This window comes from Sphaerodactylus townsendi, linkage group LG12 (genome assembly GCF_021028975.2).
Source record: "Sphaerodactylus townsendi isolate TG3544 linkage group LG12, MPM_Stown_v2.3, whole genome shotgun sequence".
Lineage (NCBI taxonomy): Eukaryota > Metazoa > Chordata > Lepidosauria > Squamata > Sphaerodactylidae > Sphaerodactylus > Sphaerodactylus townsendi.
Window position 1 is genome coordinate 27,425,432 of NC_059436.1, and position 71,447 is coordinate 27,496,878.

The window sequence follows — 71,447 nt, forward strand, 5'->3', positions numbered from 1 at the left end:
CAGCTTCTGCTCCTGAGGCAGTACCAATACTCAATTTAAGTTACTTTTAGCATTGCTCTGGACACTATGTGTGGCTACAGAACACACACAACATCTGTGAGAAAGGAACACAATAGGCTGTGAACGTAGAGAGCAAATTTGAGCCTTGAAACCAACCCTGATCATGGCACATCAGCGGTGCCTCTGTGATAACATATGCAAGATACTTAATCCAAGGATTTTGTATTGGGGGGCGGGAGGGGGGGGGGGGGTCAATACCATCATGTCTTCATACTACAGTGATAAGGAGCTGCATTATCTGGTGAGTAATGTCGCTCTGTGCAAAGTTAATGTAAACAACCTCCGCTCCATTTGAATTTCAATTTTTAAATATATAAAGCATAACATCCCCCATGAAATTTTCGGTCCTTGTTTCCGACTATCAGCTATACTACAGCAGTAAAGCTTTGGAATGGCACACCTGCTCATTTATGATAAAGGCAGAGGTTTTTAGACATGTATCAAAAGTAAGGTTACTTTTCTGGCCTAGTCATTGGTAGACTGCAAAGTTGTGCTCGCTTCTCTGAAGTATTCAGGAGAAAGTGCACAATCCTCATTTGTAGGAGTAGAGCTTTTCAGTTGCATTTCATAAAATACAAATCTCACAATTAAAAAAAAAAACTCAGAGACCGCTGTGCATGGTTCATTCACTTTTCTGCATACTTTTATTTGTTACAAACATACAATTTTTTAAATATAGACTGTAAAACTCCATTTGCAAAAACCTGCTATTTAAGGAGTGCTCAACTAGCATGAGGAGTTCTTAATGTCATTTGGACTGTTTTTTTTTTTTTGCTAGTTAGCTAGTGGTAAATCCAGGACCTGCCTTTATTTGACAGCCTGTAGTGTTTGGCTGTATCTGCATTGCTCTTTAAAAAGCAGTCCTGCTACCCCCCCACAAGGGAAATCAGAATCTAAGCTTCAGCCAACGGGCAGCAAGACAAACAGGCAGTTTGAACCCTGGAATTTCAAATATTTTCCAGCGTTCTGCTTGACAGGTGAGAAAAGAATATATTTTTTTAATGGGTGCTGCACTTTTAAAACATTTCCATGTTTGAAACTGCATCATGCAGCTGTACGTGTTGCCAGTTAAAGTGCATTTAATTTTTTATAAAAAAATAAAGAAGAGGAATAAACTTTATTCTTTAATTAAGGTACTTAAAAGTGAACTTTTTGGTCTCTCAGCAGATATTCTGAAATCAGTCCTATTTTTCTACAAATTAACGTCTAGCATTTATATAATATATTTATAGAGGGGAGTTTTTAATATATAATATATATATAAAATTAGAGCTACTTTTGCATTTACTATCTAGCAGAGAAACAATTTTATAAATACATACACATGTACACAGACATCTTTTTCTATGTATACAATGTACAAACATGTGTATATTTACATATGGGTTGATTACATCCATGTATGATCAGTTATGTCACTTGCACAAGTCAACTCGGCACCAAATTTAAACTACTTTCTCTCTACTGAAATGGTACATTCAGGCCAACAAAATGTCCACTCCCCTGAAGGCAATCATTACCTAAAACCCTGCCCATTTTCACAGCCCCGCCCTTCACTTTTGACAAACCTATTAGCATGAAAGCTGAGTAACAGGGCTTGTAACATCTGCAGTATGCAATACCTCTAGTGGTCAGAGGCAGCTGGTTATTTCCTCTACTACAGGGGTGTCCAACTCTGGCGCCTCAGATGTTCATGGACTACGATTCCCAATTGGCCATGCTGGCAGGGGCTGATGGGAATTGTAGTCTATTAACATCTGGGGCGCCACAGCTGGGCACCTCTGCTCTACTAGAAAAGACTTAGGAGGCTAAGACGTAAGCATAACTAAGGTGCACCATCATCAATTTCAATGGATAACCTGTGCTTACTTGATTTCCTCTGCAGAGTTTTTAATTCAACTAAGCAATAAAGAACAGTAATCCCACCAAACCAGATCACAAATGCCTGTTCCTCAGGTTTTGTCAAAGGATGGAAGACAGCAAGCATTTCAGAACTGGCAATAAAACATTAGCAAAAAATAAACTGCCTAGAACAACAGGGTCTGACAGTACTTAATTTTTTTAACTTTTAAAGTCGTTTTCCAGCTCCCTGCTCCAGAATTCATTCCACGTTACAGTCAGCTCCTGTGCTGCACATAATTCTGGCCTGCAAAATCTTCTCTTGTAGAAGCACTGGCTAGGTGTATTGGGGCTTACCATGTTGTCTCACAAACTGAAAGTATACCTTAACACTCTCACATGCACCTGAACTGGCATACTGATAGTGGAGAAGCAATCTTGTTAATGAGGAGCCTCTAGAAAGCAGGAGCGGTTTGAAAAATCACTGTTTGACACAGATACTACCTTTCTAAAGAGTTCACTGCTAACTAATAAAGAGCCAAGGCATCAGCAATACATTGTGCCATATTTTCTATTTAGCATATATCAGAATGGACTGTCGGGAAAGGAAGTTAGAATGGAGAACAGCTCATTTTATTGACAGCTCAACTGGTCGCCCCGCAAAAATGTTGGTAAAGTAGAAACATTCACACAATACATATAAGCCAGAAGTTCATTTAAGAATCCATTTATCATGGAACTCTTAACAGTGCTGCCACTTGCATGAGTCAAAACCCCCAGTTCTGAATAGGGAGCAGAGGGAAGAAACAAAGAGATTAAGCTATATTTTTCTTGCAAATCCCACATAAATTCAAAGATGGGATTTTCTAACCAGATGGGCCTTTCAACGTAGAAGAGCAGGGCAGGAAATTAAACATCTTGCCTTGGAAATCTGCCTTTGTTAAAATGATGCATAGTAACGGCTGTTTTAAATTAAGTTTTTTTCTGCAAGTTCTAAGATGCTCTACCTGGGCTATGGAGTAGTGGTAGACTGGAGTGGGACCACTTTTTCCTGCACCTCAATTTTAGCTTTGACAAATGAGAACATTATGTTTCTTTGTTGTAGGCTGCTTACTCCGTGTGTATGCTTATTTATACAGTACATTACGAGATTAAGGCTACATAGCAGCATATTACAAAACGCCTTTCACAAAGCACACTTAACCTTCCCTATACGGAATTTCAGAGACAAAAGGTTTGTTGGTATTTCCAGTAGGCATTGAGCTTGAGCTCTTTCACTCTCCCCTTGTCAATTTAAAAACAGCAGAGGTGGAATGAAATGCCTAGGGGGAAAAACTGCAGTTCCAAAAGAAAACTAAGCAAGGTAATAAATCAGAGAGCTCAATCAGACAGTTCTGGGGCACTCTATTATTATTAAGAGAGCACTGTAACAGGTTTAATGCCCTTCGTTGTACCCAAACAGGATAGCCATCACTAAACACTAAATATTGGGGGGGGGGGAGATGAGCAAGGGACTAAGGTAGTATCCTCAAAAGCCCCCAGAGTGGTCCCATCAACCACAGACTGTGGCATAATTTTACATCTCCAAACTAGCCATGAATCAAGTTGTAACATTAGCCTTAAGTTATACAGCTGCAAGGTTAAGTTGAAGAATATATAACAGGACTCAAGTAGTTATTTTAGATACATTCAGTGGAACTGCATATTCTCAATGAGACTGTGAGCAAATTCTCCCTTGCCATAATTCTTTCAGAACTCTTCTCAGTTTTGAAAAGGGCTTGCTGCACTGATGGGGGGGGATGTCCTATTTTTAAAAAGACAAGTCAAACACCATTTACAGGGGAATACTATAAAGAATTACTCCAGCCTAATCTAGTCAGTGGGCTCGGCCTGGAGTAACTCTGCATAGTTCTGTTAGACACAAACTGTTCAATGTTTGGATCCCAGCCATAGCATTATTGCTTACTCCTCATAACTATACAAGAATGTGTGATTATGGAAACAAAGAAAAATTTATGCCATCATATATTACAAAAAAGAAGCAATCTGAATCAAGATTAATTTAGTCTAGCACCATGGCAGGTAAACGGCCCTGCTACAGAATTGGGTGGCAGCAGTTGGGTTGGTGACCATATTCAGATAGTCTGCGTCTCCTTCTGAAATTAGACTTGTATGGACTAAAAACCTTATGGAGCTGAACACCTGTTTCATGCTTCTCTCTCCAATGTTGCAATACATCACCAGAGCAATCTGTAACAGTACTACACTTTCTTTGTTTTTCCTCCATTCCTCCTGTGTTAGCTGAAAACAACAAAGTGCAAAAGGTAAGGTTTCTCAGAACCTGTAAAAGGGGAAAAGGAAGAATTCTCTTATTTTACAATCAGACATTCCCAGCCTTAGCAACACTCCATTAATCTAAGAAATCATACACAAGTGTGCAATTTTAAGAGGTATACCTCATTCGACAATTGATGATCTTGCTAATGCTCAAGCACAACATCGAAATACAGTAATCTTGCTGACACTAAATTACCATAAGCAGCATTACTGGACAATAGGCGAGCTTTCTAAATACCCTTAACAAACCTGGAAACCAGACTATCAAGAAGTACATTGGGGGTGGGGGGTGGGGAGGAAGCTATGTATTTACACTGCAAATCCAAAGTGAACAAATAACTGAGAATGAAATACACAAGAAACTTGCCACAACCTCATACAGGCTTAACAAGGTTTGAGCATCCAACTGCAGAAGACTAATCTGAGTGCAGCAGGTTTGGGCAAATCTGCACCACTGGTTTAAACAGTAATTTCATCTCCCCAATGAATTCACAGCTCTTTATGGAAAGCTACGGATGTCCAACAGAACCCCTTAGCACCTTCACTAAATCAAATCCCAACATTCTTTGGAGAAGCCATCACAGTTCTATTGGTATTAAAACAGTATGTTGGTAATGCAAATACACCTCAAGGGTTCTGATGGGTAAAATTAAAAGTTTTCAAAAATAATTTTAAGTACAGCCATTTTAAGATTATCAGCATCTTTTAAATTTGTAAAGTTTAGCCTCAAACAATTGATTACCCTAATTACACTATCATTTATAAAACTAAATTCAATTCATAGCAAACATAGTTCAAGATATTTACCATTTTACTTGCTTAAAAAAGGAAGCATATGAAGAACATGTTTACTAAGAAGTCTGTAGAATTAGAATAATTTGAAGCCGAAAAAGTGCCACTTTCATATAGGGAAAACTAGATTCTCCTCCCTTCCACAAAGTTAAAGAGTCAAGGCCACAAGTTTGTTTTTTTAAATAAAAACTGAATATCTGCTGAGAGATTAAATTGTGCATCAGATAAAGTACCATAATCTGTTAGAACTTTTGAGATGTCCACGCATATTTATGCATTGAACAGTTTTCCACAAAAATCACAAAACTGCCACCCTCACAAGAGAAAAGTAGCCTGAGTCACTTTTCAAATGTCCTGTGTAGTCAATACACTACACCCCCTCAAACGGTTGGAGCAGATCACACTGTCACAAGTCATCCTCAGCTATTCCAATACCTGAAGTGTGCAGTCAATGATGGGACCACTCAATATGAGGGACTTACTGTAACCTGCCTCTTGTGCCCATTATCCTGAAAACTATAAAAAATAGGACAGGATAATTAAGTGTGTTTTGGGGGAGAAAAATGGAAGCAGAAGCTTGAATCTTTACTTTTTAAAAAAAGATTTGTGATTTCTTGCAAAGATCATTCCAGGGTCAGCAACAGTGCTGGCTAACTTTGAGAGAGAAAAAAGCCAGCCTCCACTGTTAGGCCTAGAACTGCTTTGCAGTTAGACAGCTATGGTAATAAGAACACGAACCCGTAACTAGATGCGAGCTAAAGCTACGGGTGATTATACCTGTATGCCTCAAATATTTACAATTTTGGTGCTATACAAGATTTACATTTTTGTACAGCAGATGCTTTGACTGTTGCATTCCAGAATCATAATTCCAAGGACAATTGTCTAAAAATGCCAGATATGCAGGAACTCCCCAGAAAGGCTGTCCAATCCCTCCCACCACAACAGAATCTACATTTTAAGGAGACAGTGTGATCCACAAGCCACTTAAATTGGCATACCTCAACATGAAACATCTTAACTCTGGTAACTTTACTACAATTGAGCTAATACGAGCACAGGTATGCTGGATCCAGTGGTTGTAGACTGCACTGAGGCATTGTCAACAATGCTGCAGAAAAAATCCAAGATATGATTTAACTGCAACACCAAAAAGGGGGGAAAACTGTTACTTAAATTGACATTTATGCACAAGAATATAAACAGGAATAACAGGTTTTGCTCATCTCAGATAAAATCCAGGTGTCATGTATTTCCAATGTGGTTGACTATCCCAACTCATACTGCAGCTATTCTGAATAGACACAAGGTTGCCTATTTAGAATACGTGACAGAGATAATTGAGAAACTACCATCCTTAGAAAGCAGTGTGATTTTTAACATGTGGCTTGTGCAGTCAAGGTGCGGTGATTTCTAGCACAGCCTTAGATCTTCTTCTTTCATTAGAGGCCATAAATGCTTCTAAAAGACCCTGAAATGATCTTCTTTGTAGTCTCCACTGTTTTAAGTACAAAAGTTCAGCATTTTGTAGGGGGAAACACACATGTTCAAAGCTGTACATTTCAGACAAGCCTGTTCCTTCTTATTGCCCACACTGTCCAGAGTTCTATTGCCCAATAAGAAAAACAATTTCCTCAGTGAACCTCTGCACCCAACAAGACCATGTGCCACTATGAAAAAAATTCCCATAGCAAGAGGATTGGTCATTAACCTCAGTTTTAGTTAAAATTTAAAAACCTATCGTTTATGCTTAACAGGGCACAGGCCAGTATTTTAATTTAGATGCTATTACTGACACACTGCATTGTCACCACCTATCCATCTTGAAGGGTCATGTGTCAACTTGCACAAATCTGTATGTTCAATATACACTGGTTTAGCTAATGACTAAAGGAGACTTTCTGGTTGCCAAAGCCCATACCATATATGGCAGCGTTCTTGGCATACAATTGATATATGCTCCTGTCCACTTCCACATATTTCCTAGGCAGCTAATTATAGCTTATGTAGCCACTGGCCAGGGACAGTCAAAACCCTGTCACTACCACATAATACAAAGGTAAGGCTAGTTACTGCAATTCAGCCAAAAAATCCTCCTGAAAAGGAGAGGTACTGCATCTTTGCAAGAACTTAATTGGCTCACAACAGCTGAGCAACAAAAGAAAAAAATCAATTACCACTGAAGCAACAAAACATCGTTGGTCTATACAAATATTATACACTGTTTTAAAATGAGTGAAGAGTTACAGCAATATACACCAAGCATCTGCAGCCTTAATTTTCATTGCTGCCTAGAGTTCTAATTCATTAAGCAGACTTTTCCTGCAATCCTAGAGGGCTGCGGTATCTCAGTTAATCTGTCCGCTGAAACTTTTGTTGGTGGAAAATTGTTCTCCGCAGCAAAGAACTACATACATTTGAACAAAATACATAGGTAAATACAGCAGGACATTATTGAAAACAGCTGCCTTGGATAGTACAAAATACAGTACAAGTATACGGATGTAATTAAAACATCAAGAAATACTATTGCTCCCATTACAATTCAGGAAACAAGTTCTTTGCGACGGAGAAAAATGGAAAGAAAAGTTTCTTCAATGATACAAAGATCTACCATGGACACCAGGAGTAAAGAATTAGCTGCAAAACAGACAATCAATTTGTGTGGCTGAACGTTTTGTGGTAACTTATTCTGAAGTTATTTGCTGATCTTGGTAACTGCTACAGTAAAATCATTTTTTGAACAGAAAATTCCAGCCAGTTTTCCCACTCCAGTCACAGCTGTGTGAAGAAATGCCTTTATATGTCTCCTTGCTTAGTAATAAATATAAAACAAGATAGGATAGATAAGAGTAATACCAAAATAAGGTAATAAGGGTATGCAATAAATTAAAAAGGCAGCTCAAATAAAGTACAGGCATGCACAATTTAAAAAATACTAAAGAGATTTTAGAGGAAGGTTTACCTGCCTCCAAGATGTCACACAAATAATACCTGGAACTTTGTAATGAACAGAGCAATTTCCGATTCAATTCAAAGTTGCTAGTATATAATGTATCTAAAACATCTTTTTGAAGGGGATAGGAGTGACATTGTTAATTTTAAAAAAATACCATTTTAGATAAGAATCCATTTAAAATATAGATGAGGCAATTCTTTGGGTGGGGACACCCAACTTCATTTGGGAAGATAATGGGACAAAGAGGCAGTAGCCAGTCTACTTTAAAATTTAAGCTGGTAGAATGCTGCTAGGGTATGTTTGTAGTCACAGAACTTTTGACGGTTTGTTTCTGCTTCTTTTCAGCAATGGGTATCAAGCTCGCACAAGGCATGCATTGCTCTGAACAACCCACACCATCAATCCATGCTTGCCAACTCTGCTGTTAACATAACATGAGGTACTGAGGAAATGGACTGAGTTCTCTTTTTGTTAAAAAAAAACTTGTTAAAAAGAATAAGTGATACCAGACTTCTGGACCTGAGGTTCTTGATGACAGTTTTTTTGGGAAATGTCCACTGATTTGCAGGATGAAAGAAGCCTTCAATTTCCTACTGTCTTTTAGCCACATGCTTTCTTTGCAAGATTATGATTTTTAGAAGATTTTCTGTAAGACCCAACTGCAGACTAGATTCTGCTTATTTGACTGGGTCATCTTTTGAAGCCTGTGGAAAGGGAACTCCAATGTCTACCTCCTAATTTGCTCTTTCACCTTATTTGGAGAGGGGAAGAACTTTAGTGAGCAACAACTCGTCCACTCTGTGTTCCTTGTGCTTTATGCCTGTTTTTCCTTTAATCAACCTGTTAGCAAACCCCTTTTAAAAATAAAGAAAATACCATTTAAGATCTTAAGAAACTGCCAGAGTTAATTAATCTATCAATTCCAGTTCAGGCAGCTGGAGTTTAGCAATCTGCATCCCAGAAATAAAACAATTCTGCAAAGAAAAAAAAAGACAACAATGGACATTGGTCCAGATACAGGCTTCCCTCTCCCAACTACATTTCTCAAAGCTTTAGGGTTTTTTGTTTGTTCCTTTCCCCTGCCCACCCCCTTTGTCCCCCTCACTGTTGCGCTTAATACCCCGATTTGTGCTGGACTAATTCCATGATTATTGATCTTCACAACCCCGACAAGTTGCTCCAACAGGATCTGCACATATCCCCACCCCATGGATCTGGACAGCTGCAGTGGCTTCTCCCCACCCTTCAAAACTGTGCTCAGTGGCCATAGAGTCTCCAGGATGCTGGTTTTCAATGGAGGACATGACCTCAAAAATGCAAGGGAGATGGAGGAAGATGAAATCGAAATAACCTCTTTCCCTCATTTCCCCAAAACAAAACATCTCTGGGACCCAGCAGAAGAGGAATCTTTGAAAGCCAGGGTGAATTCCAATTACAAAGATCTTCTTTCCTACAAGGTGGGGTGGGGTCGAGGTGAATTGAGGTCGCAGGGATTTCTCTCTCCTCACAGCGAGGGCAACCATGATGCAAAGCCCAGTTTTTCTTGGGTGGGCCGTTTGGGCTAACAGATGCTATATCCTCAGGAAAAAAAAGTGGGGAGACAGGAATCGAGGGGGCCGTTCCAGAAGTGATGCAAGTCAGTGGGCGTATGCAGGTAATCTCGTTGCTCACTCGCTCTCTCCCCAACAATAGCAGGAAAGAAGGAAGGCTTGGGATCCAGCTTCTTCCCTGTTGCCACCCAATCCCCACCCCGTGGCAACCTCCGTGGTAGAGTGAAGGTGACTGGGGAGGGAGGGGAGGTTGTCAAAGAGTTGGGGGGCAGGGAGGAAGAAGAGGCTCAGTCGTCGTCCACGTCGTCTCCGTCGGAATCGTCTCCGGCGCCGCTGCCGCTTCCCGGTCCAGCGGGCCCAGCTCGTCGGTCGTAGAGCTTATCCCGCTGGCGCTCTTGGATGTCTCGCATCTCGTCAGCATAGCGGCAGAAAGCCCCGCCGAACTTGGCCCAAGCTTTGTAGGGAACGGTGATAGCGTTGCGATAAGAAGGCTTCACCTCGCTGACACGCAAGAAGACGCCGTACTTGTTGCAGCCCACGTCGAAGAAGAAGCGTTTCGAGTCCACCGTGATGGAGGTGCCTTCGGGAAGCTCGCCGTAGAGGCCTCCGCCGCCAGGGCCCCCACCGCCGCCGCCGCCGCCCAGCTCGTCCTCGTCGGCTCCGTAGTCGTCGATGAGCTTGGCCAAGGCGTCGCGGAACTCGATCAGGCCCTGGGCGGGCAGGGCGATGGTCTGGCCGCTCTGGAGACCCGGCGGGCCTCCTCCGGGGAAGCCCGGCCCGCCTCCGCCGCCTCCCCCGCCGCCGGGCCCTCGGTTGATGGTCTGGCGGATGCGCAGGAAGCGGCCTCGCTGGTTCTCCTTCAGGTCCAAGTAGTACTTGCGGTTCTCCCGCACCAAGAACTCGCTCTTGAGAGCCCGCCGAGGCCCTCCGGCGCCGCCGCCCTCCTCTCCGCCGGGCCCGGCCGAGGCCTGCGCCAGTTGCTCAGGGCTGCTGGGCCCGAGCTGGGCGTAGTGCTCGATGAAGTCGCCCAGGTAGTCTCGGAACTCGGCGGCCACGGCCATGGACAGCGTCAGGCGGCTCTTGGAGCCCCCCGCGCCCACCTCGGCGATCTTCAGGAAGCGGCCCTTGGCGTTCTGCTTCACGTCCAGGTAGAAGCGCTTGTTCTGGATGTCCAGCCGCTTCGAAGCCAACTCCTGCGTCTCCTGCTCCGGACCCGGCCCGCCGCCGCCGCCGCCACGATGCCCCTGGAATCCTCCGCCTCCTCCTCCTCCTCCGCCGCCGCCGCCGCCACCACCTCCTCCGCCACCACCGCCTCCGCCGCTCCCGCTGCCCCCTCGCTCGCTCCCGCTGTCCCCGTCCGCCATCTTCTTCTCCCTATTCCTTCAGCCGCCGTCGTCAAGCCCGGCCTGCCTGCTGCCTCCGTCCGCTCAGGCGCTCCTCACTCGCACTCTCCCTCGCGCTCTCTTCCTCGCTCTCTCTCTCTCTCTTCAGCGCGCACGCGCGGCCCCCTCCGCTCGCTCTTCCCCGCGCGCACCCCTCCGCCTCACTCGCACACGCACTCCGCGCTCCCTCAGACAGCCGCCTCCTCTTCCTCGCGGCCAATACCCACTTCCGGTGCCTGTCTGCGCGCGAACGGTAGACGCCGGAAGCCAATGTTCTGAGCGAAGCCCCGCCTCTTTCACTCCACTCGTACAAGAAGGCGGTTGAAATCGAAAAGGGGTGGGGGTGGGGGAAGTATGTGAAGGAATGGGCGCGGAGTTGCTGCTCCTTGTGTCCCTCCTCTCGCCCGCGCTCGGCTTTACATCTTCCCTCCCCCTCTCTCTGCGACAAGGGCGAGGTCGCTCCAACAGATACTCTCTCGCCCCGTGACTCTGCGCGCGCAGCCGGTCCTGCCCGTTCCTCCCGAGAGGAGTCTGTCTCCTGTTCTCCTCACGTATTTTGTTTCCCTCACGGAGCCCCCTCCGACCAGGCCAGCCGTAGGGACGCGCCTGCAGGTGGACAAAGGACGCCTCACATCACGCGTACTCTTGGAAAGGATCTCATATCGTCGTCTTGTTTTTGCCGCGTTCCGCACGAAGAAGTTACGGTTTATAGGCTTGAGAGCGCTGATTGACTCCCTCACGTTGTGAAGCAGCCTGTCTGAGGCAGTTTTGAAGGTGTTACTAAAGGGAATTCCACCAGCTGCGCAGTGTTCATTGAGGAGAACGCCGATATGAGCTTACCTGCCTTTTTCTGATCAACCAAGTGCATTAATCAAATGTTTCTTTTTATTATAGCTATATTGGAGGCATAAAGATTTGTGGGAGGGGAGATGGTTCATTAAAACAGCCCAATTAGTAGTCAAGTTTCAGTAAAGGACAAATTTGGCGTTGGAGAAGAGGTTGCAGGACTAGAGGGGACAAGTGAAGATTTAATTTTGTATGATAGAGTTTAGAAGGGCTTGGAAGTGGGAGAGTTGCCTGACCATGCATATGAGCCTTCCATGGCCCTGCCAAGTTGTCGAGGGTAGGGGGAGTCAATTTCCTTTGCAGCTAAAATAATCGCACTGGATCAGTGTAAAGGCTTACCCTTTTGTTCCCAGTTAAGTACCCCTTGAAGGATCTCTTAAGCTAAGGTAGATTCCATAAGATCCTGGAGGATGGAATGGAATTGGGATAAATACTGTTAAAAGTTCAGTCTAGCAGCTACCTAACATAAGGTAATTGTGGCATTCCTTTTATTCAAAAACCTCTTTATGGATGGTCATGTTGTAATGCCATACTGGTTGGCAGCAGGTAACTCTTTTCTATTAGTGGAAACAAGTTCTGGGTCTGTGAAGAATGGGGCAGGGGGCCAGTCTGGAAACCCCCAATCTCTTCCTCCAGCTCAAACAGAATCATAGAGTCGGAAGAGACACAAGGGCCGTCAAGTCCAACCCTCTGACATGCAAGAACACACAATCAAAGCACTCCTGATAGATGGCCATCCAGCCTGTTTAAGAACCTTCAAAAAAGGAGAGTCCACAATACTCCAAGGTGGTGTGTTCCACTGTCACAGCCCTTACTGTTAGGAAGTTCTTCCTAATGTTTAGGTGGAATATATTTTCCTGTACTTTTAATCAATTATACTTTGACCCAGTCTCTGGAGCAGCTGAAAACAAGCTTACTCCATCTTCAGCATTACATCCCTTCAAATATTTAAACATGGCTGTCATGTCACCCCTTAAATTTCACCAGGCTAAACTTACCTAGCTCCCTAAGCTACTCCTCAGAGGCCATGGAATCCATACCTTTTACCATTTTGGTCACCCTTCTCTGGACCTGTTCCAGCTTGTCAGTAGCCTTGAATTTTGGTGCTCAGAACTGGACACAGTGTTCCAGGTGAGGTCTGACCAATACAGAATAGAGTGGTGCTATTACATCACTTGATCTAGACACTGCTTTTGATGCAGCCCACAATTGCATTGGCTGCTGCATCAATTGCTGACTCATGTTGTTTGTGGTGTTCCAAGACTCCCAGATTCTTTTCACATGTACTATTGTCAAGCCAGGTGTCCCCCTTCCTATATCTGTGCATTTCCTTTTTTTTCCTGCCTAAGTGTAGGATCTTACATTTATCTCTGTTGAAATTCATTTTCTTAGTTTAATTTGTCCAGGTCATTTTGAGTTCTGACCTTGTCCTCTGGGGTATTGGCTACCCCTCCTAATTTGGTGTCATCTACACATTTGATTAGCATGCCCTCTGTTCCATCATCCAAGTCTTTGATAAAAAATATTGAGTAGCACTGGGCCTAGCATAGAACCCTGTCGCACTCCACTAGTCATTTTTGTCCGGGATGAAGATGAGCTATTGGTGAGCACCCTTTGAGTTTGGTCAGTCAGCCAATTACAAATCCATCTAACAGTACAGTAGCTTTGTATAGCCTACATTTTACTAGCTTACTTACAAAAATATCATGGGGAATCTTGTCAAAGGCCTTGCTGAAATCAAAGTATGCAACAACCACAGCAGGTTGGTTCCCTGCCATCACTTTTTCCTTAAACTGACCTGATTTGTTCTCAGCTTTTTTCAGCCCTCACCAATATACATTTTATGTTTGCTTCCTTGTCTTTTGGTTAATTTACTAAAGCATGTTTTTCTGCATATGTAGGGAGACCTCTGCCGTGTATGTAAACAACATGGTTTTGTAATCCACACTGGGACCAGCCAATTTTGTGATACTATGATGATACATTTTTAGGATGTATGTCTAAAAGCTGGAGAGTTCTGGTTTATCTGCATTGTGATATATTATTAAATTTAGTGGTGGCAGCGAGGAAATGTCTGGCACATTAGTTGAGCTGATGTAATATCCTGAAATGTTCATGCATGCTCTAACTACAGAGAAAATGAAACAAGCACTGTGGATTTTCTAAATAGAGATTTCTGCAATAAAAGGTTTGTGTGGATTGTACAAATACCTTATGGTTGCTATAGGGATAGAAGGCAACAACAGCAGGTGGATTGAGAATATGTCGTGGAGGTTAAGAGCAAAATAGCGAAAGGAAGGGATTGGAGCTGGCTACGATGTGAGAAATAGGAATCTAAAGTAATAAATGAAGGAGGCAGAGATCTGAGGAAGAGACAAATAACTGAGGAAATGGTGGCCCGACAAGGAAAGCACAGATTAAATACTCAGGACAAGAGAAGTTGTATATTATTGGAAGGTAGAGGTTCATGGGGGAAATGGCCTAAGGAAGCAAAACTTGTTAGGTACTGAGAAGAAAAGGTAAAACATGGAGGAAACAGTGTGTAGTGACAGCATGCAGAAAGTGAAAACCTCTTCCAAGTGCAACTTCTCTTGTTGTGGTCCTATAATGGAAAAAAATACCCTGTGAAATTATCTATTCTGTGCTGCTGTTACAAGCACAAAGTGCCTTGGAGCTAAACATCCCAAGGAGGCAAGAAAGGTTCAAAGGCAATGAAGAGGGGACATCTGTCTGGTTTAATTAACCACAACAAAAACAAGCAGTGTTAAAGCCCTGGGCTTGAGCAGACCTGAATCATTTCAACCAAGAGCAGAAATCCCAGTCCAGGCTGGATCTCGTCAATGTGCTGACAGATTTTACTGATGTTTGGGTCTCATCACTAACCAATACATCTAGATTTCCCAGCATTCCAGAAGAGAGGGGCTTGGATATCTCCATTTCCCAGAAAAGTATTTGTGCTTTTTCAGAGCTGTGAAACCAATATTGAACAGGTTTAGGGTGTTGTGAAAAGAAAACCTGATGACAGGAGCATCTCTGCTAGAGTTCGTTGAAGTCATGTCCAGCACAGTGAGATGATTTAAATGGTGGCTTCTTATTGTAATTTGTGCCCCAACAACAAGATCGCTTTTGCCTGCGGAAGGGAAAGCAGGTCAAATTGAGCCAAAGGTTTCTTGCTTTTGTCCTGGCATGTCTTCCTTCTGCTCTGTTCCCAGCTTTCAACTACTAGGACGTTGGTAATGTTGAGAAAAGAGACATGATCCAGAATAACTGCCAAGCTCGTCTGGGAATGCTGGACACACTGCATCTCTTAGCTGATCTGTGCCTCGGGGAACTGATTTATTAATGGCCACCTGTGGGGTTCTTATGTAATGGTCATGGGTGACCTCTGCTGGCCAAACATTGTATTGTCATGCCTGGTGGAAGTCAGCCATTTTCAAGTTATTCAGAGAGCACATCCTTGAAAGCATATTAAGGGCAGAGTCAGTAAGGAAATAGCAGTAGTGAAGAAAAGTATGTATATTCTCCAGCAATGGACATCTATACAGGAGTGATAAGATATTCTCTTCTTCACATACACAAACTTGTCACATGGTAATGTTCATGCTGTTTACATTCTTCCAACTGTTTCCTTTGAAGTACAAACACACACATAAGGACAATTGAACTGAATGAGATTTAATGCACTGCAGCCTTAACCATAAAAGAACTCACATTCTGACTCTTTATCTGAGTCTTCTAGTTCAACGATCCATTTCCAATGGCAGCCAGCAGGACAGACACATCACTGACTATTTGTCTCGATAGCGACATGGAACCAAACCACCATATTCAGAGGAACACACATTTGAATATCAAGTTTCTGGACAGCAGCCAACGGGGAATAAGCATCCCCATCCTATGAGGCTGACTTAAGTAGAGTTAAATAATTGATTTATCCAGCACAGTACTGTCTACACTTACTAGCAATAGTTTTCCAAGTTTTAGAAAGAGACCTCCAACCTGGGATCCATCAGCTGGAGATGACAGGGATTATATTTGGAGTTTTGCACGGAAACCATTGCTTTGTTACTGAGTCCATGGGGTCTTTTCCCTTAATTCCCTGCTCAGAGTTTCCCATACATGTCCACTGACAGCTGTTGAAACCAGATGTTGGACTAGACAAACCTTGAATGGTGTTACCCGACATGATGATTCTTATGTTCTTTGATTTATCTTATGTTTCAGACTGGGGCTCTTGGAAGAATAAGGGGCCTTGAATGGAGCATTCAATGTTAGAAAGATGATCAAGAAGTGATGCACAGTGGGAGATACTAAGAAGCGGTGTGAATTGTGTCCTTATATGTGCATCTCTGCCAGACAGGATATACCCTAGGCCAATACTTTTCTCAGTGAATTCAACTGATTATTGCATAACTGTAATTATAGGTTTCCACCAAAGCTTCACATAAGAGGCTGATTTGGCAGTTCATTTTTTTTTGGCTTATTGAATGCTGTATTTTTTTACCATGAGCACCCTTTCCAGTCCGTTCCCTTCATCCCATCTGTAATACAGTTGTTTGTTTAAAATATGTACATCCCAGTTTTCCTTCCATTCTAATCAACTTACTATTAAAACAGCATCACAAAATAGATAAAAGACAAGCCAAGATTAAATAAGACCCAGCCATTACAATCCATTGCAGCAGTTAGATCTTAAAACCAATAATGTATACCAGCAGTCATGAGACCAAAAATCACCCTTCAGCTGCTGCTGTCTGCATAAGCTAGCCTGTAAGTGGATCCTTGTGGTATTCTCCCTTTAGAAGCTAACTGATCCCAGGGCCCAGTAGGGGAGAAAAGGGGGAGGGGGAGGGGGGGAAATGCCTGCACTTCTAAAGATAGATGGTTTTGGTATTGGGAGCTGAGAAAAGACCTCTTTCTCATCTAACTGCTGGCCTACCCATTTCATTTGTCAAAAATTCTGGAAGCTTGCCACACCAACAGTACTTACAATACTTTTACTCAATATTTCAGTAAAAGGCATGTACAAGAGGAGAGTGAAGATGTGATTCAAGGATCTTACTAGTTTTTCTTACTAGTTTTGCCAGCTAGCCAGTATGTTACTGTTCCTGTCAGAAAAACTGTGTTGTACCATGTAGCCAGTATTGAAGGACCTGGAAAATGTGGTACATGACAGAAAATGTCCTAGATTATCAGAGGCCCGTTCCACACACCATATTTATAACGAGTTGCAGTCCTTCTAAATGAATTCATTTTCAATTTTAAAAAAGGGAAAATGAGTTCATTTATAATTATTGCTATACTTGTTATAACTTGTTATAAATATGCTGTGCAGAATGAGAGTTAATTATCAGATTGACTTAAGTGAATGAGCTATGATGTTCCTGGTTAAAATACTACTTCTGCCATCAATTTTCATGAGCAGGAATGTCTGGATGCTATAGGTAGGGTTTGAGGAAATGAGCTGTGACTCACAACAGCATATACGGAAATAGATATCGTTAGTCCTTAAGGTGCCACTGGACTTTTATTTTTCTACAGCAGACAAACACATTTGGAATTATCTTGTAAGCCTTCCAAAGGTGGGGCTTTTGTCTCTTAACTGATGTGAATTGCTTTGGGAGACAGTTGCCTGAAATAAAAATAATGAAAGTAAGAACATCTACACAGGGTTACATATGTTGTGCAAAAACAGCTTGAATTGTTTCTGAATGGAACTTCAGAACTTTTTCAGAGGCATGTCAATGCTGAAAGTAACGTATTTCTACCACCAGATGTTGCTATTGAACCAGTTATGACCACAGTAATCCTGCAAATAAGCCAAAGAAGGTGGTGATACTGGCTAACTGATCTACAAGACGTGGCACAGGGGAGGAGGAAACATGCTGGAGTCTGCATTAGAGGAGGGCTCCTTGCACTGAGGAAAGCATTGTTATTTACAGAATGAATCTCTGGGAACCAACTTAAGGTGCGGAAGAGCTGGGCTAGGGAACAAATGCAATCCATCCCACACATCCTTTACCAGCACGAAGGGACCGTTCCCAGTTCTTGATGGGAACCCTTAAATCTGGTCCAAACCAATTCCTGGATTGTTTTCTTTCCCCTTAACTCCAGTCAATCACTGTTAACTGAGTCTGTGGATCTCAGCAGAGCTCCAATACCGACCATTTCCCAAGAGGTTCAGAAAAGAAGCATTTGTAGTAATGAGCACAAGAAGATCAATGTCCTTTTTTCCTTACCTCTGAATTAACTGCTGAGGTCATGGGTTAGTAATGTTTCTTAGTCATGTTCAGGGGTTAAGAATATAATCCAGTATTTCTCCATGTCTGCCGAGCATGTGTAGGCTTAATGATGTTAAAGAATGGGAGTTAGTATCTATTAGCCTCATTGATAAGAAATGTTTCTGGCATGTGAGATGAAACTAAAAAACCAGCAGCATTTGAGTCCAATAGTTCTTTAAAGACCAACAAGATTTCCAAGGGACAGGCTTTCAGGAATCAAAAATCTTTCCATCAGATATTGTGATATTTGACCAAAGGAGCATTGACTCTTGAAAGCTTATACCCTGAAAATCTTGCAAGTCTTCACAGTGCTACTACACTCAAATCTTGCTTTTCTACCACAGACCAATGTGGCTACCCACATGAAAAGTAGGAGCATGAGCAGAGTACACTGCCTTTTAGTTTTCCGCAGAGTGTCAATAACATGCAAAATGGGAATGATGGCAAAAATAGCCTTACCACAAAGTGTGGTCAGACATCCACTTCAGGTGGAGGACTCAAGACACCATTGAGGGTGGTGAAGTGAGACCTTGCAAGACAATCCTCTGAGAAACTGATGTCCATTTCAATGAGGTTTTCATACTCCAGGTGGACTGGACTCCATATTAAATAGTGACAGTTGTATTTTCAGCCTTAAGTACCAGACATTCTTGGGCCATACCTGAAATTTCCTTATGTCCCCTGCAAGGAATTGCATGAACTTTGCATACCTCTGAATTCCTTTTTCTTGTGAGAAAAGTAGTGTCACGAAACAAAAGTACAAGAGCTCTTTTGTGTCAGGCAGGGCAACACAGCCTGACTAAAGGGCCTAACAACATAATTTGTCTGGGTTCAGCACAAGATGAGTCAGCAGCTATATTTTAGGAGTCCATGCTTCTTAGGCACGGGTAAAAACTATTCAAAACAGTGCAAAGATTGTGACTTGCCCTGCTCCCAAACTCCATGTGGAGTTCAGGGGCAGGGAGTGCCTGCTCTAGGCTGGACTTGGCTGGGTTGAGTTTTTAAAACTTGAACCGGCCCAGCATAGCATCCAACAGGGTACTCAGTCTGGCCAGCTCCAGCTTTATACTTATGGCTATGCCTCCCAAGCTCCGCCTAATTGAAGGTGAAGCTTGGGGGACTGGAGCCAGCAGCATAAAGCTGGAGTTGGTCAGACCGAGTGTCCAGCTGGATGCTATGCTGGGCTGGGTCAAGCTCGAAGCCTGCAGTTTAAAGCTGGGCTCAGCAAGGCCCAGTCCTACATTGGATGGGTGTGCCCACCCCTGAACTGGAATTCTGGATGAGCTCGACTGCCTAGGGTCAGTGTTCGATTGTGCTCTGCCCCGAACTCCACATGGAGTTTGGGGGTGGGGTGAAGTTGTTCCCAGAGGCTGCTGGACACATCGCTGGTGACCCTTAAGGAATGGCTCCTGGGGCACGTGCCTTAGTGGAAAACGCTGTACCCAGGCTATTTGGCAAAGCATATTCTAGTGCCAAACACTTGAGTGAACAGTGAGAGGCAGCATGGTGTAGTGGTTAAAAGCAGGTGCACTCTAATATGCGAAACCGGGTTTGATTTCCTGCTCTGCCACTTGAGATGTGGAGGCTTATCTGGTGAATCAGATTAGTTTGTGCACTCCCACACATGCCAGCTGGGTGACCTTGGGCTAGTCACAGCTTTTCAGAGCTCTCTCAGCCCCGCCCACCTCGCAGGGTGTTTGTTGTGAGGGGGGAAGGAAAAGGAGATTGTAAGCGCATTTGAGTATCCTTACAGGAAAGGGTGGGGGATACAAATCCAAACTCTTCTTCTTCTTTAATATAACATGCCAAATATAACAAAAGTGCATCAATCTTGACCGCAGCAATCTCTGTGCAGATTTAACAATTTACAGATACAGGGAATCTCTGCAGTGATACAGCGGGAACAACTGGTCTGCTAAATGATGCCGGTGCTGAAAGTCAGATAGTCTTTAAACAGGAGCCGGATCCACAGTTAATTCTCATTTTTGTTTATGCTTCCTCAGCAAGACGTCATCAAGCTGGCCGTCATTGTTACACGGACAATTTCTTAATCATATTTGACCGTGTTACATCTGACAGGCAAAGCTGTACGCATCGTAGCTTTCTGCACAGGCCCTTGCCTTGCTCCACCCTAGATACTCTTCTGTTTCTATGTGCATGTAGGACTGACTCTGATTGATACTGGATGTGCAGTAGGAGGGTGCTTAAGTCTCCCTTTTGTGCTGTTTTCCTGTCCTGAAACAATCCTGCATAAGCACTGTTTATCCCATGAGGAAAAGCTACCTTTACTTCATGTGGTGCCCTCAAAGGGATAAGTACCATAGTGCCTTCTGGCTCAAGCAAACAGGATGTGGGTGAAGGCTTAAGTACTTTCTCCTTGCATGCTGCAGTCCCAATCTGAACTGGACCCATATGTGCCCGGGGGGGTGGGTGCGGGGGTGGGCCCCAGAACAGGTCTGCTGGCTCCACCTGGGGATGTGTGGGAATAGCTTTTGAGGTACTATTTAGAAACAACAAATGGTCACTTTTTTAATTACATTTTTAAAAACAATATAATGGAGATAGCACATGATTAGATTTCTTTTCCTAGTGTGCAAAACCTCTTGGGCCATGTCTGGCTTCTTATAGCAGTCACATCCAGATTGTATACACAAAACAACTGAAATTGATTCTTTTATTAGGGGCCAGCTAATCTCTAAAACCTTTGAACTTCCTCTGTCAAGCTTTGAGGTTCAAAGGAGAGAGAGAAAGAGAGACTATTTTCACTTGCGAAAAAATGCTTTTGAGCCCCATGCACCATTTATACTTTTTTGCATGCAGGCTGCAACACAAATGGAAACCAAATGTACTTCTTAGCCAAGTTAGGGTATACATTCACATGACATATGGATTCAAAGGAAAATCCTCAAACACTTGGAAATGTTGTAGGTGCAGAAATTGAACACCACTGTGGCCTGCCAAAAAGAAGAAGAAAGGCTTTGGGCAGGTCAGGGTTCCTCTTCATTTTGCCACACTTCCTCCCTGGCAATAAGTTCTATAGTTCTTAAAAGGGCGATACCAAAGAGACACATTTGTTTTGACATTTAAATGATGACATGACATGATGACAGCCAGACCTGGAGGAATCTAGGAACGTTTGCCTCAGTTTTCCTTTAACCACCTGCTAAGGAAGCTCTTTTCCCTCCAATAAACAAGCATTACCTGCAAGTTCATTTACCATAGTCCAGTTAGAAGAGAAGAGAAGAGCACACTGTTGCTATAGAGACAACACTGTTTCTATGACAACCCCCTTTTTGGAGTAGATGCTCTTATGAGTTCCATGACAACTATGCTGGGTCACCAGTTTCAGGTAGGTTAATATTTGCACACCCATCCTTAGCCCAGGTAACACCCACGGCTAGTGGGTTAGATAGAAATGTTGCTGTGGATACCTTGCCGCAAATCACGATAAGTTTCAGTGCTACTCTCATGTAGGACAATAGAACTGGCTGCCTGTCACTGTGACTAAGAAGGGTTGATGAGATCAGCAAATTCCTTCACATTTCTGTTCTGACAGCAAGCAAGGCTGATTTTCTTTTCTTCTGACACATCTTTACCTTTGGACCTTTATCTCCTTCCATCCATGAATAGTCATACCTTCTTGATTACATTGCGCAGTACTCAATGAAGGACCTGTAAAATGTTCCATGTCCTGGTTAATTACCAAGAATAGTTGGTTCTCTGTATTGATTTGACAGATGCAGCAGTAGAAGACATTGCCAAACTGAGCAACCTATCCTGCAGTAGAAAACGCTACCAAACTGAGCAAACTGGTAAAGAAAGGCCACTTTTTGTAGTACACAGAAACCTGGTATGCAGATTCATTGAAAGAAAAGAAAGGGAATTGGTGGGGAAAGATTAGCACACACTTAAGAGCATACAATAGATCAAGACGGGTCCCTGTGCTTTCTGAAGGGCATCCAGTTTTTGAAAAGGAATTGCCAGGAAATCTGAGGACTCTAATATGACACTAGAAGGAAAATACAAGATGTTGGTAGCAGAGACTTTGGACGCAGCAAGATGCCCTAATACCCAAGCCTTAGTTATCACTGACACTAGTACCACTCCTGATACAGCCCTTGGAAGACACTATGGCCCTTTCCGCACAGCAAATGTAAAGCAAATTGCAGGTGGGATAAATGAACCCGTCATCGTCCAGCGCCCTGGGCATGGCTGGGTGTCCCATTGACAGCGAGTGCATTGGCCGGGGTGTGTGCCTTTGCACGGAAGCACCCCCCCCCACACACACACACTCACCTCCTTCCACTGCGTAGCTATGAAGGCTGGCAGGCATGGACCTCCACAGCCATTCTGCCATCCCTGTGCCCCTCCGTAGCTATGCAGCAGAGAGGTGAGGACTGGGGGGGAAAGGGAAGCGTGGCCAAGTAATGCGCTTCCTGGGGCAGCCGCTTGCTCGGCCACATGGCTGCAATCCACATTAAAACGAAAGAATCACAGATAGTGCGATTCTTGAAAACCCCGGGGGGAGGGGATGTGGAGCGGACTCGTGTTAGGAGCGGGATCTGTGCGAAGTTCCCCCCAACATGGGTTTGATACTGTGGTTAGCCCGCGTTTATTGGCCCATGTGGAAGGGGCCTTTGTTTCTCAAATGACAGTTTGTTGATAGTTCCTGGCTCAAAAAGTATCTAGCTGTCTGCCCCGGTCCTGGCCTAGTGGAATGCTCTGTCTAACGAGACCAGGACCCTGCAGGATCTGTCATGGTTCCACAGGGCCTGCAAGACGGAACTATTCCACCAGACCTATAGTTGAGGACAGCTACGGCAATTTCATTTTCTCTTTCACCTGGTCTCCTTTTCCCCTTCTCCTCCTCTCTACTATCTAGAGGTGCCACAGCACCTCACATGAGTGTTATAAATGTTTCTATTAGATTATTTTAAATGTTTTTACTATTATTTAATAATGTATTTTATGTGATTGTATTCTATGCGACTTGTTAGCTGTTCTGAGCTCACTCCTGGTGAGAGTGGGATATACATTGATTTAAACTAAACTAAATTGAATTAAACTAAACTTGTGGGGAGAATGGGATATAAACTGAATCAAACTAAACTAAATATGGTTTGAAGAAGAACCATCCAGACACAGGTTTGCTACTTTTGACAGAATTGGGAAGTTTCTTCCATTTACTTTAGTGAAACCCCACTGAAAGCAGCTCAGCCAAATCCAAATCCAAAACCTTTATTAGGCATAAAAACAGCTCCGCCTATAGGTTAGCAGCAGTGTTCCAAACCAATACATGGGAACTGATCTGATGGTGAGGGGAGCTGCGGAGCTAACCCTATTTGGCGGAACCTCCTTAAGAGGTCTGGGGTGGAGTAAGCCGTGGGTCAGGACGCCCAGCCAGGGGCTACTGAGGCTTGCGCCCCTTAGCGGTAAAATGGATCTTCAGACAGGGGCTTAGCACCCACCTGAATTTCCACTATCGCTGCGCTGTGCAAAACGGGGCACTTCGCACGGCTGGGTTCCACAGTTGCTGCGCAAGGTCAACGAATACCTCCAACAGGCGGGTTGGAGGAAGTTCTCACTGGGGGACAGCACTCGGGCTGCCCAGTGTTCAGATCAGATCCCATGATGCCTCACGCTTCTTTTCATCCTTTGTCAATAAAACAGTTTGGCTATGGCCAATATTTTAACCCACAGACAAGAGTGTTGTGTCATTAATTTTATTTGAGGACCTGAGCAGTGCCGGTCCCATCCTTGGGTGGCAAAGTAGCTCAGCCTATAGGTTAGCAGCAGTGTTTCAAGCCAATGCTGTTGTTTTTTTAATAGGGTTTTTTTCCAGTTACTGTTGCACTTTATGGGCAGAATGTTTCATGCTGGCACTACTGAATTATAGCAGCTTCTCAGCATTCTGATTCAGCAGCATTGCTGTATATCATCTCAAGTACCCAAGTATGAGCTAGACCCAAGGACAAGCTGGAATAAGACAAATATTCTGTTATTTCGATGCATCAGTTTGTTTTGCCTTGAATCTTCCAGGTATTTTTGGTTAAGTAGTTAAAACATGGAATTGTTTCAAATAATATATGCACATTAAGTGTGGCCTGGGAAAGACAGCACGTAGTTCTGGGATTTGGCTTGTTTTCTTCAAGGCAATTGTACTTTATGAATTTTCCATGAACCCAAGGGCACGATCAGGGAACAGTTGCAGTAATCATACTTACATACAAAACAAGCAGTTTATGAGCCTCCAGTTTAGTAACACCAAGATGTGAGGATCATAATTGAGGAGCAAAGGCCCAGTTAAATAGCAAATTCAAATATTAGTGTAGCATGGTCGGGACTCTTGGTTTTGTTTCCAGGGAGTTATTCAACTGGAAGGCAAATTAGCACTTGAACCGGCAAGGTGTTAAAATAAGTCACAGCAGCAGTGGTAGTTCTTCCAGGAACAATGCTCCCTCTTATGTAACTCCTTTACTTTTCAAATGTTCCCATTTGATTCCCTGCATTGGTAAGGGTGAGCAGCAGACCTGAGAAGGCAGATTCTGCCTGGCATTTTGGAAGAGGTGTCAAAAATCTTGAAAGGGGAAAATAAGTTTGCCTACATTTTTAAAGACAATGACAACAAATCATAAAACAGGTTTGAAAGGCAGCTGAAATTGTGTTGAACTTATGTCTTCGTTTCATGTTATTTATTCTTTCTATTATTATTTGTAGGGTACTTAGAAAGTAATGCTTCTTCTGGTGTGGCCAAGAGGGGGAGCTCAAGTCTCACAGTGGTCATAGACTATTAGGTGGCTCCTCTCTCTACCTGAACCCACCTCCCTCTACCTCCCTCTACCTGAGCCCACCCTGCCCCCAATCTACTAGTGTGCAAATGATCATAACAGCGTCCTACTTTATACAGCGATTGCAGCGATGTATAACAGAATGAAGCACTTGCATGGACTGTATTATTTCACACAGCCATCTATGAAAAGCATTTATGAATGCTCCCTCAGGCAAAAAGGAACCCTGTAAACAGAAATCTAGCCCATCAGGCAAAAGCTAGGCAGGAATCTTTCTCCTTGCCCCGCTGGTCTTTTATTTACAGGGAGGGTTTTGTTTTTTTGAAGGGAGCAAGGTAGAATCTGCTTCTTGTAGTCTGAAACAGGACACCCTGTCCTGTTGCCCCATTCTTCTGGGTAGGTGGCAAGCAAACGATGGCTGTCCTTGCCATCTCTAGTTCTGTCTTTGAAACAGTTTGTAGTAGAGATGGTGATTTTCCCAGACAGCTTCATATCCCCCCGCAAAGTGTTTTGTACCAAGAATTCTGATGAATAAGGCTTTACCACACAGTCTACAATTTCAGAAAAAAATTACCAGCAGTAAGATAAATGATGGTAGTAACATTTCTTAGTGGGACCAAAGTCATGGTCTAAGTGTCTATTTTGTGACATATCTTCCCTTGGAGCCTAGTTCAGAAAATCCTCCCTCTCCTTCCCTCCATCTCTTGGCAATGTACTGTTTTTCCTTTTCCAGTGCAGCTGTGCTACATGTTGAAATTCCCAGCTTCCTCCAGATCTAAACTTTCCAGTTAGTTAGAAGCCAGCTGCATCCCAAGGCCTTGAAGGAAGGAGGCAGAGCCACGTGGGACCAGAGAGCAGAATGAAAGAAGGTAGATTATACTTTCTTCCTTTCCTTTTTCCTTTTAGTTTCCAAGGTCACAAGATTGACTTCTTAGCTTTGAAGTGGTTGAGACTGTATTGGTCAACCACTCCAAAGACTGAGAAGAGTGTTTAGTTGTAGAAGAAAGAGTCTTGTGGCTTATATGTTGTTGGTTTTTTTTAGTAACCTGAAACACACTCCCTGTAGGACCTGGGAGCCCTCGGCCCCTAAATTCCAAATGTGTTCATCCTGGTTAAGTAGTATCAATGGTGGTGAGCAAGTCCCTGAGTATATCCAATGCTGTTTTATATAAAAATGGGGTGGGGAGTGTGCCAATTTCTACCAGTTCCCCACTAAGGACATAAAGCTGCCAGTACTCAGTACAAATGAGTACCGTCACACACAAAAAAGCTCTTATATCAAATATATCTGGGTCTGTTTCTCTCCTCTCCCTGGTGATTCAGGATGTGACTCCGTTGTGTAATACGTACTGCCCTACAGCAAGTACTGGTTGTCTGCAGTGGGGACAAAAAACTCACAAATCCTGGCAGCTTGTTCTGCTGCATGTTAGTAGGAGAGAGGCAGAAAGACACAGGCCCCTTCCACACATGCAGAATAATGCATTTTCAAGCCACTTTCACAACAGTTTGCCAGTGGATTTTGCTATTCCACACAGCTTCAAAGAGCACTGAAAGCAGTTTGAAAGTGCATTATTCTGCATGTGTGGAAAGAGCCACAGGGATTGGCAGCAGTTTTGTATTTCTCAGACATCTAGTTAGGTCTTTGTATTCTGGATTTTAAGATCATCTTAGGGTTGCCAACCCTCCTAGAATTGCCATTCATCCCCAGCAGAGGTGTAGCTCCAAGGGGACAGTGGCGGTGGGGGGGGGTGCACAATGCACCAGGCACGGACCCCTGTGGGGGCACGGAACGTTCCAGGGGCGTTCCGGGGGCATTCCAGGGTGGAATGGGGGTGGACGTTGGCGTGGCAGGGGCAGAGGACACACCAGTGCACCAGGCGCTTTCCCCCCTTGCTCCGTGTCTGATCCCCAGACTATAGATATAGGTTCCCGTGAAAAAAATGAATGCTTTGGAGAGTGAACTCTATGGCATTATCCTTTGCTGAGGTCCCTCCCCTCCAAACTCCACCTTTCCCCCTGTTCCACCCCCAAATCTACAGCAATTTCCCAACCAAAATTGGCAACTCTACTGGAGACAGCTGGTGTGAACTATTGCTGACTTAGGGTTGGAGTCTATGACTTGTTTCCACCAAGTCTTTGATCAATGGAAAGAGACCTTCCCCATCAAGGGAAACCTTTCTCCACCAAAAGGAAGACGACAAAAGGGAATCAAAAACTTCATTTACATATAATTGGCTATTTGGCCTATCAATGTACTGTGGCTATCATTTGCAACTGTATTGGTTGACCCACTAGGATAATCTAATTGTGAATAACTACTGTACTGTAACAAGAGTAGACTATCCATGATATGTAGATGCACTTATAGGTTTCAACCTACCAGAAACCATAGTTGGTTCTTTATTTATTTTGTTCTAACTAGGACATTTCTAGAAGAAACATTTCTGGAAACAATATTATATTCAAAGCAGTGCTTTTGTTTTCTCTGATTGCACCACACTGGTTGAAGAGTTTGGCCTCCTGGGAATCTCAGTATTCTATTTTTTTTTAAAAAAAATAACAAACGTCAAGTTTCTAATTTTTTTCAGATTAGGCAAGCATGGAAATCTTTGGGTTCCGGACAAAACTCGGGACCTGGACAAGGAGGGTAGTGCATGAGAATTCAATGCTCTGTCCACTCCGCATCCACCTGTCCCATCACTAGCAGCAGCTGAGTTAGTCATTTGAAAGAGAAAAGAGATGCCCTTTAAAGAGCATAATCTTTCCCTTTAGTATACTAATAACAAATCAGTGAGCTCAGTTTCAAAAACTCCTTCTCCCTTCCCTGCACAGCCCCAAATCAAATTGAGGCTGTGCAGGCCTGCACTTTGCATTTTATGGAACAAGTGTGATCTTCTCCCCTGTTTGAGCCCTAAGTTAGGCAAATTACCCAAAGCTGTGTACACAAATATGTACCTTAGGCTACATGTAGTGGGAAATAGAAATAAGATTGGGAGTGAAGGGCAGTTCAGGCTATGAACTGTGCATAGATGGTGTCTTCTCATCCCGTGATCTTACGGAGAAGATTTTATATTTGTTGCAAATTTGGTGATTGTGATTCCACAGCAAGGTCACCATTGAAATATGCAGGTATGCAAGCAGCGTATAGAGCTTTCAGAATGCAGCTTTTCTTAGTAGAGAATTTGGGTTACCTTGACACCAAATTGTGGAGTATTTTTTTGGCAGGTTATACGTACCACTCGATTTGCTGTCCTTGACAAAGCTGACATCTTGGATAAGTAGTTCTTCTCGTTTTCTATCTCTGCATAAAAATAGGAACAGCAATGCCTGAGAAACTTGATAGTATACATTCTCAAATAATATGCTGGGGCATGCTTTGTGTGCTGCTGTGAGATCTTGCTAGGAGTCCTTGAAAAATAAGCAACTTAAATAACTAGATGCTTCTGTAAGTCCAAAGGACCTTGCCAGAGTTTCTCCAACGTCAACGTGATGTAATAATTAGAACAGAGGGCTGAACCTGGTTTTGAAACCCAACCTTGTCATGATTGTCATTGAATGATGGTTGGTTGCAATTCTTAGCCTAATCTTCCTCATAACATTGAGAATAAGTGGTGGTGGTGGTGGTGGTGGTGGTGGTGGTGGTAGTGGTGGAAGGGAACCTGAACTCCTTGGAAGAAGTGCAGGATCAAAATTACAATTGCAAGAACATAAGAATAGCTCTACTAGATCCGACCAGTGGTCAATGTAGCCAAGCATCCGGTCTTTTACAGGTACGCAGAAGGGCCAACAACAGGGTATAGAGGGTGGGGCTTTCTCCTGAAGTTGCCTTCTGGCACAGGTATTCAGAGGTTTATTGCTTCTGAATGGAAGGTACCTTTTAGTCACCAAGCCTAGTAGCCACTGATATACCTGTCTTCCATGAATCTTTCTAATCCCCTTAGCCTGTGACCTTCAGTATATCCTCTAGCACTGAATTCTACATTTTAGTAATTCATTAAGTAAAGAAATCTTTCCTTTTGTTAATCCTGAATCTACCGTCCATAATTTTCATTGTTTGCCCCTAAGTTCTTGCATTTTGGGAGATGGGGAAAAGTTCTCCCTGTCCCCTATGTCTACCCCATGCATAATTTTATAAACCCTTACCTCCCATCTTAGTTGTCACATTTCTAAATTGAAAAATCATGACTCATTAGTCTTATAGTCCAACCTTTTATTCATCTTGATTTCCCTCTTCTGTACTTTTCCCCAGCTCTGAAATGTCCTTTTTTGAGATACATTGACCAGAATTGCATGCAGTGTTCCAAATGAGACCATAACATAGTAAACAGCTTAATCAGCTCAGAGGCACAGAGGAATTATTTGCTTTCAGAGAAGGCAATATGAATAATAGCTCAGTCTCTTTCTAATAAGAAAGCATGCCCAGGGCAGTGACTTATAGAATGCTTAGCTACCAAGAAGTTAAGATATGCTGCATCTGCAATAATTGGGAGTCTGCCCTTCTTTGGCAGAAGGGAACACAGAGCATGATTAGAGAGCAGGTCTTGATGGCAGCCAATCTAAGGCTGATTCCGCATGGGTCAAAACAAGCAGTGTGAAAACGGTGTGAAAATGGTGTAAAGGGGTTTAAAACGGTGTAAAAGGGTTTATACTGTTTTCACACCATTTTTACACCGTTGTTTTTGGCCCATGTGGAATCAGTCTAATTCAAGGGCAGTTATGATGAAGTCATAGACAATTCCTGGTGATTTGGGGGCATTACCAGAGGAGGGTGAAGTCTGGGGAGAAAAGAGAACTTGGCAGAGATGTGATGCCTTAGGGCCCTTCTGCACATGCAGAATAATGCGCTTTCAATCCACTTTCACAATTGTTTGCAAGTGGATTTTGCTATTCCACACAGTAAAATCCAGCTGCAAAGTGCATTGAAAGTGGATTGAAAATGCATTATTCTGCATGTGGGGAAGGGGCCATAGAATCTACCCTTTGAAGCTGGAAAATAATCTGGATGTTGGTTGTGATTCTGGGAGAATTCTAGGTGCTACCGGGAGACTGGAAATCGTGTGAAGTTATCACAGTTTCTTTGCATCATGCAAAGCACCTGCTGTTCATGCTTAATGATATCAGAGCAAAAGCTTAAATGTAACATCGAAATTGGGAACATGAACTGTGACTTGGAAAGGCCAGTCCGGGGTTTAGTTATGATCAGTTATTATAGCTGCCTTTAAAAACAACAACAACAACAAACCTGTTTCTTGCTCTTGTGATTTAACTGGGTTTGCCAACAATATTTTGCCCTTTCCATAGAGGCTCAATGGGATATTTACCAGGTGATGTTGTTCATCTCCATGTCATGAAAAGCATCACTTGCCCATTTCTCAAACTCAGCTTCCGTTAAAAAGAAGAGGCAATTATTTTCTCTAAGCTGTTGGCAACCCTAGGTTTAATAGCAGGTTTCTCTTTCATGCAGCCCAGCACTTACTTCTTTATGCAATTTAAACTCCCGCTAAAGGCATAGGAGTAGGCCAGGTTTCTTGTTTTCTGGTCCTCTGGCATTCCTCCCCATGAGTCTTCCTAGACTTCAGAATGCTATGGAACAGAGTTGCCATTGTGCTGAAATTTGGTCCTGACCCTTTGGATTTGTTTTTGGGTTTTTTTGTTTGGAATGGTCTCAATATGACTCTTCAGGAAATTAGCTCCTTCCCACCCACCCCCCTTTCTTTCCTCCTTCCTAGGTCAGCTGGTGTCCTGAGGAACATGCCTCCTCTCAGGGAAAGAATGTTGAGGTGACACAGCTGAAGTAGCAAAAGACTTCCTGACGTCAAATGCTGGCTCTTGTGCCTCATCAGGTCCGGGATATGTGTCAGCAGTGACAAAAACAAAGCTGCTTTGCCCTCCATACACACAAGGCACCTGCTTCACCCACATCACATCCTGTGGTCTTCAGAAGCCAGAACAGCTGGATGGAAGGAAGTACCTACTGGACCAAAGTCATGATTGTGCACTGCAGGCAAGGATGTGACTCACTGAGGGAGGCCAAAGAATACTTCTCAATCTCTGAACAAAACTGGAAACTTGGCATACTAAGGTAATATCGACAAGTGCTGCAGATATAAAGAAGCCTTGCCCTGGATTCTCACTATGATGCCATGCAGTGTTCATCTGAAAAAAAAAAATCCAGAGACAGTTTTTGTAGAGATTTAAACTTTCTGTCTTTGTTTTCCTTGGGATATATGAGGTGCCAGTTCTTTGAAAAAATTAAATAAGAGATACGCTGTGTTCCTAACTTCTCTATAATGAGTCAAACCACTTTGCTCAGTGTAGTCTACTGCAGGGGTTCTCCTTTCTTGTTGAGCCTGTGAGTTCTTCTGGAATTTGGAGAAAGGACAGTGGTTGCCATCTAAGATGGCTTCCGATGGGGACGCTAAACCTCCTCCATACATATGTTACAAATAAAGCTTAACTTAAATGAATCTTTCATAGCAGGTATCAAAACATTTTGTTTTTGCAGAAGACCAAGAAAACTTTTCAAAAATTAGGATTGCCAGAATTACTGGGGGGGGGGGGAATCAACTGCCCCATTGATAGACGCTTTGATGGGATTTTATTTACTAAGAGATATTATTTGCCTTCTTGTCATGAAAAGCTTCAACAGCCCATCCTGACAGTATTATAAATATGATCCTACCATATAATGAATGCACTAACATGCCACGTTATGCTTTATTTCAGCTCTATTTCAGATTTCTACAATCCAAATCCTATTGCATTATTTATTGTATTTGCTATCCTGTTGAGTGTATTGACTTACACTGTTTGATCCATCTGAAGTTTCAGTGAGAATGGTGTACTATAAATTATGTAAATAAAAAATAAGCATCAACTGCCTGTTGTCACCCATCAAACCTCTGCTACAGGGACAGAACATTTTACCCCAGGTTTGCTGGGCTGAAACAAATCAATAAGTGACCCTGCTTATGATCAGAGGTGGCCCACCCACTAAATTGCTCTAGGCAATTACCAGTGGGCAATTACCAGATGGCCCTAGAGGCAATTACCAGTGGGTGGGGCTGGGCCCCAATACTTCTGTCTAGGTTGCAGGCCTCTGGGCCCAGTGCTTCTGCTTAGGTTGCCTACCAGCTAGCTGGTGACTCAAGTGGTATGTGCATGCCCACCATCTTGCCTGCAATGTGGAGCATATGTACACCTGTCGATTGGCCAGTTGTAGTACATGGGGCATATGTGCACACCCTACGTATAGTGCTGAAACCCAGTCCTGCTTACCATCTGCAAATCGTTTTCGGAATAGAAATTCTCATAGTGAGAACCCAGTGGTCATCAATAAGCCTCTTACAAGGCCAAATTAGATGTCAGATCCATGTCATCCAATGTGATTTGTGTGCCCATTCTGGTTACATAATAAATGGGGCAGGTGTGTTTATTCCTTCAGTAAACAGCAAAAACGACCTGTGAGAGCAGGAGTGCTGAGCTCAATCGCCTCCTGCACCTTCCTTCTCCATTGCTAGTTGCTGGAGGTGCTCTTTCTGCCTTCAGTTCTGAAAAGAGAGCCTGAAGCAACATATTATTAAGGCATAGAGATGGGAGACGTCAGTGCTCTTCTCTCATGTATTCCTTTCACTTTTAAGTGTGATGTCACCTCTTTTGCTTTCTACCGTGAACAAAGCAGCACATGAAAAGATGCAGGCACATGCCATTATCACATCTAGATTGGCTTTCATTTGTTATAGCAGAATAGGCGCAGTTCTGACTTTTAAGGAAGTTCCAGTACAAAGCAAGCTGATCAAACAAAGCAATCTTCACCCCAGATTACCTTTTCCCAGTTGTTGTCTGTTATTTGTTCCTTCCTATCCTTGAAGTCCATAACATCTCTCAGATTCATACAAGTGATCTATCCAGCAGTGGAGATGGCTGAGTAATACTAAGCCAGTCACTCTCTCAGCCAATGCTACTTCAACCTACTTTTAAAGATCACATGTAAGGATCACAAGAAAGAGGGGGAAACAATGTTGTAAGCTTCTTTGGATCCAGATTGGCAATAAAAGTGTGGTATTAATAAAAAATAAAAAATATGCAGATGACCTCTTAGTGTGGTTCTTAGTGTGTTTATTGGTCCAATGAGAAAGCACAACAATTTTGTCTATGGTAAAATATCCTGTCCTAAAGCCTGCTTATTTCTTGAAAGGGAGGTCATTAGCCCCAGCCCAATTGGGGAAGCAAGGATTTGGCATCTCACTTTGCAAGGATTTTTATTAGGCTAACAAGCCTGCAATTACTGGGCTGTTTCCTGGCACCTGTCTTGAAGCTGGGAATAATAATACTAATATTTTAGCCAGCTGGGTTTTGCCTCATAGTAAAAACAGCATGGAATAATTTGGCAATTGCCATTTCAAATTGCTTGGAATAATTCAGAGTGGAGATAGACAGCCTTTGCCAGCCATGGTTGTGTTGTTTTGTTTTGCCTATGTCTCTGTGGAGAGAAATTCTAGGGATAATGCTATAGGAAGGAATTTCACAGCACCTTAAAGAACAAACTGAAGCTGAAACCAGGCAAGACAGAAGAAACGCTTGTTGGAAAAGCTGACATTCTGGAGGGGCTGAATGAATCCACGTGCTAAATAAAGTGACACTGGATTTTTCAGTGCAGGTCAAGAATTTGGGGATAATCATGAACCCTGCCTTGCTATTTGAACAGCAGGATGGCATGGTGACCAGGCCTGACCTGGATAGCCCAGATTAGCTGATCTCTTCAGAGTTCAGAAGCTAAGCAGGGTTGACTTGGGATTTGTATTTGTATGGGAGGCCTCCAAGGAATACCAGGGTTGTGACCCTGGGCAAGGCAATGGCAAACCATCTCCAAACGTCTCTTGCCTTGAAATCCCCACCAGGGGTCACCATAAGGCAGCTGTGACTAGATGGCAAAACAAAACTGGTGCCCAAGAACACCTTCTATTACAGTAGCTGCATCTGATTTGCTAACTCATTACCTTAGCTGGTCTGGTTATGTTGATCTGTGCTTCTGTAATATTGTGGTTGGATTACCGCAATGTGCTCTATGTGGAGCTGCCCTTGGAAACAACCCAGAAACTCCAACTGGTCAAGGATGTGACAACCTGACTATTGTCAGGTGCTAACTGCCAGAAACACATTTTGCCCTTTTTGAAACAGCTACATTGGCTTACCAGTCTGTTTCCAAGTTTAATTCAAGGGGCTGGTTATGACATTTAAAGACCTTCATGAAAGATGGAACCTACATATTTGAAGGTCTGGCTCCTTCCATATGTCCCCGTGCTTCAGCTATGGTCAGTGGTGGGATCCAAAAATTTCAGTAACAGGTTCCCTCACCAGCCCCCGCTCAGCAAAGGGGGCAGAGACGTACCTAGGCAAACCTGAGCCCTGGGCAAAACCTGAGTTGGATGCCCCCCCATGGGCAGCCACCCCACCACGACCCCAACATTTTTTTTGCACCAGGTCATTTCTAAATCATCATCACATTATAGAAAATGCCCCAACTCACAAATCTGAACACAGCAATGGTGAAACACACAGGTTCTTTGATAGAGACTGGTGAGATAAAAGGTACGAAAGGATGAGAATCAATGAATTGCAGTACCTGAAAGGGATTAACCCAGTTCAGGGAGTTACATTATTAGTCGCAATTGCCATATGGAACCTTCACGTTCAAAGGCAGTATGCCTCTCAGGGAGGCAAGGGCATGGAGATGGAAAAGCGGACCCAATTAGTAACCCCCTCTCGGCACACACAAATAATTAGTAACCCACTCTCGGGAACTGGTGAGAACCTGCTGGATCCCACCTCTGGCTATGGTCATCAGGCAGCAATCTGTTGGCTATCCTACTCCTTAGGGTGGCCCATCTGACATTGAGACTTCCTTGGTGGTCCCCCATCCAAGTACTAACCCTTCTTAGCTTCTGAGATCTGGCACAAGCCTGGACCATCCAGGCTAGATGCTTGTAGTGAAATCTGATGTATGTGTTTATGTATATAAATATGTACACATGTTCACTCATTGACAACAGACATAGATCAGAAACAAGTGACAGTGAAAGAGGTAACATTTCTATGCAAAACCCAAAGGAATATGAGATAAGCGCAGTGACCATTCAAATAAGAGGATAATTGAGAATCATGGAATCGTTACTTGTTCTCACTTCTCCAAATCCTGACAGATTCCAAAGGCAGGGCTACCCAGGTTTGATTCCTTTTAGATAGAGGACATTGGAGACTTAAGGCGGAGTCATAATGTTTGCTTTATCTCAAACCAAAAGCTGTAAGCAGAGGCAGCCATGTCCACAACATCACATCAAACCCCCAGAAATCCTTTATCTCAAGCTGTTATCTCCTTGCAGCAAAACTCACATCTCTGTTTCTGTTTCTCTTTTTCAAGCTGCTAATCTGCTGAGTGTTACCCATGCTGTGGTAACCTTAGACTCTTTCTTGAAGATGTGAATTCAGGAAACACCCATAACTGCTCATTATGATTAAGGTGTGGGTGTTTTGTGACCTCCCATTACCTGTTGAAGTTAAGACCCATTGAGAATCAACTTTTGCTGTCAGATGGAGGAAGATGGAGCCCAGAGATCCTTGGGAAATTTCTTGCTAATAAGGTGATTCTCCTGCCCACCTTGATTGATTGGTGGAATGAGGAGATAACCTGAGTGATCAAAACCATCCTCCACAATGTCCTTTCCCACCAAGCCCATTCAGCTCCCAGTTTATTAATGGACTTGGGACAATGAAAGGAGTTGGTAGATGTCAAGAGCACAAATGGAAGAAACTTGCAGTGACTTTAATGAAACAGCATCTACAGCACACGGTTATACTAGTTCTCTTGTAACAATGAGAGTGAACAGTGTCTTCTCTTCCTCTGCCAGTATACCTGTGCAAAGACATCTAAAAGACCTACAGCAGGCAGCCCAAGGGCTTTGAAATTTGGTTCTGGGTGATGATGCCTGTCTTGTTCAGTTGTGATCTTCTTCTGAAACGTTTTGCTCACATTCACAACAACCTGGATTTTATTGTTACAGATCAATTTCAGAATGTCACGGGAGTGCAGTAGGTTAACTCCAGTTTAGGAAATCCTTGGAGATTAGGGGGCAGTGTCTGTGCAGGGTGGGGGTTGGGGAGGGGAGAGGGAGCTCAACATGGATGTGATGAACTAGACTTTGCGCTCCAGAGGTGCCATTTCTTTCAGGGGAACTGTTCTCTGCAGTGTCGAGATCTTTTGTTATTCTGGGAGAATTCAAGGCCTCACCTTAATGCTGACAACACTAGAGTGCAGTCTTACCCTACCATTTCTGTGCTCATTCTGTGTACAGGGAAGTGTTTCCAGGTGTCCAGAGCTGGCAAAGGAACACCCACTGGTGCTTCCTGAACCCCTGCCATTGCTCAGTCAAGTTGGGGGAGAAATGGGGGGAACTGGGATCAGCTACGAACCCAGAAGTGGTGTTGACACATTGCACAGCACTCGAGGAATGACCCTGTTCTCTATAATTTTTGCCATAGAGTTTCAGGGAAGCCCGAGAACATTATATGATAGGGTGATGTCACTTTCAGTTATGAAGCTGGAAACGCCATATCTCGGCCACTCAGTCTCCTGCTGGTTGGGCTGATAAACTTTGGCTGGCAAATATAATACCGGGGACCAAGTGGAACGGAACACTAGCCCTACCCTGTCCATAAACAACTGGGATGCTAGCCCTGTCCCCTACCTATTCTTTTTCACTTCACAAACTCTCAGTGTCCTATGCACATAGAAACTCTATACCTGTAGACTCTGTGTTCATGATTGGGAACATTTGTAAAGTTGCATTCTTGATCCCCAGAGAGGATGCTTTCTTCCACCTATCAGTCACCAGAGGTTGATACTGCAGTTCTCTATTCAGCTTCAGTGCTGGGGGAGAAGAGCCCTTTCAGATCTCTGAGCCCTGAGTGTACACAATTCATGAGAGTGTGGTAGCCTAAGTCCCATTCTTTTGAGCTGTTGTTTCTAAGCTGTACCTCCCTGATAGGCCTCACCAAGGGCAGAAACAGGTCAAAGAACAAAATTGCAGCATATTTTATTTTCTTTCCTAATTGGCTAAAAAAAATAACATACAATACAGCCAGTTGTATGCCATCCCCCACCCTCGGGGATATAATTTCACAACAGTTATAATAGTTAAAAGCAAAAAGACAAAAACAGAAGAAAAGTCTGTTTTATTCGTAGAGTCTGTTTATGCACTGTAGAAAGGGTGTATCTACACTAAGAGTTCAAATTGCTTTAAGCATTATAACTGTCCGAGGGACCCTGGAAACTGTAGTTCTCGGCAGGGGGTAGGATTGGGGGTTTCTCTTCACCCCTACCAAAGCTGCAAATACTGGCATAAATGGTTATAGATCATAACATAGATAGATTGTTTACAAGGGGAGTGAAAAGTGCTGTGAAGTCACAGTTGACTTAGGGCAACTCCGTAGGGTTTCCAAGGCAAGAGCTGTACAGAGACGGTTTGCCATTGCCTGCCCTTCTTTGAGCTGAGAGAGTTCTTGGAGAACTGTAACTGGCCCAAGGTCACCCAAGAGGGCTTCATGTGGGGGAGTGGGGAATTGAATCCAGTTCTCGGACTAGAGTCTGCTGGTCTTAACCACTACACCATTCTGGCTCTCTCTTGCCTATAAAAGTTACTGAAGAGGGAAGAAATCATTTTACTAAAGGATGGCAATGTTTTCTAGCAAAAAGGGGAAAAAAAGAAAAGAGTTCCTATGAGAATATCTGGTATTAAGACTCTTGTGCCTGCCCTGAACAAACCAGCAGGTAGTCGGAAGCACAAACTTCTAACAGAAACGGCATAAGGCTTATCAAAACAATAAGTGCGATCACCTTACAGCAGTTGCAATAGCCCTGACTAACTTGATCTCATCAGTTTGGAAGCTAAGCAGAGTCAGCCAGTCCTTGAATGGGAGTCCATCAAGGAAGACTGGAATCGCTGTGCAGAGGAAGGCTAACTACGATTGCCAGGATTCTTTAGGAGGAAGCTGTGACAATTGAGCAGATATAAAACCAATGTATGTTCACAGCATTGATAAGCTAGAAGAATTCTGAGTGAGTCCTATTCGGGAAAGGGCTGCGTTGTGCTGATTACTTATATCTTGCACTGGTGGCAGTGATGTAGGTATAAATTTTTTGTGGGGTGGGTTCGGTGACTGAGGGCTTTCAGGCTGTTCCATTCCATGCATTGTTTCAAGCAAGCTGGACATGTAATGGGAGGGGTTTGGACCTGAGAAAACCCCGCCCCCCTTACCTACATCCCTGCATGGTAAGCTTCATTCCCACCCTGTAATCAATCTGTTGGAGTCTCATTAAAAACTCCAGCTTTTAACCTGTCTTAGCAGATCCTTATGCCAGTTTTGAAGTTAGTGTTCGCCTTAGAGGCTTAATCTCATATTCTCCATATCATGAACCACCTGGAACAGTTTTCCTTTATATAGTCAGGGTGACTGGAAAAAAGTATTCCTGAACATGGTTAGAAAGCTCTGAGTTCCTCAGTAAGCAACCACAGCTAGTCACATGCACCTGAATTTGAAACATTTTTTCCCAAAGTAGGCTCGGAGTTTTTTAAAGGTAACCACTCATCTGTATTATAAAGCAGACGTGGCAGTACATAAAACAGACTTTTGTTTTATCTTTACAAAATAGATGCATGCTTGTGCAGACAAATAAAATACAGATTTATAAATGCTATTTGCCAGAAAGTTCGTTGCTCCTAGATCTTGGAGTACAGAAGCATCCCGTTATCAAGAGATCAGGCATTATGTTACATTAAGCTGATGTTAGAAGAGTGGAAGCACACAATTAGCTTAAACCAATATCCCAGTAAGTTTGCTTTATAATTATAAATACAATCATTCATTTGGTAACGTTCATGAAAATAGAAATTAACAGGACGCAAAAATCCCTGGTATAATTTTGGTATCCCAAACATTGCAGCATCTTTGCCAGGGCCTGAGAACCTGTTAAGAAAAAGATCAGAAACTGACCAGGTGGGAGAATGAATAGCCTGAAACTGAATAAATGGAAAGTAAGTTTTAGGCATTTTAATTGAATTCACCTGTCAGTAATATTTTTCCTTATGAAACTTCTTAATCACCTTTTCAAGTTCAGAAGGTGAGGCCCAGATTTTAACTCACAGTTTTGCATTCTTGGTTTTTAAAAAAAATTCCTTCTCACTATGAATTTTCCTTCTGGAGTTAAAGTACAGAAAACCAGACTACAAAATGTGTAATGATTTTGCACAGCCTGAAACCCAATGGAAGAAAGTCCTTATCGAGACTACAAATATAATACAGCAAATTTGCAAAAGGCTCAGATGGACAAATAAGCATCAAGTTTACATTTCTAAGGCTTACAATCTCTCTAGCTGGCTCATGATCCTTCCCTTGTCTTTTAAAATAACCCTCCAAGAAAACTCCTGAACATTGCCAGCTGCAAATCTCACTTTCTTCACAGCCATTTTGTTCCTAGGCTGGCAATAGAGGATGGTAGTGGAGTAGGGTTGCCAGCCCTATGTTGGGAAATTCCTAGATATTTGGGGTGGAGTCTGGGAAGGGGAAGGACATCAGCAGGGTATTCTGCCAGAAAGCCCACCCTCTAAAGCAGCCATTTCCTCCATAGGAACTGATTTTTGTCATCTCGAGAGGAGTTGTAATTCCCAGAGATCTCCAGCCCCCACCTAGAGTTTGGCAACCTGAGGGTGAAGGAAGACAGGCAGACAGTATCTGATGGAAGGCTGAGCTTCGCCCAGGAGCCTCCAGTTGCTGGCCTTTATATTATGAGCTCACAAAAGAGCCTCTGAAATCAATTGATTCATTTTCTTCTGAAGTGTCAGGTCACAGCGGCATGCTTAGAGGCGTTCTTGCCGAATCTATATTTGCCTTTGCAATGGGGATATTTTTGTATGTGCCAATTTCATAGGAAAATAGACAGCCAGTACGCCATCTGTGATGCTTGTATCCCTCAACATGCATTTAGGATATGGCAGGCTGACAGGCACTTGTACTGTCGATTGCCTGGTTTGCTCTTTAAACGCACCAGCAGGGAGAAACTGCATTTATTCTTACTAATTAAGCAGATAGATGCCATTTTCAATTCAGCTTACTTAGGTGGGTATATAAAGCTGGCCTTTACATTTGATACTATATATGTTTGCATCTATCTTGGTTATGCCTGGCTCAAAATCAGGGATGGTCTCGTGTTCTTCAGAGGTGCTATACGTTTTCCACGTTGCATTATTCTTCGGAGCACAAGTATATTTTGTTGCACAGTCTGAGCTACTCATGAGATCTCAGGGCCCTTAATAAAGGTGGTGCCATTTAGCATCAACTGCTTCCCACAGAGCCCATGCGCTTGGGCACAGCATGATGTAGCACAAAATTCCATGACACTGAAACTCATCCATCTCCATTTCTTATAAGGCAAACTTTTTTTGCTGTTGACAATCATTTTGCCCTATTTTGATTCACATTTGAATGGACCATTAGGGGACAGATAAAATGGCACCAAGAAAAAAAAAGAGTTTGCATATGTACCCTGCTTTTCTCAACTGTAAGGAGTCTCAAAGCAGCTTACAAACTCCTTCCCTTCCTCTCCCCACAACAGCCCCCCTCCCTGATGTAGGTAGGGCTGAGTGTTCTCAGAGAACTGTGACAGGTCCACAGTCACCCAGTAGGCTTCATGTGGAAGAGCAGAGAGACAAATTCAATTTACCAGATTAGAGCCCACCACTCTTAACCATTATACCATGCTTGGTGTTCAGATAAAAAGGTGGCCATCCCTGTTTTGAATGATCATCTGAACGTGTTAGTGCCATTCCAAATAACCGGTACAGAACCTCAGTCCTCAACTAGATTGTATAGTGTAAGTGTTCACGTGAATAGTCCTTTTAAAATGGTGCTTCTTGCGTACAAAAAAATGTTGGAAATTATATCCTACTCACCTTTCCCAAGTGATGTACGTTAAATGGGTATTGTTAATCAAACCATTATTAAATCGAGACAATACTATTATAGTCAAATCCCTCAAGACTAGATACATGACATGACATTCCTAATTCAGTATTCCTATTAGATGGGCTAGTTTTCATGGAAATTCAGGAGCTAAACCCACTGGAACAATCAGTACATCTTTGTCCAATAACAGTTTTGGTTTGGCTGATTGAAATGACATTGTAGCCAGCTTTTGAGTGGCACAGAACATTTTGTCAGCCAAAGAACAGAACATCTGCTGAAATACAGCCTGCACTTAACATCACATTTATGAGTTTCAAAGGATGGTAATAAATAATAATTTATTATTATGTTGTTATCCCTGTAGTATTTGGGGGGGGGGGGCATGCCATTTGAATGTTGTGCTTCCTGCACCAAAATTTCTTGGGGCCACAACTTTCACAATCTTGCTGCACTAACTAGTCAAGCATTTCATCTGAAACATTTGGAATTGCAGCTGCTATATTAAGAAGCAATTCCATCTGCGGTGTACGTGTGTGAGGACTCACTTAAGACAGGCTTTTGACAATTCTGCCTTCAGAGAACCATTTCCAAATCGACACATCTGCCAGTGAACTCCTATGTATCTACCATGGAACTCTAGTGCAAGAGCCCGTAACAGATAAATTGCAAATTATCAGTAGGTTATAGGCTGCTGAGGGTTTGCTTGTGCAGCCCCTACAAAATCCATAATAAGATCATGAGAAGGAATGTTCTTGCAAAACCAAACAGACACAGGAAGGCTCTGTCAACTCACTTGATATTCTTATATTCACGAATATTTATAACAATATTTTAGACATGAGAGATATTTCTGTTACTCAGAATGAGCTCTTACTGAAAAGTTTGCAGACGTTTACTGTGGCGCATTGGGCTGGAGCCCATGGAAGAAAGCCCCCCCCCCCCACACAAAGGATGAGGCTATTTTTATTGCTCCCCTCCCCCCACCCCCACAGCTGAACTCCCCTGCCACTCTGCTCTTAGAGGTCTCCTGTCTACCAAGAGCAGCATTTGGAGGGGGAGGGAAGTCCCCCTCTGTGCACAGAATTTGGTGGGATCCAGGCCACTGTGTCCCAGAGTATTCTGCATAGTGGATCAGACTGGGCCTCTCTGTAGACCCATCTGAAAGGGCATCACTGCTTCAAAAACACCCATAACTGTCCCATAATTGCTCCATGCAGGGGAAAGGTGGTGGGCAAGCTGCTTCTAAGGAAATTTGACCACTGTTAGTGCCTTCTCATGAAGGAGGCTCATGAAGGAGGCTCTCTGGGGCACCCTAGAATAGAGTTGGAAAACAACTTTCCTTTACAGAATACAGATGAACTATTTAAGATTTCTCAGTTTCACTGAGTGACACATCCCCCTAAATGAGTTCGTTTTCTGCACAAAATCTCAGTTACAGTCTCCATATATTTCACCTAAATTACCTAACAAGCTTCCAAAGCTCCTACGGAGGGGCGTCTTAGGACAGCAAAGACCACAACATGCAATCCTCCAATAGTCTGAGTCATCCCCTATCTCTGCCATCAGTGTCTATACTTGACCTACAGGCCATCTGACAAAAAGCAAGGTGCCCCAATTTCCGATGATCCCTGACAAGAGTAAAGCGTGGGGGTAGGAGGTGAAGGTACCACAAGATCTGAAAATGTCTTAGTAGCCGAAACATACTCTGCCTTGCCCAGGGCTGGAGAAGGAGGTTTCTTTGCTGTTTGAAGGCACTGCATGGACTCCTGGCAGTCAGGCATTGGTTCCTCCACTTTGGAGTGAGGCCTTGGAGATCTCAGTGCTGACAGTGGAGAGGGGGAAACTCTCATACTTGTCCTTCTCACTATTGCAGCTGCAGCGATACAGCAAGGCCTTGACCTCCTTCTGGAAATTGCTGTTGAGGAACCCGTAAATGATGGGATTGATGCAAGTAGAAGCCATGGCTGTGAGATGACAGAGAGAGAAGATGAAGTTGTGGTAGCACACAGAGATTTTCTCGTGGTCCCAGTCATAGAGGGCATTGAAGACCGTGAGGGGAAGCCAACAAGCGGCAAAAGCAACAACGATGCAGGCCAACATGATGTTGACCCTCTTGTGGCTAGTGGCCCGGGAGCCGTCCTTGGCCCGTTCCACCATGTCCTTGCGGCGTTGAAGACGTAAGAAGATGCGGAAATAGCAGGCCATGATCAGGATTAGAGGCAGGCAGTACTGGAAAAGGAAGAGGAAGATGGTGTAGGCCAGGCGGTGATGGTTGGATGGCCAGCTCTCGATGCAGATCATGTGGTCATCAAAGTTACCAAAGGAGAGGTTGAGGTTCTGAAAGGGTTGGGTCAGTATGTTAAAGGAGAGAAAGGGCAATGAAATGAAGCAGGCTACTACCCAGGTAAGGGCTACTGCAAGATAGGCATGGTTCGCTGCTGGCTTCCACCCGGTAGGGTTGATAATGAGCTGGTGCCTCTCCAGGGCAATCCAGACAAGGGAGAGGATGGAGACAGTGACAGAAATGCACTGGACGAAGGGGCTGGCCTTGCAGAGCACTTCTCCTAGGATCCAGCGGTCCATCAAGGTGTAAATGACAGTGATGGGCATGCAGACAAGCGACATGAGGATGTCAGAGCAGGAGAGGTTGGCAATGAAGATATTGGTGACATTCCTCATCTCCTTTTGTTGGATGATGACGCAGACTAGGCAGAGGTTCCCAATCAGCCCCACAGCTATGAGTGTGCTGTAGGCCACTATCAGGAAGGTGCCATTCCCCACAGAGTCACTGCTGCACACTTCTGTTTCCTCCAGCCGACTCAATAGCTCAGACAAGTTCAAGTACAGGAGATTCCTCAGCTGGCCCATGGCACTTTCCTCTCCTGCAAGAGTAGGAGGGCAGTTCTTCTCTGGAGTCGGCTGTGAACAATGCTGGCAGTGGCTGTATAGCTTTGCTGAACGTCCACGTTGTTGTGCTCACCCCGGAACCGGCCCTGCATCAAGGAAGAAGATGCACAGGGATTAGGAGACATTTGCAGAACTTTCTGCGCACATATATTTTATTTATTTATTTGTTCTACTTGATATACTGCCCAACCCCCGAAGGGCTCTATTGGTCTTGTGCTTAAATGATCCCACCCTATCTTAGAGGCTCGAGGTTAACTGAGAATACCGCTCTGTAAGTGGAGTTACACCTATCCGCTGATTACCATTTATGGTAAAGACACATTTTGGCTGCAATCCTGAGAACACTATCCTGACAGTAAGGCCCAGTGAAAAAAATAGGATTTGCTTCTAAGAAGAATAAGAGGAGGAGAAAGAAGAGGAGGAGGAAGAGGAGGAGGAGTTGGATTTATATCCCACCTTTCTCTCCTGTAAGGAGACTCAAGGTGGCTTACAAGCTCCTTTCCCTTCCTCTCCCCACAACAGACACCTTGTGAGGTCGGTGGGGCTGAGAGAGTTCCGAAGAACTGTGACTAGTCCAAGGTCACCGAGCAGGAATGCAGGAGTGCAGAAACACATCTGGTTCACCAGATAAGCCTCCGCCACTCAGATGGAGGAGTGGGGAATCCAACCCGCTTTTCCAGATTAGAAACCACCAGCTCTTAACCACTACGCCACGCTGGCCAGCTCCTTCATCCTGCTTAGGCTTGTTCCCTTTAAGAGCAGGTTCTTCCCCCTCAGTGAAGCACAGTCCCCATTCATTTCAATGGCTCAGTCAATTGTTCTGCTGATTTATGAACTTTTTCCAGACAAGACTATTTTTTCCCTTTTACCCAATAGAGTTGCGCTCGTTATGCATCCGTGAGAACCAGAGTGGTGTAGTGGTTAACGAGTCGGACTAGGAACCTGAGAAACCAAGGTTCAAATCCCCACTCACGCCACTGAAGCTTGCAGGGTACCTTTGGGCCAGCCACACAATCTCACCCTGATCCTGGCTAGTATATGGATGGCAAAGCGCCAAGGAACACCATGGTCGTGATTTGGAGGCAGGCAATGGCAAACCACCTCTGAACAGTCTCTGGCCTTTAACACCCTCAGGGTTGCCATCACTCAGCTGAGACTTGACAGCAAAAAAACCCCCCAGGCATCCATATTCTATAGCTCTGTAAACAGTTGCTCTCCTGTGATTAATATCTGTTGTCGTGGCTCCTGATATTAGTCCTGCACGAAGGGCTGTCATAAAAGGTATATCATGTTTTTTGCAACAATACTTAGTCACTGGTGTAGTGGTTAAGAGCAAGTGGATTCTAATCTAATCTGGAGAACCGGGTTTGATTCCCCACTCCTCCACCTGAGTGACAGAGGCTTATCTGGTGAACCAGATGTGTTTCTGCACTCCTACATTCCTACTGGGTGATTGTGGGCTAGTCACAGTTCTTCAGAACTCTCTCAGCCCCACCTATCTCGCAAGGTGTCTGTTGTGGGAAGAGGAAGGGAAAGGAGTTTGTAAGCCACCTTGAGTCTCCTTACAGGAGAGAAAGGTGGGATATAAATCCAAACTCCTTTTCTTCTCCCCACCCCATCCAACACATCAGCTGTGATGATAATACAGTTCTACTAATAGCTGATGAAGCTAAAATCTCATGATTTGTTCATTTAAAAAAAGAATCTTACAGGTGGGACTAGATTTTCTTAATAATGCAATGCAGATGCCTTCCAAATAAGTCCACAAAAGATAACATCAAAGATAACATTAGTTTGCTAGCCTGCCTGCTTTGTGAGAGGCATTCATACAGCTGCAAGGGGACTCTTTCACTTACCAGGAAAGTTCTTGCTGCCTTGGACAGGTGCTGATAGCCAGGAGCAAGCTGAACCTGGGCTTGGTAGAATCGCCAGAGGCTAGGACGTGGCTGGTAGCAGTGCTCGGCTGCTACTGGCATGGGCGGAGGTGACCAGCGAGCCTATGTGTCATCATCACTACCATAGCCCAGACCTGAATTAAGCAATCAGCACTTTAGGGACCACTCAACTCAGCCTACTCCTGGGCTGTTTGAATCCACCCCTGTATTTACTTGCAGCGCATCAGACCCCTGCAAGAAAAAACAGAATAAACTCCCTTCCTGTCTGTACCTTCTGTATCTGGTCACTTGGAGGAGTTCCTTATTCTTCATCACAGGTGAGCAGCTCTTTACAAAGCTACATACTATGGAGACATAAATGTCACAGGTAGCTACTGTGTGGTCCACTCCTCAGCAGCAAGTCGCACCAGCTCTGTCCTCTCCACAGACCTTTGCGCCTGCTGCCTTGAATGCAGTTTTGAGAGTACTTATTAATTCTAGCAGCACCGTTGCCTCCTCACCAGTGAAATACAGGATGCTCCCGAATTATTATTCTTTTAAGAGAGCGAAGTCCAACAAAATTCCCCCCTTTTCCTGCCTCCACCGTTTTTGGGAGCTTTTGCACCCCTCCCCCCCCTCCAGCACTGCAGTTCACACCCCACCCTTTGAAGCTGCAAAGGACTTTTCCTCCATCCTCTTGTAGGATGATGACTCTAGCTGCTTCGAACAGGCAAAGGAAAGGGTGAAAGGGCGCAAAGTACAATTTCGGCTTGGCACCGTCTTGTAACTGACTGGCCTTGGAGTTCACTGCTGGGCGGCAGGTTTCTTTCTCTCCACCCCATGGCCTCTACCAACCAGTGCCCAGATGGGTATGTTGCTGTGTGGCAGACCTCTTGACACGTACGTTTTCTGGAGTTGGTCTCAATTCCTCAGCTCAGCACCCGTTTTAGGACTGGAAGAAACTGGGGCACCCCCGGGGCGGGGCGGGGGGGGGGGTTGGCAACACGGAAAACGCATATTACATAACTTACAGAGATGTTGCCACAAGGGGAAAAGTGGGAATGGCACTGATCCCTCAAACGGATGGGCAGATGAGATGGATGGACGAAAGCCAGGGCTCAGGACAGGTAGATGGTGCGCACCTCCCCAAACACACACGCACGCACACACGCCCCCCCCCCTCACCTAAGATCCAGCACTGGTTCCTAGCCCAGAGCGTGACATCAGGTCCAGACCTCGCTCTCTCGTCCTCCCTGCAAGACGGATCTGCTCGGAATGCTGTTGGCGCGGCTGCTTCTCCCGCACACCTTCCCGGTGCACGTGAGCGCGTCTGCCAGGTCCGGGTCCCTCCTTCTGCTTTTTCTTCCACGCCCCCTGCAGCTCCGGATTGGGGAGAAGGGGAGAGGGGGGCAGCAGAAGAAATGCCTTCAGAATGAACAGGAAAGCCCCCCCCCCCCCTTCAGTCCTTCCCGCAGCTCCGCCCCTGGGCGGAGAGTGGGCCGGCTGGGGCTTCCACGGCGCCAGGCGCTCGGCTCCTGCAGAGGGGGGCGTTTGGCGCACGTGGGTACCGCTCCCGTCTCCCGCGACGCCAGGCGCCCGCGGGGAGCGCACGTGAAATGGAGAGGAGGGGGCGGAGTGGCTGCCTCATGCGGGGGCGGGGGCGGGGGCGCCCCAGATCCAGGCCGGCACATCGCAGTGGGCGCGCGGCGCGAATGGTGACTGGCCCCGGGTGCGCAAGTGAGCCCCTTGGTGGCCCAGGGAGGGGACATTTTTGCACCGAACAAGATGCTGCAAAATCCTCCTCGCGCTTCGCAAGGCGAGAGAGCGCAGTCTCCTTTGGAGAGGCATCTAGAGTGGCGCGGGAGCTCCTTTCTCTGGTGCAGTTCCATCCATACCGCGATACTCTGTGTTTGGGTATGAATGCTTGTGCTCCTAGTTATTCCCGTGGTCTCCCCACATCATTCCCTTCGGGGTGTCTCTCTGCAGTGGTCCCTCTGCCGTTATGTTCTGCTCACCTGGGCCCTTTGCTTGTCTCCCTCCCTCCCTGTGGCTTGCACATGGCAGCTCCTGGGCGAAGTTGCTTGCAGGTGTTTCACACAGAGATGCTCATTACTCCGTGACGCCTGGCAGTTCACACGTGCATCCCTATGGCATGATTCCTCCTTGCTGGACCGACTCATGGAGGGATGCCCTGGGAAGACAGCCGGGCAGCTCTGGCTGCAGAAGCGCGCTTTGGAAGGCTCGTGGCTATCACTGGACGTTTGGTACCAGCTTCAGCCTCTCCCCCTGAACTTAAAAGGCACTTGTCTTTAGTTGAATGGTCCCGTTTCTTGTCTGAAATGATGCAGATTGGCATTAAAAGTGTAATGACTCATTCAGAGGCGTCAACTTCTGTGATCCTTGCTGATATCAATGAAAGTAGCTTGGAAGACAGCAGAGGGAAAGAATAGATTAATAAAAGAACAGAGTTGGAAGGGACCCCAAGGGCCATCAAGTCCAACCCCCTGCAATGCAGGAACACATAATCAAAGCACTCTGAGTCCTGACAGGTGGCCATCCAACCTCTCTTTTAAAACCTCCAAAGAAGGAGACTCTACCAGAGGTAGTGCATTCCACTGTTGAACAGTCCTTCCTTTTAGGAAGCTTTTCCTGATGTTTATGTGGAGTTAGGTACTTGCTTCTCCCTCCCACCTATTGCCTTCCCCGTTGAAACTACAGCCCCTGCAATTGTAAAAGAAAAAAGGTACCAGGGAAAAGGGGGCCTGGGACTATGCATGCATGCTGCCCCAAATGTTGCACATGTGCAGACGGCCTTTCGCTTGCTTAATGTTCTTGTGTTTGCAACTGAAATGTGCAAACTGTCTCCACTGAAAAATGTTACTTTTGTGGTGAGGTGCAGCAACAGGAAAGCTCTTTCTGCAATTTTCTTGGTCTTCAGTGGGTGTTTTCAGCATGCAGAGAATGCAGTTGCTGATAAATCAGCAGTCCTGCAGGCCATGGGCAAAGAACATTCAAAAGTGATAAGTCTGAACACTTCTGCAGTGGAGTGTTGGGGGTTTCTGGGCTGTATGGCCGTGCTCCAGTAGCATTTTCTCCGGACGCTTCGCCTGCATCTGAAACATCAGGAGAAAATGCTACTGGAACACAGCCATACAGCCCAGACACCCCACAACACTCCAGTGATTCTGGCCGTGAAAGCCTTCGACAATACATTTCTGCAGTGCTTTAGCGTGTTCAGTCCAATGCACGTATATTATCTCAGCCACAAGAACTCCATAATGTGAGTCAGTATTACTGCCCCCATATTGCTAACAAGCAGTTGAGGCATTGTTTAGAAGGAGGCAATAGTTATTTGGGGATTTGGAGAAGGTGGTTCAAAGGAGGGGCTGCTAATCATGGTGTGAATGTTCATCTCATCTCACGTTCTGTCAGGATTGTGCAGGCTTTGGTATTGTTTAACTTTCTACGCTCTTTTAAAACTATTATTTGCCTCAAACATAAGGTGGTTCCAGCCTTTGACCTTTCTGTGCTTTTGAAGGATTTTCCCCCCACATTCAGTTGCTAGCAGAATTGAAATGGTAGTTGTACATGGCATTTAATGTAGTTCTACATATCCAGTAAAAATCTGTCACTGTGGGAAGGGTTCTGTTATACATCTATGTTGAAGTAAGTCTCCTTCAGTGTCAGCAAAGATTCCGCTTCGTCCCCTGCAATTTTTCTTTCACTATTTGGTTTTGAGGACAGTTGTGAATCAGTGATTTATTAACAGTCCTGGTATCCCTTGACCAGACAGAGGATTAGATATAAGGAGGGGTATTTATTTATTTTTGCTTTGTAGTTAGTCTAACTGTCTGCTAACTGTCGGTATATTTTATTTTATTTTTCATTATCAGGATTGCCTGATCGCAAAGCAACAATATTGTTTGCTTAAAAAAAATTATCAGGGGCTTTGGCTGTTGGTCGTACTTGAGCTTACATTCCCCTTCTCCATTATGAACGGATAAGCTTGTGTGGGTGTGTAAAGTGCCGTCACCACGTTGCAGCCGACTTATGGCAACCCCAACAGGGGGCTTTCAAGGCAAGTGGGAAGCAGACGTGCTTTTCCAGTGAGTTCCTCTACAAAGTCTTCCTTGGTGGCTGCCCTTCCAAGCACTCGCCCTGCTTGCTTATTTACTTTTTGTTTATTTGTTTATAATTTGGATGTATTAAACTGCCTACCTCCCAAAAGGCTCTGGGCAGTGTACAATAAAAACTTCACTTAAAATACAACATAAAATCTCTTTAAAAGAGATTTGCATTTTTAATCAGTTTGTATTTGATTTGGCACAGCGATCGAATAATAATATAGAAAAAAGACAAAGCTCCACCATCAATGTAGAAACAGCTGAGACTTGCGTTGGTGCTAGCATATCCATCCAAGGAAGCTGGAAGCATGGAGTTGCCAGGTTTGTCCTGAAGTTTCAAGATTTTTAGTTACTTCTTATGGGTTCCAGAAGGAGGAACAGCATTTTGTAGTTAGGGGACAAAATCAGAGGCAAGCTTCGTGCATGATTTTTGACATCTACCCCATAATTCATGTCTGAATCAAGCTTCACCCAAGTAAAGTCAGACTCTTCCCTTGACTGTCCTTTGTGCTAACCAGGTGCACATAAGTTTTGCCTGTAGCTTACCAGTCTCCACTTCTGATCTGCTTGTCGTTCCCAATTTCTGCTTTTCAATTCTGCATATTGGAGAAGATAGTGGGGCGTGAGTCATCACATTTCTGACAACTTTGGTTTTTTTAGGGGGGGGCAGCAGTTTAGGGAAGAAGCACAAGAAGGGGGTGTTTAACTCCTTTGCTGATTTCCGGGTCTAAATCACACCTCCAACACAGCTATTTTTTAAAATATAGGTGCCATACATATGTTCTTAGTAGGGGGGTGTTCACTATGACAACACTCCTTGGCATCTATATCAAGTATTCAAAGCACTTCACCAGCGTTATCTTAATAGAGTTGCTAAGCCTTTGCAAGCCACAGTTCCTGTCCCTAACAGTCATTTGATGTGCAGACATTAGAAAGAGATGATGCTTATCTTAGTGCCACAAAAAGCTGATTGTGGCAGATAATGGTCGATAATGGTCACCTGTAGAAGGGAAAGCTGGACCAGTCCCCCCACCCCCCACCGGTAAGATGGCATACCAGTTCCTAGTACTCTTTACATTAGCCCTGCCTAATATTATTATCCACTCAAGGTAGGGGCATGGGGAATAAGAGCAATTTGTTCTAAGGCAGTCGGCATAAGTTTGAGAAACCCCACCTTTGCATCCTTGGAATCCAGGTAAGGTTGCCATGGAAATAGAGTCCTGTTAATAGAGTTTTAGTATGCCGTTTAGGCTTTTCATGGCATGAAGGTAAGTAATATAACCTGATAACCAGTGGTGGGATCCAAAAATTTTAATAACAGGTTCCGATGGTGGTGGGATTCAAACAGTGGCGCTGTCGCACACATGCGCCTCCAGTTCCTATTGGGCAGGGAGGTTGCTTTAGTAACCCCTTCTCGGCACTCAGAAAAAATTAGTAACCACTTCTAGAGAAGTGGTGAGAACTGGTTGGATCCCACCTCTGCTGATAACTGCTATTAGTCAAACTGATGTCAAAGGGACCGCTAGTTTAAAGGATGGCAAACCTAGACCACATGAAAGTGAGCAAGGAGCCACACTTGGAGAAGGAAGCTGCATCCACCAGCTGACTAGCATGGAGCCAGAGATATGGAAGGAATTTCCTGCCATTCTCTTTGTGGGAGGAAGCCCAGCAGGTAAAGGATGCAGCTTGGCCGGGAAATACATCGCCAGCTGGAGGCTTGGGAAATTTCTTTAGGGGGACTTTGTCTTCCAAGAAGCCAGGAGGAAGCACAAGCAGTATGCTAATGAGAGACCATATCAAGTTCTTCTGCAAAGGGATAGATTTAATAGCTTTGAAGGAAATAGACCTAAGGTCTCCCATAGATAGTTTGTGAGCTGCCAATAGCTCACCAGCTGCAGCAGACTAGAAGCCCCAGCATCCTCTAGAAGACCCAGGAAAAGATCATTTACAGATCTTCCCTATTTTGTGTGGGTGTGTGGGTGGGTGGGTGGGGGGAGTGTTGTTCCTTGACTGGTCAGCTGATGGATTTGTTTTTGGTGCTCTTCCTAGAACAGGGATGGTGAACCTTTTAGAGACTGAGTGCCAGGGGCGGAGCAAGGGAAAACTCTGTCCAGGACACATGTGCGCCCTGTGCCCCTGCCAGGCCCTTGTCTGTCCCCGCCCTGCCCTGGAACGTCCCTGGAACACTCCAAAACACACCCGTTACACCCCTGAAATGCCCTTGCCATGCCCCGCTCGGGCATGTGCCCAGTGCATCGCGCACCCCTCACCCCCTTGGCACTATGCCACTGCCGAGTGGCCAAACTAGGGCAACAGCATGTGTGCCCACAAAGAGGGCTCTGAGTGCCACCTCTGGCACATGTGCCGTAGGTTTGCCACCACTGTCCTAGTCCATGTTCTGTTTCGAAGACAGAACAAAACTTGTTATCATGCCTGGTGAGGAGGAAGTAACTCAGGATATTTTTTCATTACTCAAAAGTAGCTGTAATTTAAGAAAAAAGTTGACAACCCCTGAAATAGAGTCTGTTGTTCATCCAGAGTTTGGAGGGTCAAGCAAGAAAGCTGTGTTTCCTGAGAACATAAAGCGGCCTTTTGTGGCATCTGTGGTAGCTTTGACTCTAATGCTATACATTGGTAAATAAGCCAAAGGGAGAGCATTATTTGTGTTCCCAGAAACCAGAAGGAAGCATGAAATTTAGTGGGTGGGAACCCACATTAATCATTGGGGTTGAGGGTTAAGTCATCCTTGTTTGTTTGTTTTCTGAAGCTATTAGTATTCTAGAACGTTATTGTAATAATGAAAACAAAAAAATTAAACAAAGACATTCCCGCCTTTGTGAGAGCTTATATTGATTCAGTGATATGTTATCTCAGATTTCTTTCATTCTCTTAAGAGTTGGATCATATGCAAATCAAAATCAGTGAGTTAACTGATTAAAAGGCAGATGATTAACCAGTTAAATATTATGTAATCGGTTCATGCCCCTAATCTAGATTGGGGCCCAGAGTGTTGAGCTTTGTGAATTTCATTGGGTGGGGTGGGGTGGGGTGGGGTGGGGGGGGGTAGATGTATAGAAAAGAGACCAATGTCTAGGCTCCTGGCCCTGAGTTGTATAGGGGCAGGTTCCCCCAATCTGAATATTGTCCCCAGGTGCAAGCCTTCCCTGTTTCCTATCTCAGTGGGATGGCTCTTCTTCACTGCTATAGTCAGAGAAGCACAATGTTATGGCTTCCTCCTCAGGCTGGACTTGGCAACAGATTCTTCAGAGGATGTCCGGAATGAACTTGAGGCCACCCAGGGGGAAAACCAGGGGGCTCAGGGAATGCTCAACCCCACTGGACCAGACCCAGAGCCTCTGGACCCCAAGGATTCAGTTGAAGGACCTGCCCTTGAAGCTTTAGGTGATGTTGCCAACATGCCAGAGTCCAGGGCAGCCAGCCTCCTGCTTTATAGGGCGAGACTCTAAACTCCCCCCAACAAGAGTGACAAAGTTGACAGGCCTGCAAGGAGGTTACTCATCAACAAAGAAGCATGAGACTAGCAGCCCAGTTCCAGCTACTGAACCAGATCACTACCTAAGTCAGTGGTTCTCAACCTTCCTAATGCCGCGACCCTTTAATACAGTTCCTCATGTTGTGGTGACCCCCAGCCCTATCCATTTTACAGATGGAGAACACTGATGCAGAGAGTCTTAGGCGACCCCTGTGAAAGGGTCATTCGACCACCAAAGGGGTCACGACCCACAGGTTGAGAACCACTGATCTAAATGAATATAGTATTTTGCAGGATTAGGGCTCAACTAAACCTTTGTCAGATAAATCCCAGGACCAGGTGGGGGCTCTTGCTCTCCAGTATATTTAAGCCTTGGGCTAAACAGAGGTCCTTGCTAGTTCAGTTTGTACGGTTAACTTGCTTTCATGTCACCTGTGAGCATGGACCCACAACCCAACTACTGGAGCTGCTTCAAGCTCTTGTGTTGTAACCGTAACAAAGTACCTCAGTGAGGGGGAAATTTCCCTTCCTTTAGATGGCCTGAACTTCACAATCTGGTAACCATAGATGTGCAATCGATCTCAGTGTGGAGAGCACATGTTACACCACAAGTGGATCTGACTAAATCCGGACTTCTCCTTCGCATGTACCCCAACCATCATAATAACATGCAATTTTTTTGCTAGTTCATAATAAACACAGATCTTACCACAGAACTGTGTCAGAGAGGAAAGTGCTGCTGTTCTGGAAGGAAAAAGGTTAATGCATTTGTAACACAAACCGGCAGAGGATAACTTCATTTCATCCGTCAATGAGCTAAATATCAAGATACCAGTTACATGAATTAGCTGGAAAAACGTCATATACTGATATAGAAAGAATGGGCTAATTTAAATGTGCGTGAGTTTTTAATCCTCTTTAATTGAAGAAAATTTATGTGTTTTCTCCCTTTGATAGAATGAGTCACGCTAGATTTGTTCCCTTTTTGTTCCCTTTTTGTCTCATTCATTAGCATGGTAAATGCAGTTTTCAAAATGGCCTGGCCAGATTCGATCAACGATCCTACTGGTCAGTATCTTGCTTCCACACAAGCAATCATTGGCTCCCACAATTCCAAATCAGGTATCAAACCCCCAGCTAGTGGACTTTCGTGAAGGTAGCCTTGGCAGTATTGGTTTCATTGCCACATCTTTGAGGCTGCAATAGCTCATTACAGGTTCACCGCTGTCAATAAAACTTACAATCCATTTCCAGTGGTTTGTGTCCAAAGGGATGGATGTTTCCTGCCACCTTTGATGACATCAGAAATTTCCTGCCTGAAATTGCTGTATAACTTTTTCTATGTCACTGCACTGACTTGTTTGGGGACCTTCTCCCATATTTCTAGTTAGAAGCTCAAGGAGAAACACTTGAAGAAGAAGCAAAAGGACCCTAGAGCAGGGTGTCGAACTTATTTGTTACGAGGGTCAGAGATAACCTAACTGTGACTTGGTTAGGCCGAGACTTCAGCTCCCCACCGTCTCGTGGGCCCGATAAGCCCTCTCAGGCTTCTTGTTTGACACCCTTGCTCTAGAGCCGTGAAACTGGATGGTTGTGCCCTAGCATTCTCTCCAGCATGGCAAAGTTTTCTGTAGCAACTTTTCAGATCTTGCGCTGCAGCCTACAAAATGCAACCCCTCTCAGAAACCACTGGGGTTCCTTTCTTTTATAGTAACTACTTCACACATATGTATCACAGTATTCAAAGTGCCTCACAAACATCACCAATATATTCATTATAGTTTACATGGGCAGTTCCCAAAATTGGATACAGTGAACTCCATCAGAAAGCTGCTAATGCCAAATCAAATAGCAAACTACTCCTTCTGTCCTCTATAGTGAACGTCTGTCGCTGTTACTGTTTACACAGAACCCATATTGGCAAGAACATTTTGAAAGCAGATAGTCAAAGAAGCTGTGCACTTTCTCTCTCTCTCTCCTAATTTCCTAAAGTACCTTTAGATCTCACTAGATTATGGCTGACATTGTATGCAAGGCAGATCATTTCAAATGTGTTAGCAAACTGAAAAAGAAATCTTTGTAGATATGCTGCAACTCAGAAGGATCAAGCATCACTTCTCTGGGTCTGTACAAAACTAGACCAACTACAGCCTCTTACATACAATCTCAAGAGTGATGAAAGAGCATTTTATATCTGAAATGCCATAACTGAAACATATCCATGATAATGAGCTTGCAGCTGGTCTTTCCCCATGCTGCCCAGACTTGCAGGACCAAGTCTAATGTGTCTGCTTTCACCATCCCCACTTCTTCCCCATGCTAAAGCCCTGGAATCTCATGGCAAATTGGACTTTGCATTAAAATACATAGACTTCTTACAGGTCATGCCTTCCCCACCATTTAAAACCATCTCCCTCTTTTACCTGTGTGTGTGTGTATCTGCAACCCAAGAATAACATTTCATACTATTGGCCAAGTGGGCTCTGGCATCACCAAAGCTTGTGCTACTTAAATGGGTTTGTTAGAAGATATCACTGGACTCTTTGCTGCAATTGCTACAATAGAGCAACTGGGCTTCGCTTTTGGAATAGATGCTTTAGGTGTGTGGATGTCTCTGGGAAAATAAGCCTCGAATAGACCCCATCTGGCACCAACAGGCTTTGCAGACTGCACATGCTTTTTAGAACATTTTTGTGGGAAGACATCTGGCATCCCAGATTTGCTGGGAACTTGGGTCCTTGGCACGGCATGATTGCCTGCTTGGAGGGCAGGCCTGATCTGCAAGAACGGGAAGGGATATACAAAGGCCCAGGAATGAGAGACTGGGTGGCTGTTTCTCTGTAGAAACCCAAGCTCTTTTCAGTTCCAGAGTGGAGGGCTGGCAACTGCTGTATCTGCTGTTTCACTAGGAGGAAAGTCAAAAGAGACCAAAGGCAAGACACAGCGTTTCAAAATCTGACACCCCCCGCACACACACACACACACAAATATCCTTACTTGTGCTTTATTTAGATATTTTCAGCAATGCAATATCCTAAATCAATAAATATATCCTAGAAGTCTCTGCAGCACATTAAGGGTTCCTCAGCAGACATCAGTGTGCACTGGGTCCCCTCACAACTGATAGCTAGCTTGAGTACTGATGAACTAAAATTCACTTTGGGCTTGCTTATACATGACTTTCCCCCCAGGGTCCGCCCTGGGCCATGTGATCAATGTGTCCTTGCTCAATTCCCAGGTGTGCAGGGCTCAATTCAGACAGGATTGCAATGTCCAAGGAGAGGGCGCTTTGGCCGCCTCCCACCCTGCCCCATGGCATTTCTCTGACCTGAAATGACCCTGGGAGTAACCAGTACTAGGAGGTGTAAAAGGTCAGTGGATTCTGTGTTGTATTTGCCCCTTTGGGGGCTCAGTGTGCCCTGACGGGGTACACAAAGGGTTCCTTAGTATGGCAAATAGAACACCTTCAGGGCTGCTTTGGGTTGAGAAAACAGCAGTTAGGGGTGGGTGAACGGAAGCCCCTTTTGCTGGCATGCTGCAGTAGATTGAAGTACAAGGATCAATTCATGCGGTGGCTGTGACAAATGCCGCTCTTTCTTTCTGCTATGCTGTTTCCAGGGAGAATAAACAATTCCTATGCAGCACGCAACGATGCTGATTGCTGTTCCTTTCCACCTGCGTCATTAAGGGCACACAGGCTGGGTTCTTGGTAAGTTTAAGAGAAGAGGAGGGTTGAGTACCCCCGTGCTGTTCCACAAATGGGCTAGAATTCTGGCCGTGTTTGGCCTTGGGTGGGGGTGGGTGGGGTGTCTGCCAAGTAATCAGTAATGGGTGTGTGTAAACCAGCAAATTCTGCAGACTCCATTCACCCATAACCTGCCAAGCCATACCCCAACCCTGCACATTCATTCACAGTCCATCTGAAATCAACCAGATCCTGCCTCGGCTGCACCCCCTCACCACCTGAAGCAGTACTTTGAAGGATTTATTACTGTTACTCACAATAGCGCCATTTCTGTACATGGTGCACTATAGAAATAATTCCTAAACAGTGGGACAAGAGAGAATTGCTACTGTACCACAAGAGATGCACAAATTAAACTAAAATGTCCTGAGATTGTTTTTGTTGATTGTTACTTATAGGAATTTTATGTTTGATTTTAGGCTTTATGCCATTGTAAGCCACCCTGAGCCCTTTGGGGCTAGGGCAGGGTATAAATATAAAAATAAATAAATAAAATAATTCAAATGCACATCTGCCCAAAGATGAGGCTGCCTGTTATGGCTCCACATGCATGTCTGAACTGGTATCTTTCTAATCAGCCTCCACAATAATTCTGCTACTGTTAGTTTGCCTTGGGGGTGACTGCAGAATTATTTTACTCTTGCTGTAGAGGCAGCAGAAGTACAATCCCCCACCTCGAAGAGACTATCAGTTGCATCTCTGCATGAATCACTGGTCAGCGTTGTCTTCCTTTCAGTCAGAAGACATGCCCAGAATATTAATTTATGCATGAAGACAAAGTGTGTGTGGCCAGGAAATCAAGGTTCTGTGCCTGCAACCCCCTCCCCCTCCATAAAGCTAACAGTAGTTTCAGGGACAGGGTAGGTATAGGATCAGGAAAATGATACCAGGGAAAGGGTTAAACACCCTTTTCCCTGCAGATTCACTCAAGCAAAAACAAAAGGGTCAGGGAGTCCAATTGCACAACCCACACCTGTGTAATTTGGCCGCTGGTCTGGTCTATGGCCTGTTTTCAGCACAGTTTTGTTCTTCTTTCTTGTGCGTGAGGGGAGTTTATGTAACATTTCTATCCACAGCTAATGAGAACAAAACACATCTCCATTTCCAGAGGGGGAAGGCAATCTGATTGTGGTGTGAAAATTGCCTCTCAGCAGGTGGATCAACCTGGCATAATTCACTCAGCTTCTCACCCATCCTTGGTTTGTTTTCCGAAGGCATCCTTAAATCTCAAGAATCCACCCTCCCATCTCTTCACCCTGCAAGGAAACCAGGCACAAAGAAGAGGGTTTTTTCCTGCATGGACATCTAAAGAGATACCAAACTACTATGTCTTTTCCATGCAAAGCTCCCAAGAATTCTTCTCAACTGGGGCAGAGCGGATGTCTGTGGTGCTGAGAACTCCCTTACCCATAAAGGCTGGGAACTCAAGCCAGAGTGCGTTGGAAGAATGCCTACTTCTAATAACAAATAATATTGACATTCCAACAGTGCTTTGGAATGTTCAGACCTTTTCACATACATACTCTTGGCACCTTTACAACAAAACCTGTAAACCAGACCAATATTATGACTGCTGTGGTGGCATCAAAGAGGTGGTGTATGTGTCAGGCTGACCAAGGGCCAATTCACATATTATGAAGTGTATTTTCATCAGTGGTGCTTGGAGAGTTTCCTGCTGAGAACTTACTTCCTGGACAATTGTAGACCTGATTTGGGCTGAAATGGGCTCAGGGATTCACCGTTCGCCTGTTGGGGAAACTTCTATGGTCATTGATGTAAGTTTCCCCCGTGGGGCGAATAGTATGTTCCTGGCGCCATTTCTGCTTGAGGAAACACTGCCGTCCTGATCTGAATGTGGCTCCTGTTCATCTGAGAAATGAGTTCCTTGCGTTGAATTTCAGGTGCACACCTCCAGCAGCAGGAGTCACACATCCACCATTTCACTTTTTAATGTGTGACTTAAACCTAAACTCTGAGTGATTTACCTGAGCAAACCTCGAGATGATTTGAAAATAGGACTACCTGAGCCAAAGGTCAATCTCTTAGTCACTCTTCCACATCAGCTCACAATGGTGGTCCCTCATCCTGTTTGGGACCAGTGTGCACAGGTCCCAGGGAGCAGAAAGGGAGCCTGTTTTTCAAGTGAACTATGAATGGATGAACAACATTGAACACTGGCAGCTCTCCCCTTTACCCACAGGATAGATCAGGCATCTCAAAGTGGAGGCCTGGCCCAGTTTTGTGACTGACTCATCACCTTTTCCCAAGAGCAAGAGCCAGTCTGCAATGGTTTTTTTGCGCCTGAGGCAGAAAATCCACATCAATCCCCTCCAATTTCACTAATAAGCATGGGCCATAAGCCCATGTGTGTGGGCGTGTGCACACGTGTGCATGTGTCTTCTGAAGGCTCTTTGGAATGAATTTGTAGCTGCGAAACTGTGGGGAAATTCTGAGAGGATGATGAAGAGAAGGTGCTCTCTGTGTGTGGGTGGGATGATGGAGAGGGGTGAACAGGATGACTCAGTCCTGAACCAAACCACAGGGAATTGTCACTTAGCAACTGTTTAGATCGAGGATGCCGAAAGTGGGTTGCATTGCTGAAAATATCTAAATAAAGCACAAATAAGGATATTTGTGTGTGTGCGTGTGTGTGTGTGTGGGGGTGTCAGTGGGCAGCACCACGTGAGGGAAAAAATCTGGAAATAGAATGGGGGAAGAGGGGTCCCAAGGGGTGGGGGAGCTAATTACACGAATCAGGAAATGGCAGCACAAGGGTGAGTCAGGGTCGCCTCATCCGAGCAGAAAGATGGGAGGGCTATCCCATGTTGACGTGCAAGCTGGCAGCTATGCATCCGTAAGGCCTGTCTTGCCAGATCTGATCCAGAGGCCCACCTAACCCAGCAGTCTGTTTTCCAGAATAGTCAGCCAGATCCTTGTGGAAGTGCATCAGGAGAAAGAACTCTGCTCCAAATTCCCGCTGCCCTGTGACTTCATGCTCATTCTGGCCTAAGGTCACTGGGTAGTGACACTGCCTGCATCTCAGCAAGAACACCAGTCAGCAAAGATCAGCCCGGCCCCATTTGGTTCTAATCTCTACTCCACTGAAGGCAGAGCCTGTGTCTCTTTTTCTTTTATGTACAGTGCTTGCCACCACCCTTGTCGATTCGGTTTCAATGGACATAAATGGTTTGGGGGAGGCAATTTTTTTGTCTGAAAAGTTGGCTGAAACATAACTGGTAAGTAAGAGGTAGAAGTTGGGGGGAACAACAGAGAGATTACTGGGGGGCAAACATGCATGGGAATTCTACTCCTAATCCAGTTCTTTTTCTTCTGGTCACGTTGGAAAGTCCAGTGAAATTAACCTACTAGTGGTTATCACTGCATCTGTTGCCTACATACAATGCTTGTAAAATTATGGGCTCTGGATAAGATAGACCCTTGGTCTGACATAGCCAGGCAATTCTGACAAAATTTGCATCTAAATACCTCTCCCCCTTTGCCCCCTTTCCCTTCTGCTGATGGAAGGGTGCTGTGTACCTTAAAACCTTGAACATTTCCAATTTAATTACTGCACTTTGCACCAAGTAGGGCTGCCCTTGATGGTGCTCTGGAAACTTCAGGTTGTTCCGAATGCAGCTACCTGGCTGTTGATCAGTTCACCATGGCTTGTACACACCCAGCCCATTTAGTGGCAACAGGTTTTTGATTGGTTTCCTGGTCAAATTCAAGGTGCTGGTATTAAAGCCCTAAGTGATCATCGGGGACCAACAAACCTAAAGGAGCACTTCTCCTGTGATGACCCCCGCTGTGACTTTGTTCTGCCACCTGCGGACTTTGGTGATGTCCGGCACCTGGGCACTTGATTTACCCACTTGAGTACAACAAGAGTAAGAACCTTTTCCTTTGTGACTAGTGTTGCCCATGTCCAGGTGGTAGCAGGGGACCTCCTGCTTTCACAACTGACCTCCAGGCAACAGAGATCCGTTCACCTGGAAAAAAACAGCTGCTTTGCAGAGGTGGACTCTATGGCATTATATACCAATGAAGTCCTTTCCCTCCCAAATCCTGCTTTCTCAGGCTCCACTCCCCAAATTTCCAAGTATTTCCCACCCTGGAGCTGGCAACTTTAATTGTAGCTCTAACCTGGAGGAATACTTGGTCTGAAGAGGCTCATGTCCTGCATTCCACAGCACGCAAGATGGAGTTATTCCACTAGGGGTTTGACTAAGGTAATTTCTGTGGACTCTACCATCAATGCTGTTGATTTTTAATGCCAAAGATGCTGTGTGCTGCTGAGTTTTTAATCGGATCTTATTAAAATTATGATTTTATTATTGCAACTGCAGTGCTGCTGTTAGCTGCTCTGAGCCCCTTTCTGGGACAGGGGGCAGGAAAAAAAGATAATGCAATTAATTAATTAATACAATTATTTTCTTATAAGGAAAATGGTAAAGTTTAGGCCACCAGCACCATCTTGAGGCCAGACAAGAACTGATAGGTTAATTTTCCCTAAAGAAGATAGGGCTACTTTTCACCAAAACGTTGTCAATATCTGTAATCACTTTAACTCTTATCAGTTGCCAGATTCAGAGGTAGATATTTTCCACATCCAAAGGCTGTGTGTGGGGTGGGGGTGTGGGGGTGTGTGTGGGGGTGTGGGGTAACTGATTTGGTGCATCCCTTACACATTTCGCTGCTCTGGCAGGAACCCAAATGGCAAAATCTCTTTATCAAAATGTGTGGGGCACACTCCATCAGGAAGCCCTGCTGCATAAACTTCACTGGGATGAGAAAGAGCTATGCAAAGACATGCTCTTTCAATTAGTTTCATTTGGGGGAATAATTGTAAAGTGCTTTATTACTGTAACTGTATCCTCCTACAATGAAGTCAATTTAATACAAAGGTATTACAAAGGTACACTAAATGATGGGCGTTATCTGGAGCAAATTGTACTATGATCTGATGCTGTAGGAAATTCAATAATATTGTAAGGATCTTGTCGTCGCCTCACTGGCAGAGCTCTTTGGACCCCTTGGTATACCGAGGGCATAGGATATCTGGAGCTATGAAGCAGGAGGGAATGATGACTTGAGTGCCAGTGGCAGAAATCACCTTGCAGATCTGATCCGACACTGGGGAGAGCCCACTATCAGGCCTACCGTGGGTCGGTGGTGGTGGTGAAGGTGCATTTCCTCACTCTCATTGCGTCCACAAGTAGCCATCCAGCAGTTATTTAGGGTGGTTAACGGCTTGCTGTTCTTCACTCGGAGGACTGTGCCTGGGGTGTTGTGATGATTTTGCGGGGCAGTTTTGGGATAAAGTTGCTCAGATCCTCATGGGATTGGACTTTACCATTGGACAGCATTCTGTAGAGGTGTCTGGTTAAGTTTTATTGGGTCAATTTCAGTTTTTGAGGTACAAGAATGTGAATTAAGTTGTTTGTAGGGATGGGGTCCACTACTAGTCCCCTGGACACTTGTCTGACTGATAAAGCTAGTTGGGGGTGCAGGGGCTCGCCTAGTGAGTTCAGGAGGTGGTATTCCCCAGGGCTCAGTTCTGTTCCCTACACTATTCAACATCTACATGAAGTCACTAGGTGAGGTCATCAGGGGGTTTGGAGCAAAGTGTCATCAATATGCGGATTTCACCCAACTCTATTTCTTCATTTCATCAGTCAGGAAAGGAACTCTGTGTGCTGGACTATTGCCTGGAAACAGTTATGGGCTGGATCCAGACGAGCCAGAGGTTCTGTGTGTTTCAGGCTCCCAATTCACTTCCAGGCCCAGTTCTGCACATTGATGTTGACATGCAAAGCTCTAAATAGCTTGGGCCCTGCCTATGTGAAGGAATGCCTATGCTCATATGTACCTGCCTGATCATTAGGGGAGGTGCTTCTGATGGTTCCTCCTCCTGCTGAGGTGCAGGAGGGAGTGGCATGCAAGAGAACTTTCTCCATGACTCCTCACAGGATTTGGAATAATCTCCCCTCAGATATTCACCATGCGCCTACTCTTTATGGGTTTAGGTGCATGGTGAAGGCCTTCCTCTTTGTCCAGACATTTGGTTAGCCTCTCTAGAAACCCTCTCTGCAGATGCTAGTCTGGGGGACGTGGGTGGGAGAGTGAGATTGGGGTTATTTTAATCTAATTTTTACTGTTGTCTTGTTATATTTTATTCATTATGTTTTTATTGTGGGTTTATTTATTTTAACCTGTGTGATCTGCCTAAAGAGACTAGTATGTGGTTGTGGATAAGTATTTATAAATAAATGAATAAATAAATAAATAAATAAATAAATAAACAGTATTCAGTCCCATATTTTTCCATCCTGGTTGAGGTTCTGGGATAATCTGGTCTGTTACAAATATATACTTTTAATTGTTAGCAGACCACAGTGATATGGAAACCCCAAAGACAGCAATGTCCAGAGACAGAAAGAAGTTTGTACATTCTAAATCACCATGCACATACTGACCTCGGCTAATTGCAGTGTTGCTGAGATTCCAGTTCCCTGTCCTTTGAAGCACTGCATTGCATATTGTTGGCTTAAAGACTAGGGTGGATGATCTCTCACCAGTGTTATCCAATGGGGAGACTGTTGAAATGTCATGCATCCTGCACTTGGCAAAGGTACACAAGATTAGGGAGAGACTTGGATCATGTGCAGAATCGACACGTGAGCCATCAAAGTCTGGCCCAGTTCTTCTGTAAACAACTGCACAGTTTCTGTCAATTCAAAACCAGTATTGCATGAATGGAACATTTAACCAAAATGCCCAGCTTAAAACACACCTCCATGGAGCCAGGTAGGCAGCCCTTCATTATTTATTAACCATTTGAAAATACCAATGAATGTCCATGCACTGGGCTGTTACCCAGTTTCCACCCTTTGACGTAGCAAAATGGTTAATGTTGGACCTAGCTCCAGAAGAAGCCCAGCCCTGCTGGATTAGATCAAGATCTACTATTCTTCTTCCAGCAAGAGATTAAGGGAGGTGAGGTCCTTGCTCTTTAGTTTGTCCAACAACTTTTATTCAGAGGTTATTGCCTCTGGCTATAGGTTCCACTGCATTCATAGCTAGCAACCATGGCCAGACCTACCCTCCATGGATTTGTCCAAATGCTTTATAACGAGGCATTTAAGCCAGGAATCCCCATGATGATGCAGAATTTAAGAGTATACTAGGGTAGATTTTGAAATGATCAGGCTTGAAGCTCTCTGATTATTTGAGCTTTCCCCCCTCAGCCTGACCAGTAATGTAGACTTGTTGGTTGTCTGCAAAACATTACTTTTGGCCTCCTCAGAGGAAAGGAATACATGCTTTAAATCAGGGGTGTCCAACCTTGGTCCTCCAAATGTTCATGGACTTCAATTCCTATCAACTCCTGCCTGATGGGAATCATAGTCCACAAACATCTGGAGGGCCAGGGTTGGACAACCCTGCTCTACAACAATGAAGTGAACATCTCCTTTGAATCCTTTTTGGTTTGTCAATGACAGTCAGCATGGGAAAGAAGAATGGTCTGTAGAGATCTGGGTTCAAATCCTCATCAGCCATGAAGCTCATTACCTAAGCTACTTTTTTTCCCAATCTAACCTATCTTGTTAAGTGAAACAACCTCAGTGCAGACTGCCCTGCGCTCTTAAAGGTACAGATCAAGGAACAGGATTCTTGAAGGAAGACAGTAAAGCAGAACTATTAATTCCAAGTTGTGAACATGATGCTTACAACTTAAGTCTTATGGTTTATTTAAACTTTAACTTATAAAGAGCCTGAGGACAAAACCCACACAAAATTAACAGTGAATGCAGAAGGGAAACTAGAAAGAACAGGGCTATTGTGCCAACTCCATATAAGCCACCAGCATGAAGGGAATTGCTCTCAGAGTAGACTTTAGCAATACTCTCCATTCAGTCCAGTCTAAAACTACCCCCCTTCCCCGGACACAACTGGCCAAACTCACACTGCTTGTCAGTGCTTCGCTTTGGGACTGGAGCTGAGCAGATGGCAAGCCTATGAGAGCTTAGTTCCCACCCTAGCTGAGCCCTGCTTCACTGCCACTGTCTTCGTCGAGCTGAGTCAATCCCTTCTCCGCATCCCCTTTCTCCACATAGTTGAGGATACGCCGGTTGGCTTGGATCAAGTACTGTTGCTGGCGGAAGTAGACTTTGAGGGCACCTTTGATGGCGACAAAAGCAATGCCTCCCTGCCAAAAAAAAAAAGAGGAAGAGGGCGGAGTTGAAGTTGACAGCCCCAAATGATCCCTCCTGCCCCCTTTCCCCATGAGATAGGCACTGGGTAACGACATCATCCAAGTGGTCAAATGCCATCTACTCCAAATGGAAGCAGCCTGTCAAAGAACCTGGCAAGTGGCAACTTATTCATTACGACATTGAGAGCTGAACTTGGGGATTTCTATTTGGCAGGCAGGCACTCTATCCCAGGGCTATGGCCTTCCACATGGACCTCCAGGCCAACGAGTTGAGGGTATCCTGGCACCGTGGCTACAATTAATCTTTCGCAGTCAAGCCAAAACATTATACCCCCCATCCTTCCCCCATCTCATTCCTCACCAGGATGGTACGCTGTAGGCTGGAGTTCACTCTGCGGAACATGAGCCTGCCAACTAGATTAGCAATGGTAGGGAACACCAGAGCTCCACACAGCGTGCGCGAGATGGACAGGTGGTCATTCTGGTAGCGGGACTCAGCCAGTGGTGCCTGCACAATGGGACGACTGACTCCTGAATACAGAAGAGAAAAAGATCAGGGTGTTTTAGAACTAGAACTAGGACGCCTGTGCTTTGCCTCCCATACCCAAGGTGATCCAATACTTGCCCTTTCAGCTTTTCTGAGCTGGATTACTTCCATGCTCACTACACAGCTTGGAACACCTTAAGAGCCGAGCTCTCACTCCCACCAAAACATAGCAAGTCTGCTCCTTCTGAGAATTCTGAATTTCCACTCTTACAGGCAGAGGAAGCTAGAGAGGACCACAAGCGCGGCCACAGAAATGGGTGCTCTGGCTATCTCTCTCCATCCATTCTTTATCTCCACTGCTGTCCCTTAATTTTGCCATTGCTTCTCCCCTTCCCATGGAACATTAATCACTAAGGAAAGAGAAAAGTAGAGACAAACAGCAGAACTAGAAAGGAGGTGAGGGACTCCTCTTTCTTTGTTTATCTAACTGTGATTCCCTCCTGCTTTCTCTGCTTGTTCTTTGGAATTATCAACCAGCAGAGCTGGTTGCTCTCACAAGGAGAGCACAGCTTGCCGCCCAGCTCTAATTCTTTTTCTCCTTTCTTCTTGTTTGTTACAGGTGGGCAGGTGCATGATTCCATAAACGACCAGTAAAATTAGTGGTCACTAAATTCAGCCATTCTATGAATTCCACCTGTCATTAAAACAGAAGCACCTGTAAGATCCTAGCAGTTGCAGTTGCCAAGATGTGTGAGCTATGCCAGACAACACCTCAGCAGTCAAGCAGGTTACTGAACAAAGCCTTCCAGTCCTTGGAGGATTTCCTGCCGTCCTCCCACTGTATCAGCGGTGAATGAGCATCCAAGCTTCATCGTTCTTCCAACCCTCTGATTCAAAGCAAGATGCCCAGATCAGGATCTGCTGGCAGGTAGGTAGACTCACCTGGGACCAAAGCCTGCAGAGCCTGCAGTTTGCTGGAGTACTTCCGCCAGACCCGCAGCACGTAGTCTTCCCAACGGATCATCTTGCCCAGGACCAGCATGACAGGGATGGTGGGAAGTCCCATGAGCAAGAAAAGAGGGTCTGCCCTCTCCATCACATCCAACCCCTTTTTATGGCCAACAACCTATAAAAAGAAGAGAAGGTCAATAGAAGTGGCCAACTTCCACTTCTGTCAGTTAGGAGAATGACATTTCATTCATACTGTACAAACCTTAAGACTCTCAATACAGTTTTCAAGCACAGTCTAATTTCAAGTCAGGGAACAAGATTCTCTCCAAATTGCTTTACAGTCTCCCCCAAACAATGCATTATTAAGTGACATCATCACAGAGCATGGTGCTTCGTAGAATAGCACAAACAAGGCAGATCCTGAACCAAGCAGTGTAAAGGCCAAGTCCTCATCATGCTCCTTCTTCCAAGAGAAGAATTAAAGACAAGAGAGCAAGTCCTTGGCTGAGCTACAATTTAATTGCATCACCTAGATAGTATTTTATCAACATCTAAAGATCTAATGAGCAGTCTCAACTTGCTCCAATGATTTAAAGAGTCCCCAGACTCAGCAAGATTACCATCAGCCTGAATATCCACTGCTCTTGTTAGGTTTGGCTTTCAGAAATTAACCCAGTGCAACTGGAAAAAGATACATTTTGATAAAAACAATCTCCTTTTTTTATTACTTGCAGATTGAAGCTTGCAACCCCTCTAAACTTTCTTCGCAAGGAATCAGATTAAGATCTTGCCAGTTAACACACAAGAGTATATGCACGTGCACACATACATTCTTTCCAGAAACCCTCGCATTACCTGCATCACAGTAACTGCCCCATAGGTAACTGCTGACCAGTATAATGTTCCCACCACAATGCCAGCTGCAGCAAAGGGGCTCACTTTGGATAAAATCCGGTCCACTTGCTGCAAGAAATAGACCAAGGGTCCTAGGAGTGGGAAATAACAAATATTAGCGCAAGCTTCTAACTTTCCTGTAATGGTCCAAGATGAAAGTAGCTTTAAGCCACAGGTGTCAAACTCGTGGCCCTCCAGATGTTATGGACTACAGTTCCCATCATCCCCTGCCAGCATGAGCAATTGGCCATGCTGGCAGGGGATGATGGGAACTGTAGTCCATAACATCTGGAGGGCTGCGAGTTTGAGCAAACAAGGTTCTTTGACAGCTAAACAGTGCTTGAATTCTAGGTTAACTTGCAAACTCAGCAAGAAAAGAGTAGTGATATCCTAGCTACTGATACATACCCAGTTTGGGGAAGACGATGTGATATTCTGTGCCACATTGTGGGCAGCTCACTCTGCCTGTGCTGTTGCCTTTCTGCTTCTCATCCAGCCAGCGCTGGAGGCAGGCCTGGTGGATCCATTTGGTAGAGCCTTTGCAACGGCAAGGACAGACCCACTCAGCAGACCGGTCATCCCCCTCTGTAGCAAAACAGACCCAGCAGTGCCTGAGAAAAGAAGACCAGAGAAGGAGTGAACACAAACCATCAAAAGGAATCTGTCTATTCCAGGGTTCTGCAATCTGTGGCTCTCCAGATGTTCATGGACTACAATTCCCATCAGCCCCTGCCAGCATGGCGCTATTCTATTGGCTTATGGTGTTGCTAAGATTTATCACTGAGAAGGCTTCCCAAGTGAAGGGGGACATTTTTAAAGCATTCCTTCCACGTAGCTGAATAATGACAAAATAAAGACGTTGAGATGGACCATTAGGGACTCACTCTTGTCTGAGGCACGGAGACAGGCAGGCCATTGGAAGTGGGAGGCAGCAGAGTATCTCATGATATCAAAGGAGGAACTCAGGGAGGTAAGAAGACACTTGGAACAGGCTATGAATTTCCTCTGGTGCTTCTTACAGTGGTAAAGGTAAGCAGATCTCAGCCCTGACAGTATCTGAATAGGAGTCCCGAGTAAGCTTCCCAAAAGGCGCAGAACAAAGCATCATAAATAAATGAAATTGTCGTGTATAAATTAATTACTTTTAAACATTGGGAACACCTGCATGCACTGACACTTCTGTTGTGACAGCTGAAGGGAAATTCATACTTTCCCCGCTGATGGAACTTCTGTGTCCAAAGAAAAAGTCAGCATGCAATTGATCACAAAAAGACTCCCACAAGCCAACAATTGCTAATTACATATTTAGCATAATGCAGGAGCAGTACATAAGCATGAACAAGCTATTTAGCCCAGGTTGGCCACTAACATTGTTGTCAAGGCCAAGTCAGAAATTTTGTCAAGCCCAGGTAACTAAGCTGGGGATGCCCCCCTGCCCAATTACCGATCATGAACCTGAGTTCTAGCCCAGTTATTCATCTGCCACAAACGGCAACTCTGTATGCTTCAGGCTAGCCTAGGTATGTAAAAGTTCAGAATAACAGTAGTACCTATCCTGTCATCCAGGCAGTGATTGGGAGAACCCATATTTAGAGATAGCCTAAATGTTTCTGAAGATTTGATTTTTCAGAATCTATTTCTGTGATTAATCATCAAGTGACAGTGTATTCCACTGACAACTTCCATGTTTGTCTCTACATCTGAAACCCATTGATCAGACATTGCAAGTTTATACAATGGGAGAGAGGAGGGAGAATGATTTTGCCCTGAAATTTCTCCATACCAAAGATCAGTGTGTTCAGATGTCAAGAGGCAGCCAGATTTAAAATAGAAGCTGCCGCCCCTTGAGGTCTGGTATCTTCCTCAGCATTTAGTCAGCCCTTATTTCATTTCAGGGTCCACTCTTGATTTTTAAATCCTACTACATCACAATCTTGTTGGAGCCAATTAATTTCCTCTGGACTGTGTAAAGTATCAGTCCCAACCACATTTGTGAGCAAATATAGTAGAGATACTTAGTTTAGGTCTCACCTTCAACATAAACCCACTAAGTAGTTATCAGGCGAGCTACACTTTCAGCTATACCCCAGAACCTATATGCAATTGGAGGATAATTATATTGACCTACCTTACAGGGTTACTACAATGATTAGTGAGATAATACACCTGAAGTACTTCAAACACACAAAAATTATTTCATAAAAGCCGTGTAAATCATTGTTCTGGAACCCGGGTATTGCAGTTTGAGTTCCAGAACAGGCCGTGGAAATATGCCTGAGGCACAGGTGTAACAACGGCACACCCAGCATACCCAGATTATACTACACACAATTTTCTAAGCGCCCAAATGTTTTGTACTCATGATCTCCACAATCTTTTCAACAGTGCTGTTAGATAGGTCAGTATTTCTTCCCATGTTGCAGATTGTGTAGGTGTGTGTGTGGGGGTGTGTAACACAGAGGCAGCAGGACCTGCTTGAAGTCACCTAGCAAACTTTTGGTGTAGGAAACATTAAAATGGGGGCTTCAGGGTCACCAGCTCGCTCTGGAAAGCTTTGTCATTAGACACCTGAGAGCAATAAATATGGACTTCTTCGAAGTACGACTCTTTCTTCACTGAAAGAACCCTTGCATGCCCCTTCCAAGGACGCGGGACGTCTTTAACACAAACAATCAAGGCGAAAATGAAACGGAGGCAGCCGTTTTTAGAAGAGTCCAAATAAGTTTCTAGCATGCATCATTTCCCAAGACACACACACATGTTTGCTCCTACAACCAACCAACCCCCCTTTTACTGATATGACATTTAATATGCAAACCAACACACTTTACCTCTCCCATGATTCTCCGGCTGCGCCTCCCTCTGCCATAGGCGCTGCTGTTACTGCTACCGCTCGTATGGATCAGATCCTTCCCACGCAAGAATCAACCCTAGAGCTCGGCGCAAAAGACGCGGGTTAACAGATGACAGCGGCGCCAGGACACCGTGCAGAGTCCATGGCTACACACGAACGCCTGTTTACAAACCCACCGCCAGACTACCCGGACTCCGTTCGTTGCAACTGCTGGTCCAGGAAGGTCCCTTGACTTGCAAGATGCGCTGCGTTTAAGGCGCCCTCTCTGCTTCCGGGTCCTCTTAAAGGCACAGGCGAACTTTTTTGCCGAGGTGCTTACAAAAGTACTGTAAACAACTTCCTCTCGCCTAGGAGCTTCAGACACTCGTGCTTCCCTTTTGCTTTTAAACTGCTGCAAACGAAAAGGTAGAAACAGTTAATGCAAGGACAAACTTCGCCTGCTAGAATTCTGCCTGCCTTTTATTATCATTGTTTTGTGCCTTTTCTGTGCAGGGATCTCCCTACTGAGCCAGGGATCCGAGTTTCTCACAGGGATTACCAGTCGCTGTGCAGGAATTTCCTGATTTTCCACGTTGGCTGCAGAGAGACTGCTTCTTATTTCCCCTTTTTATTTTGCACTGTACTTAGTAGGAAACAAGGAACGTGAAAAGTTGTTTGAAAATCCTAAATGCAGGTGTATTAAGATAAGGTCATAGAATTACAGGGGTGTATCTTAGCCTGATCACACTATTAATCTCTTCACTGATGAGACTGCAGCTATGTTTTCCAATCATGCATCATCATCTCCTCTTTCAGAGATCTGATATCCCAGCTCCTTACTGAGAATACCAGTTTTTTCCTGGTTATGCACCTAGGAGCTGTTCAGAGTCTACCTAGACAGCATGTTGGGAGTTCAATGTCAGAAGCTGCCTGAATCGTTTTGAAAGAAGAGTCCTGTGAACTTTAAAGACTAACACATTTTATTCCAGCACAGACATTTGGGGCATTAGAACCCTCTTCTGTGGGTAGGATTGCCTGCTATGGGTTGGGAAATACCTAGAGATTTGGAGGGC

At 44.6% G+C, this 71,447-nt stretch overlaps 3 protein-coding genes across 5 annotated transcripts; all 3 read right to left on the reverse strand.

Moving 5' to 3' along the window:
- Positions 1-676: 676 nt before the first annotated feature.
- PURB (purine rich element binding protein B) lies at positions 677-11,384 on the reverse strand. The gene has a single exon (XM_048511953.1). It carries the CDS (start codon positions 10,899-10,901, stop codon positions 9,825-9,827), a length of 1,077 nt encoding a protein of 358 aa, XP_048367910.1. The 5' UTR covers positions 10,902-11,384; the 3' UTR covers positions 677-9,824.
- Positions 11,385-40,578: 29,194 nt separating this feature from the next.
- On the reverse strand, positions 40,579-47,071 carry LOC125441739 (neuropeptide Y receptor type 4-2-like). Of its 3 annotated transcripts, none has more exons than XM_048512595.1 (2): positions 46,818-47,071; positions 40,579-43,844 (listed from the first exon to the last, which is right to left on the reverse strand). In XM_048512595.1, exon 2 carries the CDS (start codon positions 43,717-43,719, stop codon positions 42,625-42,627), a length of 1,095 nt encoding a protein of 364 aa, XP_048368552.1. In that variant the 5' UTR covers positions 43,720-43,844; positions 46,818-47,071; the 3' UTR covers positions 40,579-42,624. The 3 variants fall into 3 exon arrangements, with proteins under 3 accessions (XP_048368552.1, XP_048368554.1, XP_048368553.1); XM_048512597.1 differs by lacking the exon at positions 46,818-47,071 and adding an exon at positions 46,664-46,774; XM_048512596.1 differs by lacking the exon at positions 46,818-47,071 and adding an exon at positions 45,615-45,867.
- Positions 47,072-64,693: 17,622 nt separating this feature from the next.
- On the reverse strand, positions 64,694-70,748 carry LOC125441740 (E3 ubiquitin-protein ligase MARCHF5-like). Its single transcript, XM_048512598.1, has 6 exons — positions 70,373-70,748; positions 67,950-68,152; positions 67,503-67,633; positions 66,639-66,822; positions 65,571-65,740; positions 64,694-65,203 (listed from the first exon to the last, which is right to left on the reverse strand). Exons 1-6 carry the CDS (start codon positions 70,408-70,410, stop codon positions 65,033-65,035), a joined length of 897 nt encoding a protein of 298 aa, XP_048368555.1. The 5' UTR covers positions 70,411-70,748; the 3' UTR covers positions 64,694-65,032.
- Between the last annotated feature and the right edge of the window lie 699 nt (positions 70,749-71,447).

What these genes read in the sequence shown, in the direction of transcription:
- PURB (XM_048511953.1), bottom strand. Translation starts at nt 10,901, where the DNA reads ATGGCGGACGGGGACAGCGGGAGCGAGCGAGGGGGCAGCGGGAGCGGC.
- LOC125441739 (XM_048512595.1), bottom strand. Translation starts at nt 43,719, where the DNA reads ATGGGCCAGCTGAGGAATCTCCTGTACTTGAACTTGTCTGAGCTATTG.
- LOC125441740 (XM_048512598.1), bottom strand. Translation starts at nt 70,410, where the DNA reads ATGGCAGAGGGAGGCGCAGCCGGAGAATCATGGGAGAG. An exon ending in GCCGGAGAATCATGGGAGAG is followed by an intron (nt 68,153 to 70,372) that starts GTAAAGTGTGTT and finishes TTCTTTTCTCAG; the next exon opens with GCACTGCTGGGTCTGTTTTG. An exon ending in TCTGCAGGCTTTGGTCCCAG is followed by an intron (nt 65,741 to 66,638) that starts GTGAGTCTACCT and finishes TTCTGTATTCAG; the next exon opens with GAGTCAGTCGTCCCATTGTG.